At 45.0% G+C, this 72,089-nt stretch overlaps 1 protein-coding gene and 1 long non-coding RNA gene across 2 annotated transcripts; one reads left to right on the top strand and one right to left on the bottom strand.

Annotated features, from left to right (window-relative positions):
- The first annotated feature begins 4,386 nt into the window (after positions 1 to 4,386).
- On the top strand, positions 4,387 to 8,194 carry LOC311316685. The gene is made up of 4 exons (XR_014630726.1): positions 4,387 to 4,714; positions 4,822 to 4,942; positions 5,049 to 5,196; positions 7,156 to 8,194. It is a non-coding gene; the product is annotated as an uncharacterized lncRNA (long non-coding RNA).
- A 7,092-nt stretch (positions 8,195 to 15,286) lies between these two features.
- On the bottom strand, positions 15,287 to 58,130 carry atp2b1a (ATPase plasma membrane Ca2+ transporting 1a). The gene is made up of 21 exons (XM_084447822.1): positions 58,090 to 58,130; positions 47,417 to 47,875; positions 37,427 to 37,624; positions 36,770 to 37,027; positions 36,484 to 36,609; positions 33,450 to 33,614; positions 32,720 to 32,758; positions 29,952 to 30,107; positions 29,458 to 29,672; positions 27,238 to 27,480; positions 26,590 to 26,831; positions 25,613 to 25,850; positions 25,166 to 25,345; positions 24,989 to 25,076; positions 24,769 to 24,875; positions 24,255 to 24,446; positions 22,069 to 22,282; positions 21,690 to 21,901; positions 21,299 to 21,406; positions 20,869 to 21,057; positions 15,287 to 17,888 (listed from the first exon to the last, which is right to left on the bottom strand). Exons 2-21 carry the CDS (start codon positions 47,601 to 47,603, stop codon positions 17,469 to 17,471), a joined length of 3,777 nt encoding a protein of 1,258 aa, XP_084303948.1. The 5' UTR covers positions 47,604 to 47,875; positions 58,090 to 58,130; the 3' UTR covers positions 15,287 to 17,468.
- Between the last annotated feature and the right edge of the window lie 13,959 nt (positions 58,131 to 72,089).

Consider the following 72,089-nt stretch of genomic DNA (forward strand, 5'->3'; position numbering starts at 1 on the left):
CCTCCCCTCACACCAGGAGTGGACACGCGTGTGCGTGTTAGTGCCGTTTTATCTTTTGCAAACATATAGCGTACATGATATATTAGAATATATATTTTCTCAACAACATACATGACCCTCTGGTAGTGACGTATACTGTACACGCCATCCCACCATACATCCATCAGCTTCTGATATACTGCATGGAATTACTGATGTTATACCACACATTACATTCTATTACACATGCTATAACACATTCTATTACACATTCTATATCACACACAGGGTTCTTCCTATAGTGTCTGTCTGACGTGGAACTGTCATGTGGACTGTCACCACGGTGACCACCAGTGCTCACTACCACTGGTTCTGCCTTCTAGAATCTATCGTCAAAGTGTTCTGTCGGTATTACATGGTGTAAACAACGACGCCTCCCACGTCTTAGCCGTCAAGCGTGTGACTAAAAAGCTATTATTCTACGTCTTTCTCTGGCGGCGGTAACTGTGTGTAAATATCTACTGTGATAACAGAACGGCTCGTGTTTACTGGCGGGATGCCAGGTTTCGATTATTAAACCTGAAGAAGAGCCCGCGATACACGCAGCTTCTCACTCTAACCACCCCAACCGCACACACATACACACACACACGCTGACACTCACACACACGCTGACACTCACACACAGACGGAGAACTTGTCTGCTCTACGTCGTCTGGGTGGGCCGGTTGAGTTTCGGTAGTTTTCCGGTTGTTTTCCGGATGTTTCCGGCCTGTGTTTTGTTTCATTCCACCAGACAAATGCTCTCGTTGCTTTTGCACTATCTCCCAGAGGAGCAGGCGTGTTCCACGCCCCATCGTCATGTCGTTTCATGTGGAGATGCCCCTCAGAGCGGTTCTGCCATCAGCTGACCTTCTCCAAGCCCCACTGAGAAGTTTGAAACTGATCCCAGATCAGTATCTAGAGGTAGCCCCCCTCCAGGAGGTGTGTTTAGCTGTCGATGTACAATGAAAGGTAAAAGTGCTGGTCTCTCCTAGACAGCCAGTCCACCTCAACCTAACACAGTCCAAACAACTTTTCCATGTCGGCCTTGTGCTGAATACAGAGAGAGAGAGGGAGAGAGAGAGAGAGAGAGAGAGAGAGAGAGAGAGAGATGATCTGGTGCTACAAGAGACCTAGGTGGCGGTGATGTTCAGGAACCCTTCAGCACGGTTAATAGTGCCTTCGTAGAGAACAATTTTTCTAGACTTCTAGATATTCTAGTGTTCTAGATCCAAATCCTACATCCTGCTCCATCACCACACCAGACCAGACCAGGCCGGTTCTAGCGCAGTTCTCATGAGGCATCAGTTGACCCACTGAGGCATCTGATAGGTCAATGTGGAGCCATTATAGTCCCGCTTTACACCAATGATAGCTATGAAGGCTCTATGGCTTCTTACAGTATAAGTCTCTAAGACTGGTTATGGAGGCTCAAGCTGTACAGTTTATACTTGATGTACTGTAGAGGCTTCCCAAACAATGTATAACAACCTGCTATTCCATACTCTTTATGAATGGTAAAGTATAGACACTGTATGACTTATAGATGTTTTGTGAGACATCTACAGGACTTATACTGTAACTACTGCATCAAGACTTTACAAGTTGTTGTTTGCTCAAAGGGGGCTGAGCTTTCTTACGACCGCAGGTGAAGATCATGTTGTCATGCCCCTCTCCTCCCGACATCCACACACTCTCGCACACAGGAGGATCTGCATTCTGCAAACCAGCACCACTGACCTACTGCCAATATACTGACCGGCCAACTGCCAATCAGAATGGAACTTACAGCTGGGGTTGCAGTATAATAGAATGCTACTGAATGTGGAAACAAGTTTTTACCTATATGAATGAGATGTTGCTTGTTTCTTTGCAGATGCAAGTGTCCGTGCTGGTGACTACGTTTTTTTGCATTTAACCTTATATACGTATTTGTATGTGGTCACGTTTTGCTGTAAACTCATGAAGCAACAGAAATTTCAGTGTGTACACAGCATCAAGCAGGTTACCCAAGTGAATAACACATGTGCGTGTGGATGTGTGTGTGTGTGTGTGTGTGTGTGTGCGTGTGTGTGTGTGTGTGATATTTTACCGCTTTCTGTCTACAGTAATGGCAGTCTATAAAGCTGTTTAAAGTGCTGTGCTACTCTGACCCTGCTCTGCTGTCTCACAAGGGAGGCAAAGCTTTCTGAGGAGAAAAAAGGTCAAGATTTCCATAATTTGGTTTTTCATAACTTGCATCAAGTTTTAAGTTTCCAATGTGTCCTGCTTTTTGTGTGTAGATATTTTGTTGTAATTTTGTAAATATTGCTTGAACTGACTGTAGCTGTTGGGTTGACCTAGAGGACAGAGACTTAAGCCTGACCAGGGCCAGACCACTGCATCGTGGGTAGAGGAGGGGCATTGTAGGAATTTTACAGTTTTCACTCTTATTTGCTGTGATCTTTAGTTTTTGAGCTGTTCAAGTGAGCTTGCTAGCTCTGGTGTCTGTGGGGTCAAGACTATTGAGCTCTCCAGTCCCAGCTTCACCTGGACTGTGGCTGTCTCCGACAGCCCTCACATCATTCTGTATTTAACGAAAGGAAAAAAAACAACAACACAAAAACACACATCTAAACAGAAGTGAAGACATGCAGTTCCACACTGATTGACGGACAGACCTACAGCAGGACGGACAGACAGACGTACAGGGCACGGTGAAAAGTATTTTACCTGGAAGCAATGTTGTAGTGACTGGTGAATATAGGATATAATATATGACATGATATATTATGACATTCTGGTTAATGTTGAAGCTACGTGAGAAGCATGACAGACTGTCAAATGGTTTACTCTATGATATGATATTGCAAAATATTTTGTATTTTAAATGAAGAAAATAAATGTTGGTTTCAGGATTTAATTTCAGACTGATTGTATGGCTCTGTTTATAGTGCTGGCTAATTGTTTTGCTCTGAACATTTATGTTTTTTGCACCTAAAATGTCCATTATGTTTGCATCCAGGCAGAGAATAGCCTGGTGTGGACCGCCACCTAGTGGCTGCCTTGTATAATCGCTCCCAATGAGCAGGCTAATGAAGAGAGATAGGGGTCTGATGTGTCTAACCCCACCCCTCCACACACACACACACACCACACACACACACACACACACACACACACACACACACACACACACACACACACACCATCACCAGTTCAGCAAATAAAATAAAATAAATTCTATCAAAACAACTTCCTCGTTAAGTGGTTTAAGAAGATGAGCGAGGTCAGGGGGAGGCTGCCGTGTTTAAACATTTTATATATATATAGTTTTTGAATGTCGAAGTGATAAAGAGGACAGAGAGACTGTGGTGCTCTGGCGCTGGACGGCTAGCTCAGGACACAATCTCTGACTCTACTGCCCATGCTAAAGGCTACACAAAACTATTAGTCTGATGTCCATACTTTATAACAAAGGATGCATTTTGTCCACACTTAAAACCGTGTAAAGTATATGTGTAGTCTGGTCTATAGGATTTGGCATTGTGCCCATCTCTTACGTAGTGTAGTATGGTAAATGGACTGCACTTATATAATATAGATAATTTTACAATGGCCTCTCATTCACCCATACATTCACACACCAGTGGCGGCAGCTGCCATTCAAGGTGAAAGCAATTTGGGGTTCAGTGTCTTGCCCAATGACACTTTGACACGTCATCAGGACGAGCCGGGATTCGAACTGCTGACCCTACGATCATTGCTCTACCTCCTCAGCCACAGACATCCTTTAGGAACCATTTGAGGCTGTTAATGACAATAGTGCACACACACACACACACACACACACACACACACACACACACACACACACACACACACACACACACACACACACACACACACACGATGCCCTCTAGCGGATGAGTCATTAGTTTCAGTTTGAAAATGTCATACATGTACCGCTCAAATCTAGCCACTAGGGCGCAGTGTAGGATAATTTAAGTAGGTATATTGGATTCATACAGTGTGATATTACACTTAATTCTCAGTATGTAACTTTTACAGTTCATACAGTTTGACGCTACTGTGTCCCCGACCATAAAGTAAGACAGCGGGTACGGTTATGGTGTTTGTTATGTTGCGGTAACGCTGTCACTTTAAAACCAGGTTGAGCGTAGATTACGTAAGATACGTAAGATACGCTACGTATCCGGAAGTGACGGTCCCGTTAAGCTAGTGACCGCAGAGGTCTGTATTTTGGGCTACGTGTAGGAGAAATGCCCCGCTGATTAAAGAAAACACACAAAAAAAACAACACAAAATGGAAATTGAGTAGATGAGAGTACGGTGAAACTAGCATAATAAGGTTGATGAATGAGGATTAGTTATCCTTGCAGATTCGTGTAGATAAAGCGGGTTACGTGTGAATGTGTGTTAGCTAAGCTAGCCGGCTAGTCGGCCAGTCATCATTGACTCTTGCATTAGCAGGCTTGAGCTTCCATCATCACAGGACCTTTCCAGTGCAGTTCTTGGAGATAGAATAGAATCGATAGAATCATATAATCGTATATTCTTCTGACTGTTTCAAAAAAAAATTGTGTCTATTTTGCATGCTTCTGTGCAATTTAGAGAGGATAAATCCAGGTGTGTAGGGAGATCAGGCTACAACCGGTGCGAAAACACAGAACCACTGCTTGTGCCCCCTCTGGTAAGTGTACCGATGAGCCAACGTTACAAAACAACAACCAACGTTAGCCAATGTAATAGTAAAAGTCTGATGATAGTTCAGTCCTTTAGGGAAGATAATTGTACCAGTTTTCTCCGCTCAGCGCATTCCACAATGGAAACGGATCTTTTCGACGAGTTTGGATACTACATTGGTCCAGAACTAGATGATGATGATGATGAGGAGGAGGCAGACGACCGACATCATGAGGTAGCTATGAGCAAAATCACTGTACTGTACCACTTCAGCTGAAACCATCACGTGTTACTTAATTTTGTTCTACATGCATGTTGTTAATTTGTCTCCCTCGGTGAAGGCTGGTGAGGATGACGATGATGAGTCTGTGGATTCTGATGAAGATGTACCAGGGATGGAAGCGGTCCTGCATGAGGATAGGAAGTATTATACCACAGCAGAGGAGGTGGAAACTATCGTCCAGGAGGAAGATACCTGTCCCCTCTCAGGTCAGAGATGATGCACACTTGTACAATCACAAAGCTGGATCAAAGCAGCACAGAGGTCAATGCACTATGGTCATCTGACTCACACAGATGCTTTCATACCAGTAGTCACACAACATTATTTGTTTATTTTTGTTTATTATACACAGGACCTGGCTTGAAGGTCCTTGAAGGTTAAAAATACACAGGACCTCGAAGGTTGTTTTATTAACCACACGGAACACACAGACACCAGGCATTTTTGTGGTTGGCGGTGGAATTTGTCCTCTACATTTCACCCATCCAAGCCGTCCGATGCCAGGGGCAGCCTGGAGCAGTGGGCAGCCCTCGTCAGTGACCAAGTCCAAGTGCTCAGTCCAAGTCCTGGTCTTCTTCCTGGAGCCCGACACAGAAATCACCTGTTTTAATGAACAATTATATACATTATATACACTCAGAGAACAGATTACTTACAAGATCCATCATAAAAAAAAAACATTTAAAAAAACAATCAGCAAGCAAGATGAGTCATCTACTGTGCGTTTATACAATAAATTGCATTAAGCACTATTATTGTTTTCTTAATAGTGTCTCTGGACATCCTCAGAAGGATGTCTGAGTGCCCCCTCAGACTAGGCTGGGTATTCTTCACCAGTGTCAGTGTGTTGAGGGTGATACCTATTTCCGCGAATCATGAGGGAGTGACTATTAACCGGAAAGATGGCCAAGGGTCTGACGGTGACATACGGAGCTTACTGGACCGACTACACCTAGGAGGTACATCAGAACTGCAGGCAGAGTTAGGAGCGCTTCTGATGAAGTACGCAGTTGTGTTTGCAGTTCATGACGAGGACCTGTGATCTACTGATCGGTTGAAGCATGAGATCCTTGTGGTGGATGAGACACCAGTCTCCCAACCTTACCGGCATATACCACCTAATCAGTACAAGGAGGTCAGCGAGTATAAGACTAGCCTACAGGAGACTGAACTTGAAGAGCAGGCATGACACGTTTCTGCTCCCACACATTGATGAAAGACAGGAATCTCTGAGTGGCGCAGATCTATTTGGATGACTTGCTTTCACCGACATTCCAGGATCGCCTGGTGAGACTAGAGACCCTTAAGAGGTTTAGGTGTTTAGTTAACTAGCTCGCTCGCTACTACTAGATAGCTACTACTTTGTACATTGCCTTGGAGGGGCAGCCAAAAAATAGCGGACTTTAAGATTGCTAACATTTTTAGCATAAGTCTATGGAGTTTAACATAGCGAAAATTGGCATCGCGGCTAGTGGACATTTTCTGACTGGGAGTGAAAGATGAAAATATGTCCTGTTGCTGTAGCTAGCTACATAAGTAGTGTAACAAGAGTTTAATCTATGTCTTCTGATGTTGGTAACTATGTAGGGCATACATTGTAGGCTAACATTAGCTATGTGTTGTGGACTAAATGGGTTAGTTCCCATTTTTAGACTATGCATTTTCAGCAATGCTTTTGCAATTTATTTTCAGCTGTTCAGCATTCACACATTTTCTGCAAGAAAACATATTTTTTTCTAGTAATGTGTTTTTTTGTAAGTAAATATTGTTCATATTGTTAATATTTATTTACCTAAGTTATGTACACGTTTCATTTCAGCTCAGTGTAGAGAAATACAGATAAACGCCTAACTATGATGATGTTGTCACCATGTATCTGTGACACGCCCACCCTGCGACAACACTAGTAGTTTGGGGGGGGCGTACCACCCCCCCCCCCCGAAAAAAATCCAAGGGGAAACACTGCTTATCCTTTAAGGGGCAGTGTTGATGGCAAGCTAGCACTGTTAAGTATGCTCAGAGCAAATTCTAATATGGCTGTGGATGGCTGTTTTAAAAAACAAACTGAATTGGATTTCCCTGATGTTCGCTGTCAGACATGTTAGATTATAGAATAATGAAGTTGGCCTTATCCTAATATTTATCTCCCCCCCCCCCCCCCCCAGATGTCCAGCAGCTCTCTCTCCCAGACCCCCCACAGATTAAAGAGGAACCGGAGCTGTGGACCAGTCAGGGGGGAGAGCAGCTTCAAGAAGAAGGCGAAGAAGTCTTCTTTATTAATCCCCTTGGGAAAATTCAAGGGCTGCAGTCTGATAGTACAGACTCTATATTAACTTGTCCCAGAGTGAGGAAAACCCACTGTGATCCAGAGGACTTGTGTCAACTCCAACCTCTTAAGGAGAACAGAGAAATAGACTCTTTACCCACCAACACAAGCGAGGAACCAATCAAAGCAGAGTCTAATGAAGAGGACTGTGGAGCACCAGTAGTGCATTCCATCCCTGGCCCCTGCCTCAGGACCAAGACCAACCGCTGGACCAAACCTCTTGCCAGTTCCGACTCTGGAAGTGAGAGTGAAGATGTTTCTTCTGGGGAGGCTGAGAGTAGGACAGCAAAGAAACCTCATCAGTGTGAGGAATGCGACAAAGTGTTTAGTCAAAAGGGTAGTTTAGTTAAACATAGAAGAACCCACACAGGAGAGAAACCATTTCACTGTGAGGAATGTGACAAAGCGTTTAGTGAAAAGGATCGTTTAGTTATGCATAGAAGAATCCACACGGGAGAGAAACCATATCAGTGCCAGGAATGTGACAAAGCTTTTAGTCGAAAGGTTAGTTTAGTCAAACATAGAAGAATCCACACAGGAGAGAAACCATATCAGTGTGAGGAATGTGACAAAGCTTTTAGTCGAAAGGATAGTTTAGTTAAACATAGAAGAATCCACACGGGAGAGAAACCATACCAGTGTGAGGAATGTGACAAAGCTTTTAGTCTCAAGACAAATTTAGTTAAACATAGAAGAGTCCACACTGGAGAGAAGCCATATCAGTGTGAGGAATGTGGTAAAGCCTTTAGTCTAAAGACTAATTTAATGAACCATAGAGGAACCCACACAGGAGAGAAACGATATCAGTGTGAGGAATGTGACAACGTTTTTAGTCGAAAGGTTAGTTTAGTTGAACATAGAAGAATCCACACAGGAGAGAAACCATATCAGTGTGACCAATGTGACAAAGCTTTTAGTCGAAAGGATAGTTTAGTTAAACATAAAAGAATCCACACAGGTGAGAAACCATATCAGTGTGACGAATGTGACCAAGCTTTTAGTCTTAAGACTAATTTAATGAACCATAGAAGAGTCCACACAGGAGAGAAACCATATCATTGTGAGCAATGTGACAAAGCCTTTAGTGAAAAGGGTAGCTTAGTTAAACATAAAAGAATCCACACTGGAGAGAAACCATATCAGTGTGTGGAATGTGGCAAAGCTTTTAGTCTTAAGAACAATTTAATGCACCATAGAAGAATCCACAATAAGTAGGCTGTCCTGTCATGATAAAACACCCACACAAACACAATCCACCATTAACATATTTCCTTCATAAATTTGTACCTAAGAACAGCCTAAGAAAAGCCTCCATCTGATGTGTTGATACCCACAATGGTCACTGAAATAACTTGGAACTGACAAAAGTAATAATAATTTTAAAAAAATACTGAAAATTAACCATTGTAAATCTGCCATTGCTTTTGAATTGTGGTTCAACAAAATAATTATAAAACAAACTAATTAAACAGCCCCTGAACATAACCGAGCCTCCTCCATGTTTCACAGTAGGTACAGTGTTCTTTTCTTTGTATGCTTCATTTTTGCATCTTTAAACAGAGCTGGTGTGACTTGCCAAAAAGCTCCAGTTTTGTCTCTGTGCAAAGAACATTCTCCCAGAAGCTTTGTGGCCTGTCAAAATGCATTTTGGCAAATTCCAGTCTCGCTTTTTTATGATTTGCTTTCAACAGTCATCTTCCATGAAGTCCACTTTGGCTCAAACAGCGACGGATGGTGCGATCTGACACTGATGTACCTTGACCTTGGAGTTCACCACTAATCTCTTTGGAAGTTGTTCTGGGCTCTTTGGTTATCATTCGTATTATCCGACTTCTGAGTAATATGTGCAACTGTAGTCACAGGAACATCAGGCTCCTTGGAGATGGTCTTATAGCCTTTACCTTTAGCATTCTTGTCTATAAGTTTTATTTCTAATCTCCTGAGACAACTCTCTCCTTAGCTTTTTGTGGTCTATGTTCGGTGTGGTACACACATGATACCAAACAGCACAGTGACTACACCCTTTAAATAGGCAGACTGACTGATTACAAGTTTGAAGACACCTGTGATGCTAATTAGAGGACATACCTTAGTTTAACATGTCCCTATAGTCAAATTATTTTCAATCTTTCTAGGGGTACCATCATTTTTGTCCAGTTAATTTTCAGTAAATTTGTATTAATTACTTATTTTGTCAGTTTCAAGTTATTTCAGTGGCCATTGTGGGTTTTTATTTCTTTAACGGAAGGGTACCAACAATTTTGTCCACATCTGTATCTTGAATTGAGAGGGAAAGCTGGGAGAGAACTTGAATGGCCAAAATAAATGCTAAAGATGGTGGAGCATCGGCCTCCAAATGTAGAAAGAAGTCATACTGCTGCAGGAAGTGAACAGCAAATGAGCTGTCACATTTTGTAGTGTCAGTAGTAGATATATAGGGAACCCCCCCAACACAAGACATTGGATGCTACTGTATTACCTGTGCAATCAACGTTGTCTCAGGAGAAGGGTGCACAATTGCTGAAATAAATAAAGTATTATCTTGTATCCTGTGGACTTCTCTGGTGCATCTTTTTCATATTTGCAGATGTTGATGCATTGTAAAAAATATTTAGTGCTTAATCTAACCTGTGCTCATATGAGGACATTACATTTTCACAAATCCTTGTCAATTTTTTTTTTTTGTTCATTTATGCACAATAATGTTTGTAGCTTGATATGGCACACACGTTTAAGCAGTAGCAGCAAGCTGTGACACCGCAAATTAGGAAGTACTCATATGAGGAAATTTCCAAGAGTATAGTAGTAATAGTTTTTGCCTGGGATACAAATTAGTCTACATTGATTTTTAATTTGTATTATTTATTTTTTTCTTTTCACATTTCCAGGGAATGTTTCTCTGTCAAGAGCAGAACGATTGCTCAATGCAAATCTAGGAGACAACCCTGAGGTGGAGGATTAGTCTCTTGGTGATGATCCTGGTGTGGAACAACTATGTGATGAAGATGATATTCCACCTGATTCACCAGATTCTAATCAGCAGAGCACTGATGATAGTGATAGCGAGCCACAACTCAATCCACCTGCATCTAAACATGCAGAGATCCAGAGGGCGTGTGTGTAAACCGTTCTATTAATACATCCATGGTGTAAACATCAGCGTGGTAAAAGTGTTGACAGCGACAGTGAGCCAGGAGCTAGTGGACATGGTGAATGTGATGACAGTCACATTGTGAGATCTAGAGGACGTGTGCATGTCAGTGTGTTGACAATTATGGTGAGCCAGAACCTAATAATGAACATGGAGAGCCCGGGCCAGGACCTAGAAAGAAGGACATGGAGAGCCCGGGCCAGGACCTAGTAAAGAAGGACATGGAGAGCCCGGGCCAGGACCTAGTAAAGATGGACGTAGAGAGTGCTGGAAGTCTGGTGCATTTACTCCAGACTTAGTTAAGTTTGAGGGTGAAGATGAGAGGCTGCATGAGCGAGACAATTGGCAGCCACTGGAGTATGCAGAGCAGTACATCGACACAGAGCTGATGAAACTCATGGCTGACTGCACAAATGCCATGTCGCTAGCTAACAGTGGGAGATCTCTCAACACTTCAGCTGAGGAGATGTATCATTTTTGGATGGATCAATTTTGATGTCTTACTCACAAACAAGGATGTTCTGGACCAGGGCCTTACAAATCCCTGCCATTAGCGACAAAAACTGCACGTGATACATTCTTCAAACTGAGGAACCATCTAAAAGTAATCATTGATGATGGCATATCAGAAGAAATGAGGAAAACTGACAGATTCTGGAAGACGAGGCCTTTTATGGATTGCATGCTCATAGGCTGCTTGCTTCATGTGTCAATACATGAGCAGATGATCCCATTCACAGGAGCCTGTCCATTTTGACAGTATGTGACACTAAAGCCCAATCCAATTAGCATGAAGAACTTCATGCTGGCTTCAGTGGATGGCATTGTGCTGGACTTTGAAGTCAATCAGGGTGCAAACGAGTTCACAGGTTCGGAAAGAGGAAGGACGGGGTTTGGGGCCTTGGTCATTGAACGTCTGTCTGAAACTCTACATCCTGGTACAAAAGTGTACCGTGATCGGTTCTTCACAATCATGCAAGAAAATATGCTATTCATCTCTATGGTCCAAAAAAGAAGGCAAAGGGCCAGCCATGTACCACTCTTGATGAGCTCCGTTGCATTCTTGCATCAACCACAGACCAGTTGTATGAAGGCATTTTACAGTATAGTGCAGTACAGTAGATCTGTGGTAGTAGTGATTGTAGTTAGTGCAGTAGTGCTTGTAGTTAGTGTAGTAGTGCTTGTAGTTAGTGCATGCTGCATGCCACTTCTGCTTGCTACTCTGCTTTCAGCTACCGCCACTGGCTAGCCCTCCTCACTGAGGGTGAAAAGAGGAGCGGAGTGCGTAAGCCTCCTTCTGCCGGTAAAAAGCCACTCCATCGCCAGACTCCTACTACCTCGCGGTCCCAGGCTAAACTGTAGGGGATCTTGGAGCAACAGTGGGCCCCAGAGGCAAGGCGCGCAGGCCCACCCATGTGTGGACACACACTGGCTCCTGCCAACCACTGTCCCAGCTATGGGCAAATAGCATGGGCAGAAGGGGCTCATAGCCATGGTAGGCAACCAACCCATCTAGGAGAAGGTCACTCCGAACAAAAACCACAGGTGCTGCTCGCGCCTGGCTCCGCACCATATACCATCTGGAGGTGTGGAGCAAGGGCGGATGAGAACTTTAAGCCCAAAACGGCCAGAGTAGGGCTGTGAGGAGTTGCGCCCCACAGTCCTTAACTAGCATTGTAAAGCCTGACAATGGAGACACCGATCATCGAGAATCCTACGCTACACTTCCAGCGGCGGGAGTCTGCAGGAACCAAGCAGCGGACTGTGGTGCTGGTCTTCCCTCGGGGGGACACTATGACGACTGGACCCCAAACCCTCTCCATTAGAGAGGAAGGGTTCAGTCTGACCACAGCCCACTGTCCAATGCACTCTTGCGCTGTAGGAGACCATTTATTATGGGAACCTTCAACGCAAACACAGTAAGGGAGGAGACACGGCTAGAGGAACAAGCGCACTGTGTTGGTGAGAGGGGAGTGGAGATCGTGGGAGTCCAGGAGCACAGGAGAGTGCACACTGACCAGCCAGGTTTGTTCTGTAAGACTAGCACTTACGAACAAACCTCAAACCTTCTTACATTACAGAAACGATTTGTTAGAATGGTTACATTCTCTGAACCACTTGCGAGCTCAGGCCCTCTGTTCCAAAAACTTGCGATTTTGAATGTGTATGATATAAATGTGTATGAGATTAGCTTATTTGTGTTCCAACAAAGAATTCATCTTTTACCTCCAAGTTTCTGTCATATATTTCTGTCTAACAACCAAGTCCACAGCTACCCGCATCTTTCCGCCTATAATAAGGCCTTATATAGGAGGCTGCTGATTCAAAATAGAACCACATATTGGCATCCTGGTTGCTTTGGGATGTAGGGACACTACATGTAGACCATCTGTGCAAATATGATGTAAAAACAACCATCTGGTAGAAAATGACAAAGGATTATCTTGGAATTCCCTCTTTCAGGAAAGGCGTTTTTTGCACTTTTTTGGCCTATGGGGTAAGTCACTTCATGGATGAATTTCAGGACTTTTGCAGTAAAAGTAAAACTTGGGACAATCCATTTCATGAAGGGGACATATTAAAGATATGAAAAAACAATGTCCCGTTTTGTTCTCCCCCGGGGAGGGGTATCTCAAAATTTTGAGGGTTTGGTTCCTCCACTAAATCCTCCTGATGTTGTAGAGCAGGAATCTGCAAGAGCCTGTAATGGATGTGATATTTTCTGAGAACAACAGTTGGTCATCCAGGGTAACACCCAGATTCCTTGCAGTCCAAGTTGAGTGGACATGAATGGAGCTCTGACCAGTATACTGTCCATGCTAAGGGCTACATAAAACGATGAATCTGATGTCCATCCATTAGAACAATGCATATTTTGTCCATGCTAGTATGTATGTGGTCAATATAGGATTTGGCATTGTGTCTTACCTAGTGTTGTACTGCATGTGCTGGAAGAGTAACATCTCATTAAATGCCTTAGTAATTGAGTCATTGAGTGGTACACAGAAACTCACACACATACATGTACACCAGTGACGTATCAGTGATGAATGAGATTGGCGCACACACCAGTGGGGTCCACCCTATCGTCAGACCTGCTGGGGAGTTTGGGGCTGCCAGGGGACCACAACTACCCATAGAGACATGGAGGGATAAAAGTGGCCAGGGGATGGGGTGTTCTACTGGATATCTTTCAACCTACCTGAAAGGAGGATGGCCTTACCTGGGTCACCGACAGCCCTCGCGTTCTCTTCCTGGCGCTCCTGTCTGGCTAGCATCGCGGGGGTCAGCCTCGTCCTCCTCAGTCCGTTCAAGGGGTTAAAATCAGTTCTTCAAGGTTCAGCGTAATCCCTGGCAGAAAGGTGCCCAAAGAGTCCCTGTGAGTGGTCAAGCAGGCAGCGCCGCTCTCAAGGTGAGCTACCACAAGCCTCGTCTCCCAACGACCAAACGTCCCGAGTTTGATGGATCATCGAACGCGCATGGTTACCCCCTTTCTCACTCACCTGGAGCTTCCTTCATCCAGGACGCCACATCCACTCGGTTATTTTGGTGGCGGTTCAACTTCCCAGATACCACCAGCCGTTTGAAACCATCACTTCCTGCCTGGAGGACTCCGCCAATCCCCACATCGGCGGTGTCGACCACCAGGCAGAAAGGCTGCGCAAAGTCAGGCGCTACTATTACGGGCTCACACGCCAGTATGGCTTTGATGGCACCTAGGGCTACCTGACAACCTGGAGACCAAATCCACTTCGACCCCCCTTCTTCCACAGGTCACTGTGGCACAAACTCACTATAAAAGCCCACCATGCCCAACACTCGCATGAGCTGCCTCCCGGTTCTCTGGCATTGGGAAATCTACAATAGCACGGATGTTAGTTGCCCGTGGGAGCACCTCTCCATGCCCCACACAATGTCCCATGTACCTGTCCCTGCCCAAACTCACATTTGGAGTCGCCGTGCACCAGCTGTCAGTAACTGACCTCGACTATGCCGACGGCATCACGCCATCTCAAATACCAAAAGCTCGCAAGTTCCTGCTGGCAGTCGAAACAGAATGCCTAAGAACTTCAGCTGAACTCAAAGGAAACCAAGGATTGGCTTACAACACTAACGACAGTCGTGTAGCCTACACCAGAAGTGGAGAGACCCTCAAAGTTGAAGAAGACTTCAGGCACCTCGGTGCTCAGAATATAACATACTGTACGTGCTCGGAGGACATACGTGGACGTGCTGAAGGACCCAGGCTACAGTGCTGATGAACTGCGCTCTGGCAGTCTGGACCAGGATGTGAGGAAAGGTGTCACCTCAAGAGTTGCGTCAGTGGCCTCGACATGACTTGTGATGGTATATGCAATTCGATGATACTGCAGCATTTTCTTTCAAATTAATTTGGTCGCGGATGTCGATTTGGTAGTCGGGGCAGAGCTGTTTTGGCGGCTGTGACGTACAGGCGTAGACACAGCTCTGCGTAGGAGTGTGCGTTCAGTCGCACGACATACTTCTTGCTTTCGACGACATCAAGCTCTGGCCCGCGCTCTCTCTCACACAGTGGTAAACATTTAGGCTGCACTGGCTGCCTGCTTCAAACACCATAGGCTACTTTTTTTTCTTTACATACTTATCCAGACCTGGAAATTACTAAAATCAAATTCCATATTTTTCTACACTGCGTAGGAACCCTGATGTGAAGACAAATTTACGATAAATGAAAAGCATGGCCCTGTTTGTAGGCTAAATATTCATTTTTTATTTTTAAAAACCATACACATTACTTGACAAGTTTCAAATGTAAATCCAATCACGATAACCATTTAAATTGCTCAAGATAAACAGACGACGTACTTTTTTCCCCAAAATGTTAAAAGATTTAAAAAAAAATCCATAAAACAGATGGATAAACATTCATTCCCGTTACAAGAAGCTACAGAACAAACTTCTTATATGGATAATTTTTTCCTCCCCATTTTGTTTTTGCAATCTCAAGCTGATTTTTTACCCTAAAACACAAGGAAACAAACATATTCCCCAAAATATCAATGTGATTGAACCAACTACTGAACATGTCCCTTTACTTCTTCTGTCCCCATCCCTAGCTCAGACTCCTCTCATTAGTTCAGATGAGAAGGCTAAGTACGGACTTAATCAGAAACTGCACCCAGCTGCCTTAACTAAAGCAACCCTATATGGTAGGCAAACTACTTCCCATTAGAAAAAAGTGTTAGTATTTTAACCACAGGCCTATATAAAAGCCTGTTCACCTCTTTCAAACCATTTTCCACCCTGAGAAAAATATTCCTATCAGAACCAATCACAACCCTTTTAAATTGCGTGCCCATAACCTCACCCATGTTCTTTATGTGTCAAATCCCCCAAACTCTGGTTCAGCAGGATGCATTTTCATAAAAATACAAAGGTACAATTTGTATGGTGCCTGTATCAAAATTTTTCCAAGGGACACATTATGAAATAAAGTACCCTGTGCAGATACCAGTGTATGCCTAGTCTTTTTATTCTTTAAAAATGCATGTCAATCCTTGTGTTTCCAGTACATCAGGTGTCAAAAATATTCTACAAACAAATCAAATGCAGCAACATTTCATGACTGTGAAAGGAGTTTTATGGACAAAGATGAAAAAAAATTACAAACTTTTTGGGGGGTTTTTGATTTTTGAAATGTCAACAAACCAGAACTCTAGGGGAAATTGAAGTTTTCTTGAAAATAATCCTTAAGAGAATTGAATAAAATGTAAAATAACCCACTTGCTTTTTTTCTGACCAAGACAACATTATACTACCTAAAGACATAATATTTGAAGATATCTCTTTAAATTATAGAACCATTTTCAATTAAATCATTGTTATGCCTGAGTAAACAAATATCAATATTGTACATTGGCAGGGACTGAAGTTTCGCTGAGTGGAAAAAAACAAAAAAACAGAAATGATTCTTAAGGTGATGACCAACAGTCATCCAAACTCCCTTTATGAATGAACTCTCCAACAATTGGAAAAACTTCCAATAAACCCCGTAAAGCCTTTTGAATGAATTAAATTCTCTGCGAGTTTGTGAATGTCAAAAACAGAAGTTTGAACAGCTAAAGCGATGACATTTGTAAGTATGTATAGAAATGTGAATGGACAGAGGTCCAGTTCTTCTAGCCGCTCCTTACTCTATCCTGTTGAAACTCCACTCCCCACGGACCTCTTCGCTATACAGGCCTTAGTGTTTATCTGTTTGGCTAGAAGGTTCTATTTATCTACAAATATATAACAAATAAAACTTGCAGGCAAAAATAGTTAAGTTTCAATAGAAACACCCTTTTTTCCTGAAAATACAGCAGTATCTGAAATAGTCCTCGCATTCCATTTTTACTGTCCCCATTCTGCATCATACGTCAGGAAGCTCTTTCGCCTACAAACAGAAAAAAAGTATCTACAAACTTTGTAAACAGACCTGCTTTTTCAAAAAACATAAATAATTCAAAATATTAACAGCCAATGGAGCAGAAATAAGTTTTTTTGAATGAGCAAGGGCCAAAGAGATAAATATACAACACCATTCAGATAAAGAGAAGCTAAAAGGTTCTTTCAAATTCTTACAGCTGATCTTCAAGCCATGAGGACCTCCCCTTCCTCATTAAAATAAAATATAATAAAAAAAAAAAAAAAACAGGTCACTTTCAATCTGAGTTTATAATCACCCCTCTTTCACCGAGAAAACAAGTGATCAAGGATAGAGGGGTGGACAAAGAATCCTCGTGTTGCAGAGGGGTATTTAAGAAAAAGGAAATAAAAACATCCAAACCAAACCCTACATTCTTGTGAATGTTTGCTCTTGTTTTAGTCCAGCACAAGTTGAGATCACAGAGGACCCTCGGCTCTCTCATCCCTCTCCACCCCTCCGTCTCCTCCCCTGTGCTCGCCGGTTAGCGTGAGGCGAGCTCTTGGTGGTGGGTAGAAAGTGGCTGCGACGGTGCGTTGGGGCGCAGGGAGCCGGATCAGAGGGCCGTCTCCAGGCTGTGTATGGGACTCCCCGGGGCCGATGGTGCCTCTGACTTGCCGTCGTCTGGGAGGAGATGGTTGCTGCTGTCCACGGCGTTATTGTTCTGGTTGAGCGATGGGGAGGCGGGGGCGGGTGCCAACTCGCCATCAGGGATGGCGGGCGCAGGCGAGGGCGATGGTGAGGGTGACGGTGGAGGAGGCGGGGTGGGCGTAGTGTTGCGCGGGGAGGCGGAGTTGCGCTTGGTGGGGGCATCGTCCTCAGCGTCGGTGTCGTCGATGAGGGGGATGCTGGGCTCCGAGTCCTCTATCCGGAACTCCGGGTGGGTCATGAAGTTGTGGATGGAGGAGCGTGACTCGGGCTTCTCCAGCCCCTCGTAGGGGGACAGGGAGCTACGGAATGCATTCACCACCCGGATCTGTGGGAGAGGTAGGAGAGGAGGGGGGAAGGGCAGGCACACCATCAGTTTTCATTTCATATCGCTTGATAAAACTCTGTCATACACTCCGATTTTTTATAATAGATGTAAAAACCATGGACAAAATGGGGACTTGTTTTTTTAATGGGTCAATTGTGGTGAGTTTGAAGGGGAGGGGACACTAAAAATACATTGATAGGGGGGAGGGCAACTCTCCAAAAACCGTGCAAGTATGCAGTGATGACTAGTATTACTTCTCTGGGGTCATACTGGTGGTGTGAGTCAACCTCAATGCTTTTGTTAAAAAAAAGTTCTTCCTGGGACTGAGACTGAGCACTCAGCACTGGGAAACCAGCCAGAAGTACGGGAGTGGTGTGCCCTCTCTCTTACCGCTGGTTCTCCCAACTCACACCGGGCACACCGTTTGGAAACAAATGCAATCTTTTAGGTGTAGTAAAATAGTAGTATGAAAAACCCTGAGACTGTCCTATTATTCAAAATGCAAGAGTGAGAGAGAGAGAGAGAGAGAGAGAGAGAGAGAGAGAGGGAGAGATGTGGGATGATGTTCTAGACGAGAACAAGATCCAAAAGAGGACAGAGGCTGGACACAGAAGGTTAACTTGTTTGACATGCTCATAGGGGGGGCGGGGTCAGTTACTGATTATGTTGTGGACGAAAAAACAAAAAACTGCGGCAGCCAAGCATGTCTAAAGCTTTAGATGTGTAAGAAACAGCACAAAAGAAAACTGCACAAACTTGACAACTATTGACTTGAACCCATGCAGAGTGGCACTACCTTGTGTTCAACAGTAGTAAACCTTTGAGTATAGCCCATGACACATTTCACAGAATCTACAGGAGGAATATGCTGGAGTCAGTGTGGTGTTACATTACGGTCTTTGTCTTTCTGCTAATTTTGGCAACAGTGGACACAGTCTGGCTATACAATAGAAGCAAATCATTTAAATGAATCTCAAGGTTTTTATGAAAAGATTCTTCAACTTTGGATTTTCAAATGAGCAATTCACCTAGAAAGAGAGGATTCCCAGTTACATGAGAAGAATGTTTAAGGGACAGATTCAAGCGTAAGTAATTGACAATTCAATCGAGAATACTTCAGAAATCAAAATGAACTTGAATCAAGTCTGTAATAGAAGACGGAGAGTTTGGAAGCTTGTGTGTGTCTGCAACATAACATTATCATTATATTTAAGTGTACAGTCATCAATCAAGCATCTTTAAACATTGAGTACCCCAACAGATGCAAATAAAACATTTACAGAAGCAGGCCAGTCAGCTTGTCCTAGGGGACCTGAAAGAAAACAGTTCAGTTCAAAGTCACACATTCACTCCCTGGCAAGAGAAAAGCCAATGCACGTTGTGAAGCCCCGCCTCAGCAGTAAGGGGGGAGGAGGGGGGTTTAAAGGCTTTGATATTTGCCGTATGTAGAAGATTCTCATTCCACAGAGGACACAGGACATTCCAGGACCTGCACACTAGCAGCCAACCGTGTCCAATTTACCCCAGCTGATTGTCAATTACAGGGTGTTAGTGCAGCGGACACACCGGAGACCCTGGGAACACCCTGAGATGATAGAGCGGCTTCAAATGGAAAAGGTCATTTTACGAAACCCGGTTAGCATATTCAAAACCCACTGACATTTGGGATAAATGGCTCTCGGTTTCTTATGAAAACTTAATCAGACACTCGTTTTGATATTGACTCTTTCTTGTACCGTGACCATGGGCATATACTCAAAACATTTACCCAGCTAGGGACTAGTACTGTGACAAAGACCCATGAGCGCCAGGCTAGGAACCAGGGCACAGCGGTAGCTGCAGACAAACCAGACATGTATATATACTGTATATCATCAAACAAAGATTAATTCCCCAACCCCCTTCCAAACCTCCCCAAAATACCAGGACCTTTATCAGAGACGAAGCTAAAGCAGAACAGAAAACAAGATGACACAAAAAAACTTTGTGACGTAGTTACAAATACATAGATATAATACAGCAGTTATGTTATAGAAGCAATATGGAAGATGTGTATTTTTTTTTTCTTTTTTTCTTTTTAAAGAAAAGTGGGACACTAGGAGAAGAATGACAGAATCAACGTTAGGCGAGGAGTGTGGAAGAGGAAGATGTTAGAGAAGAGATCTCATGCACTAAGGAGGAACACGCACTCACACCCCACAGTGGCAGAAGCGGTGTTGACGGCAGTAGTAGTAGTAGTGGAAAAGGCTACATGTGTAGGGCTAGAAACATTGGTTACATCGTGCTGTTGCTGGCTGGTGCTGGAGGGCTGCCGCCTTAGAGCCCCCTGAAAGGAAGTTCCACTCTGGAATGCACTCACTACATCCATCTGCAAGGAATCAGAGAGCGTGACAGAAGAAGGGCCCAGAAAAACAAACAGCCAGAGGGGAGGAGAGAGAGAGAGAGAGGGAGAGAGAGAGAGAACATAGAGAAATAAAGAAAAAGGCACCAAATATCATAGAAACGTCACTCGGACTGAGTGGGTGTCAGATAGAGGTATCAGTTTAGAGGAAGAGAAGTTGGGAAGAGAAAGGCACTGATCTGAAGGAGCTTCACCTCGAGTAGGACCTTAATCTTAACCTTTCCCTCCTCACGATTTTGATTCTGGAGACCCCTGCTCCGTCCCTACTAAGATTTTTATTTTGATGCATTTTATTCTAGTTGACTGCAAGTGACACACGGTATCTCATCTGTTTTCTTCATCTGAGATGTTAGCAAGAATACTTGGTTCTGAGACAGAAAAAGGCAAAGTACCTGCTTTAGCTCCGAAGCAAACAGAAAAATCAGTGGAAGACTTTTCACGAGAGCGCATGCTGTTTTATTTTTTTTAAGAAGTGAATGAGGGATTCTGGGGCAGAAAGAGGAGGGGTAACCATTGGTGGTCTATGGCTTTTGTGTCCCGTGGGGGTGGGGGCGCTGGGAGAAGGAAGGAGGGCATTACCTGAGTCTGGATGCGGTTGAGACCTCGGAACCAGAGGATCTGCCCACGGCGCAGCTCACGCTCAGCGTGGTCTATCTCCTCCATGTCCTCCATGTCCTCCAGCTCCTCGTCGGGGATCTCGTCCTTCTGGGTGCCGTGGCCCGCCGTCTTCAGGAACTTCAGGCGGCTGGTGGGGATGGTGGAGATCAGCTGTGGGGGGGAGGGGCACAGGTCAGTGAACGGGGCCATGCCGCTTCACAACATGGCCGGTAAGACTTCCGTTTCAAGTCAGGCCTGTTTTAAGTTGAAGTTACCACCCAACTCAATGCAGTGCAGATGTACCATTTAATCTTGCCACATGGGGGCAGTGTTGTACCACAGTTGGGTCAGCCCATGTAGGAAAGATACAGGTGACGCACTTTCAGCTCTGCTTCTCTCTAGCTCCTCTTACCTGACCCCAGAGCAGACAGCCGAAGCCCAGGAAGACGCACCACAACCACTGGTCGATGGTCAGACTGACACAGCTGAACGGCTTCCCTCCAAACTGCACAATGACAATCTAATCATGGAACAAGAAAACAGGACTAATTGAGGTCAAACGCATTTTGCTTCTTGTCAAAGGTGTCTTGTTTCATAATGGAAAAGTACACGGCAAGCGACACAGTGAACAGTCAATGAATGACACGTGGAACCGAAACATTTGAGGAAGTGCAGAAGCACTGTATGGTAACTCGACATGAATCAGCAGCATTCCAGCATTCCAGCCTCCAATACAACCCCCCCCCCCCCCCCCAACGCAAACACACACGCACACACACACTTCGGCCGCTGTGTTGCAGTACCTGGATGACGAAGGTGCCAAAGACAATGGAACAGAAGATGGGGTTGTTGAAGATTCCTTCAAAGACGTTCCTCTCGCCGTGGATCTTGCGAGCGTTGATCTCGTTGAAGAGCTGCATCATGACGAAGGTGTTGAAGACGATGGTGTAGTGCTCCGAGGGTGGTGCGTGCAGGGGGGCGTTCCGCCCGCTGTCGATGTCAAATATGTGTTCGCCTGGGATCGAGGAGGCGAGGGGGGGCAGGTAGAGAAGCAGTGTTGACATTCTGGGGCAGCGGGTGGGTGTGGTTGTGCAGCGTGTGGGTGTGGTTTTGCGTGGCGCAGGCCGTATGAGTTCAACTCCCGTCAGCACCGCGGACGCCCCGAGGTCACGCTTCACTTACCGGCGAAGAGCAGGGTGAAGATGATGGTGAGCTGGTAGACTCCGTGGCCCAGGATGTTCTTCATCATGGTGCGGGAGATGAGCGGCTTGTTGCGGCCGTAGGGCTTCCGCAGGAGCAGGGACTCGGTAGGGGGCTCCGTGGCCAGGGCCAGAGAGGCAAAAGTATCCATGATCAGGTTGACCCACAGCATCTGGACCGCTTTGAGAGGAGAGTCCTGCAGAGAGAGACACCAAGGGAGGAAGGGAGGGGTACGAGTAAGAGACAGGGAGCGAAGGGAGAGAAACCAGTAGAGGGAGAAGGGAAAGGGAGAGAGGAGAAGAGCATTACTCACTCAGCCTCGACTCACATCAGCAACATCCCAGTGTTAGATTGCTGAAACACGCACGCACAACCCCCGCTATGCCGCTGTACCAGTGTTTAATACCAGATGTGCATATTATGTAGAATTGAGAGCGGCAGAGTTGAACAGCCCACACAGCGCTCAGAAATGACACACAGCTCCAAAGTGTTGGTTTATAGCTGCTGACTCACTTCACAAAAGCTATCCTGCAGACTGCATACTCCCAGAAGACAGCAGTGAGACAGCAGATAGACTAGATGCGTATGAATGCCAATTAGCTTCCCTTTCTTCTGTACTGGATTTATTCTAATAATCAATACAAAAAAATGCCAAGGTTCACCTTTATAAGTCCAAAACTGGGTACTTTTATTCCAACAGTAAGAGTTTGCAAAGTCGGTCTCTGAGGGAGACAGACGTTCCGCCAAGAGCAATGATTTCCTCAAAACACAGCACTGTTGGTACAACCCATACATGCATATGCTAAACTCCACTAACCAATTATACTGTATGAGAGGGTTACCACAGAGTAGGGCAGTTCTACAGAACTACAGATTCTACAGATTAGAATTTCTCTATTACACTTTCAACGCCAGTGTACTTGTGTGCGTGATCCTCCCCAGAGTTGAAAGGTTCTAGACCAGTGGTTCTTAACCTGGGTTCGATCGAACCCCAGGGGTTCGGTGAGTCAGTCTCAGGGGTTCGGCGGAGGTCAAGACACACACCCGACTCATATGATTCGTGATGACACGCCCCGCTTGGCCATCATTGGCAACAGCAGAAGTCACACTGATTTGCAGTAAATATTCATTATTATGTTTTTGTTTTTGTGTGAAAATCATGTTTTGATGGTTTTGTTCTTTGAACACAGTGATGTTGATGCACGGTTCATTTTGTGCACCAGCAAAATATATACCTATGTTTTGAATTTGAAAAAATCATATTTTATTTTTCCAATTAAGAAGGGTTCGGTGAATGCGCATATGAAACTGGTGGGGTTCAGTACCTCCAACAAGGTTAAGAACCACTGTTCTAGACTGCTGTAAGCACTGGCCAGAAGGTGTCTCCTCCATATTGCTCTCACTGGTCATTTCCCCATTAATCTCCATGAGGAGAAGTGCTCGATCAGGAAGAGCGGGGAGACGGGTAGAGGAGCCGGACCGAGCAGCACACTGCTCTACGGCTGCATTCATTTCTTGGCTGTGTTTTCTACCTGTTACCATGCTAGTGTGACCACTGTCCAAAGTCAGTCTTAATAATAATGACCTGTTGATAACACCCAGGCACTCATTATGCCATACTTGTGTTCAACAAACACACACACACACACGCACACACGCGCACACGCGCACACGCACACACGCACACACGCACACACACAAAAGCTCAGCTTCAAATAGCTGTTTATTCCCAGTCTGTGAAGTCCCATTTGCAATTGTTCTTTGCCTCGCTGAACACTAATTTCACGGCTGTCACATTGACCGAAGGGTCAGATTCAGCTAGATGATTGCTACCTCTGAACAGAGAGTGCCTGCGAAAAGAAGGCCAATTTAGATATTAGCCTCTCCAATGCACAGAATCGACTATCAGTGTTTTATTTACTCTGAATTGTTCATGCGTTGTAGCACAGATTATGCACACGCGACTGCACACAAGTAGAGAAACAAACGCAAATAACCGAGGCAACTTGAATCGATTAGTAATAGATGTTCTGCTGTTATCACTGGTCTACCACAAAGGCACAGTACCAACAGCGCCCAAACCTGGTTCCTGCTCACTGCCTGACCTACATCCATATTGGCTGAGCTGAGGCGGTCAGCAGCCCAGATGTTACGTCTCACAGTGTTACCTGTGTGATGCAGGCGCCGGTGAAGGCCACGATGACGGCCACCACGTTGACGGTGAGCTGGAACTGGAGGAACTTGGAGATGCTGTCGTAGACGTTCCTCCCCCACATCACAGCCTTGACGATGCTGGAGAAGTTGTCGTCCGTCAGGATGATGTCGGAGGCCTCCTTGGCCACGTCCGTACCCGCGATACCCTGTTTGGAGGAGAGAAACACACGATGGCAAGTCAAGTTCTGCTGTAAATAAATATCTATGTAGCATTTATTTTTCAATTCCATGGTCTCCCAAATGTTGAGCTTTTAATACTTTTTGAAAATTGAACAGTCAACATGTTCTTCCGTTGGATAGTCCGATTCAATTCAAGTTGGCATCTCATGCGGTTCACTGAGCAATTCGCCGTTTTCTTCCTTCACCCGTTCGTGTTAATTTGCTCACAATACGTCCGCACGTTACAAACATGACTACAGTACCCCCCCAGGTTACTGTTAGTCAGGACACGAGAGCGTGTGAACCCACCATGGCGAATCCGACGTCGGCTTTCTTCAGAGCGGGGCCGTCATTGGTGCCATCCCCCGTCACCGCCACCACTTGCCTCCGCTCTAGCACTGTGCTGTCAATGATGCCTGCAGGACGTCAATGGCCGCGTGTCACGACAAGACCGGGACGCTTCATAGACAGTCATATTTACAATCCCCCCCCTACCCCCCCACACCTTAGGAAGAGCAGAGTGAGTTACCTTTGACTAGCGTGTGTTTGTCGGTTGGGGAGGACCGAGCCAGGACTCGCAGCTTGGGCCAGATCTTATCGATGCGCTCTTGTTCAATCTGTAAACAGTGCAGGCAGTTCAATGTCACGATCCACATATTCATGCGAGAAACGGTTTGGTGTTTTTGCCGCGGGGACAGTCGCCCACCTCTCCCTTCTCGTTGCGTATCCGTCGGTTGAACTCTTTGCCTTCCATGCACAGGAAGTCGTCACCAGGCAGCAGGATGCCACACTTGGTTGCGATGGCGCGGGCCGTGTTGATGTTGTCGCCGGTGACCATGCGCACGGTGATGCCTGCGCGCTGACACTTCCTGATGGCGTCTGGTACCTGAGGGGCCAGAGAGAGAGAGAGAGAGAAAGAAAGAAAGAGAGGGAGAAAGAGAGAGAGAGAGAGGGGGGGGGGGGGGAGTGTATTACGACTCTGGGGTCTGCATGTTACGACTCTGGGGTCTGCATGTAGGCCTCTCAAACGCACAAAGCTGTGTTTTGAGATGCCAATGTGCTTGGTCACATCGCTCTGAGAGCGCCACTTATCCTTTATGAGGTCTCTGGCTTGAGCCTGCAGAAACACAGTGTCCATCTCCGTCACACTGACCTCGGGTCTGACGGGGTCCTCGATGCCCACCACACACAGGCAGGTGAGGCCGCTGAGGATGTCGTTCTCGTTGTCCCAGTCGGGCTCCCCCTCCGAAAGGGGGAAGTCCCTGTAGGCCAGACAGATGGTCCTGAGGCCCTCGGAGGCCATGGGCTCGATCACCTTCTTCACCATGTCGTCTCTGTCCCGGGGACGGAACACCTTAGCCTCACCGCTGGCCGTCATGATTTTATAGCATCTGGTAGAGGGGAGGGAAAGAGAGGGAGGGAGAGATGAAGAGGGAGCGAAAGGTGTAAAGGGTAATGAGACAGAGACAGGAAGAAAGAGTAGTAGAGAGGGATGCAACACAGGAGGGGTGAGACGGAGAGAAAAAGAAGGGTCAGAAGGAGAAGCAGGAGAGGGGGAAAGAGAGAGGGGCGTTCAACTGGCGAGAAAAAAAGCTGGAGGAAGCAGCTTTGGGCCCATTTCTCTGTGGGTTAAGAGGAGGCGTGCCTGGTTAAGAGGCTTAGAGAGAGTTGCCACAGGCTCATTTCTCCGGGCCGGTTTATAAGACGTAAAGTTAAGGGGCTTGGTGGGATGCTCTTGAACTACTTAGCGGCTAAGCCTTTAGACACACACACGCAGTTTCATTGCAAACCTGGCCACCAACACCCATTTCGAGGCTTTAAAAGCGATCGATGCTGCTTTGCAAATTAATTACGGCAAAGAACTTACAGCCAATGTGCCCTCGCATGGCCAGTATTATTCATAGTTGTATGCACCAGAGGCTTGGGGTGTTAATAATAAAATATAAAACGGAGACAGACAGCGATGCCCTCTTGATGTACAACTCACAGTTATGGCTTGAAGGAGCAGTAAGCACTAATCTAAAATTCAACACAGTGACGGTTGGCAGCTTGTACACTTCCATATATACAATCCTAACTGCGAGTGAAACTTGAAACACAAGCTCAGAATGCTACATGGTAAAAACCTACTTCTTTAGGAGGATCTCAGAGGCTCCCTTGCTGTACATGCGGAAGCTCCCGTCTGCGTTCTTCAGAACGGTGCTCATGGACTTCCTGACGGAGTTGAAGGTGTACACCTTGTACAGCTTCTCCTCTGGGATCTCGTTGCGGATGGCCTGATAGTCGCGCTTCAGGTCATTGGCGAAGCCCAGCAAGGAACATTCGGTCTTGTTGCCCACCTGACGCGGCAGACCGCCCTCCTTCTCTGGGGACTGGAGAGGGAGAGGGGAGGGAGGGGGAGAGAGATAGAGAACGAGAGAGAACGAGAGAGAGAGAGAGAGAGAAAGAGAATTTCAGTCAAGGGACTTCTTGGCCTGGGGATGTCCTTCACCCTTAACAGATAAGCCTTAGGATAAGGTCAAGTGAAACATCACTTAGCCCAGGGCTAACAGCCTTCTTAGCCAAGGGCTAGAGGCTAATAGCTCCAGGCCGAGTCTAAAAATATGCCGTGTGTGTGTGTGTGGGGGGGGGGGGGCAGCAGCCAGCATCTAAATGCAGCAATAGTCTACCAACAACTCACCCACACATCAACCTTGCAAAATTCCCATTTGCTTTAGCCTCAAATCAGCAGAATGCCCATTGCTAGGACCATATGGATAGTACGAAGTCCTTTCTCACCATGATCTTGGTAGTGTATGCGCAGTTGACTCCTATGCCCACAATGAGCATGTGGAGGATGCTGGCAGGGATGAGCTCGGGCTCGGGCACCTTCCTGTAGTGCTTGTCAGCGAGGTAGGCCTGCACCACGGTCATGCGGTTCATGGTTAGCGTTCCAGTCTTGTCCGAGCAGATGGCCGTGGCGTTGCCCATGGTTTCACAGGCGTCCAGGTGTCTGACCAGGTTGTTGTCTTTCATCATTTTCTACGAGGAGGAGGAAGAAGAAAAGATGAAGAACAAAGTCCCGGAAGGTCCCTGAACACTTAGTAGAGCAAGTATTTAATCTATGGCAATGTTAACTCTCTTGGCGCCAAAGTCGCAGCTGTGCGACAAGCTGCGTTACTGAGCAAAACAGCCATTTTGTGATATTTACACTGAAACCTTGATTTCTCCGCCCCCACTAGATGGCAGACATGTATAACTTTGGTCTCGATTCAGTATGACACCATCTTCCAATGCAATATATTTGAGAAAATCTTGTTACGAGTTCCCTCTTATATACACGGGGCGCGACAGCGCTCCTAAATAACAGATTCTTTAGGATGGCATAATTCTGAAATAGTTTGACCTAGAGACAAGTGTTTTTTTACCTGTAAAAGTAGACAAATTGCGCTATCTGGCAAGCTTCGGTTTATCCATGTGTGTCGCCGACTTCCGAATTTACGTCCAACGACAAAATTGTAAACTATGCGGATAGGTTATTTGCTTTGCCTGGTGCAGTACTTCGTCTATCCCAGTGAATATAAAGCTACTCGAAAAGGTCAGCCCATAGTTGAGAGTTCGATTGCAAGATACCGTCTAAAGTTGAGTTTGTGCGTCGTGTTTGTACAGATAGCATCCCATGTACAATAAAATAATCTCGAGCCTCAGCCTGCAAATGAATCACGCGTGCGCAACTTATGATCAATCACAACAATTATTTTGTACAGTTACAGTAAGCACAGTATAATATTTATAGATATGTTTTTGTCCTTGTACCCTGCTTCTCTCTCACGTTTACTATAAATACATACGATGACGGTTCATTCAGTTGTGGGTTGAGCGGAGCAGAGTTATTGAGAGAGCGAGTCAGCAGAATTGTCTGAGTAGATTATTGAGTTGGAAAAACACCAAATGGCTGCCAGAAGGTTCAACTGTGAGCAGGTTTTGGATATTATATTTGCAGATCCTGATCCTGAAGGGGGAAATGTACCTTTTGCCTTTGGTGATAATGATCGGTCGTCAACGACGACTAGTGATTACAGTCACGATGATAGCTTGTGATGCTCTGATCGCACCCGCCCTAAAGGCCATTGTCAGACAAGATACAGGTGCAGTCAGTGTGGGGTGGCTCTGTGTGCTGTGCCTTGCAATGAGAGGTACCATACTCTGAAAAATTATAAACAGTGTCACCTGGATAGATAGGTACACTGGATAGATAGGTACACAGGCCTCTGCGGCTAAGAGACGCCTTCTGTTTACGTGAGTGATGCTACCATGTGGCATAGTAATTTGTTTGTTTACTATTTTACTGTTGGCTTTCCATTTACTGTTTTCCTGTTCATTTGATATTTGGATAACATAACAAATGGACAGAGGTGGGGAAATCTGTTGAAATGAGTTCAAATTGATTAAAAATATCCCATATTTCCCTAAAAAATTGCATAATTCAAGATGGCTGCCACCCTATGACATCATAATATGCAAATTAGTTGGATACATTTAGACCCAACCTTTGGGTCATTCTCAACATGTCTCATTTACAGTGAGTCTCTATCTCTAACCACTTTCAAGCCACTCTTTTGAAATTTAGATGTCAAAATATATATTTTTTTTTTTTTGATCAAGCCCCAAGAGGGTTAAGTGCTTCTGTTAAGCTTCCTCCCAGTGTTACATGTTAATGACTGTAAACAAGCACAACTATAGTACTAATAATAACTGTGTGTTTGTGCTTGAAATGAAGTCGGACTGGGTCTAACAAATCAAAACTTTTGGCCAAAACCTGTCCGCCATCAACTCGAGTAGAAAGGATGACACCCTAGCTTTAATAATAATAATACAACTTTATTTGTATAGCAAGGTATAAGCTATTTAAGTTCAGATCCAGTCAACAGAGTCTCTGTATGGCTTTAGTAGGCTAAGTGGGGTTAGGTGAGAGAGTCAACCTGCTGGCAAGTGCAGTGATGAAAAATCAGAACCTACTTTGACAGAGTATGCCAACGAGATGGTGACGGCCAGCGGGAGGCCTTCGGGGACGGCCACCACCAGCACGGTGACACCGATGATGAAGAACTTGACAAAGAACTGGACGTAGATGGGGGTGCAGTCCTTGACCCAGGGCAGGCCCTGGACCCAGAAGGTGTCCACCACGAAGAGCACCACCAGGATGATGACTGTGATGGCTGACATAACCAAGCCTGGGGTGGGAGTGAACACAGAGAACATGATAGTGAACAACCAGGGACGTTCTAAGTAGAATCAGAGCAAAGTGCGTTACAGACCTGGGTTCTACTGGGAGTGTGAGTGTGTGTGCAGGTCTTTACTAGGTCTAGCCCAAACATGTCCAGTTTTAGCAAAAAGGGGATTGTGGGTTGTTTCAAAACAGGGTCTTGGAGACAATTCTAATGACGTGATATTTCCTGGGGATGCTCTCTGGGCGAAAAAAAGTCTCTCACATCCTGGCGTTCTTTACCGACCTGCTTTGCCGATTTGGACGGCCAGCTTGGTGAGCTTCCCCTGGAGGACGGACTTCTCCTTCTTTGGCAGGTTGGCTTTCCTCTTCTCATCAGCGTCAGCTCCCTCGTCGCTGTTCAGTGGCTGCATCTCCATGGCGGCGCCGTCCTGGGCTTTAGCTGCAGGAGTGACACGGGGGGGGAGCTGTTAGTTGATGTGACAGACTGATATACTCCTGCCGCAATACCTGCCATCGTAGTTTGGAATCCAATTGAAACTGAACTGCATTGCAGTGGCTCTACCACAGTAGTACACCGTGTACTTACTGGTAGGGCTGGGTTAAAAACAATCAATTTTGAATCGAATGATTCTGAATCGATTTATGAATCCCAAAATCGATCTTTTATTTAATGAATGAAGGAATGAATAGTTCATTAATTCATTCAATAATTCATTAATTTTTGGAAATCAGTATTGATACCCAGCCGTAGTAGGCCTATTGATGTGTTGCATAACTTGACAGTCATGTAATTAAGGTTACAGCTAAAAAAACGAATCGATATTGAATCGAACTGAATCGTGATAATCGATTCTGAACCTTGTGAATCGAATCAATTCTTGAAATTCGAATCGATACCCAGCCCTACTTACTGGTACATGTTAATTTTCACTAAACAATTCTGGCATATTCATTAAGCAAGCAAGTAATGGGACAAGGTGCAATGGTATTAACTAAAAGAGTAAATCCTATGAAAAATATGTTTAGGATGGACTCATCAATGGAGCGTTTAGGTATCCTCAATTTGATTCGACAGAGAGCGCTTTATAGTTCTGTCTCCATTCAACGAGGCCTGTTTTCAAGGAGGAACTTGGGGAGATGTTGCTGTAATTACGGCTACGCCTCTGACTCAGGTCCAAAACGTAATTAGGTAAGGAGCAGGGAATCTAATTACTGTATTCCCACTCAGAGACATCCGAGCCAGAGGCCGGGCACTGGGATCTGTGGAATCTGCTTAAGCACGGTGGATACCATGGCAGCCTGGCAGACACCATTTAATCGTGCCTTTCTCATCCCTTTCTCTCACCCTCTATCACCCCCCCCCCCTCCAGTCTCTCCTCCCTGTCGGGATGGACAACAGTCACACTGGCTCTCATCTGACCAAGTAACCTAGGAGACACAAAGCCCCTGGCGGCAGGCTAGCGGGCGGACGGGGGGCTGATCTCCAACCCCCTCCCCCCCCCCCCAATGATCAAATCATCATCTGTGGGCCTGCCTGCCGGCCACGGAGCCTGGGCTGGGGCTTCTTCACCCCGTCGGTCTGTCTGTGTGTCTATCTCTTGGTCCTGCCCTACTTTACTCTAGCAAATATACTGTGGGAGAGTAAGACTTTAAGCTTTTGTTTACTATGGTATAGATTCTAGCGGACGATTGGGGAGGAGCCACTGAGTGTGTGTGTGTGTGTGTGTGTGTGTGTATACACATCTGTCTATGAGCGTGAGGGGAGAAGGGGGCTTGATACTCAGCTGCTGCCTCTGCGGCTCGTTCCGCGCTTACGCAGCCCCTCTAATCCCAGTCTGAGGGATTACTGCTCGTTCCTAGCAGAGGCGGAGAAGCTGTGCATCAGGGACACCCCGCCAGGGCCTCTCAATGAACCACGGGTCGGCCGCCCAGACGCTTGTCTTAAGACGGTCTGGACCACACAAACACTCACTACTGGAGCTGGGAGCCACTCCACACTTATGTCTGAGCTGAGGTTTATCTGCAGTGGTCAAAACTGGCAGTGGGGTGTCATTACAGGAAATAACAATGGGGTTGCACAGAGAGAGAGAAAGAGAGAGAGAGTGTGTGTGTGTGTGAGAGAGAGAGAGGGAAGAGAGAGAGTGTGTGTGAGAGAGACAGAGAGAGAGTGTGTGAGAGAGAGAGGGAGGAAGAGAGGGAGCGAGTGTGTGTGTGTGAGAGAGAGAGAGAGAGAGAGAGAGAGAGAGAGGGAGGAAGAGAGGGAGCGAGAGTGTGAGAGAGAGAGGGAGCGAGGGTGTGTGAGCGAGAGAGGGAGGAGAGGGAGCGAGGGTGTGTGTGAGCGAGAGGGAGAGAGAGAGCGTGTGTGTGTGAGAGAGAATGTGTGTGTGTGAGAGAGAGAGAATGTGTGAGAGAGAGAATGTGTGTGTGTGTGTGAGAGAGAGGGAGGAAGAGAGGGAGCTAGGGTGTGTGTGAGCGAGTGAGGGAGAGAGAGAATGTGTGTGTGTGTGTGTGTGTGTGTGTGTGTGTGTGTGTGTGTGTGTGTGTGTGTGTGTGTGTGTGTGTGTGAGAGAGAGAGAGGGAGGAAGAGAGGGAGCAAGGGTGGGGGAGCAGATGCTCTTCCCCCAGGATTGTTACAGGGTTTAATCTTCTCATCGCTAATCGCCATAACTGGATTGAGCGGCACCTGCCGCTCTGCACTGAATGTGCCGAGCGAGCCAAGCGGGGGGAGGGAAGGAGAGAAGAGGAGGAGAGGAGTGGGGGAACATGCCAGCCTCAACAGCCACAATGGACAGGCCTTGTCCTCCATTTCCTTCCGACAACGTTTTGCCAAAGTTGTACCCCGCTGACTAGAACAAACCTCCAAGCCACAGCTTTACCCAGAGCTATTTATATACACGTGGCTTTAACCATAGATCTGATGCTGTTAAATGGGTTAAGGAAATGCCATTACCGCCAGGCCTACACAGATCAAGGCAGGCCTGCTCTAAGCCAAAGGGCAATTAAACATGCCCGTGCGTTGGTCGAGTCTGTGCGTGCGTCCGTGTGACTCACCCTTCTTGCGGTTTTCCACGGACCCGTCCTGCTTCTTGTCTGTTGAATAAGCAGAAGAATATAGTCAACTTACTGTAACTTCTCAGTGAACAATCTGTAACGATTTTTCCAATGATCAAATCCTGGCTTTGATTTGATAAGGAGCCGGTGGGATTTTCATGAGCTGACAAACAGAGGAGCTGGAGCTGCAACTCAAGTAGAACGGTGTAGAAGCTGCAAACAGGTAATCCATAACCATGTTGAGGTTGACAGGTACATTATAAGATCAACACGTGCGAAAGGTACTACAGTAATACTACTAGTAATATTACCAGTATGGACCAAACACACAGAAGTGAGAAAACTCCAAATAGCCTTAAATATGTGACACGCACGGCGTCACTACAATCAACGCGCCGGCCTCCGAGAATAAGTCGAGTCCGCTCCTTGGCGGACAGAAATAACTACTGCTAAAGCTGAGCCTTGGCCTGCGCTGAGCTACGCCTCCCAACAGAGGCTCCTGGCGAGTCAAACCTCTCTACTCGGCAACTGTGCACTGCATAGATTCTCTACCTTCTGGCTTCCTCTCAACTGTCTCCACGTCCTCGACGACATCTATGCACAAACGCAAACGCCGCTGAGAGACACTGTCCTTTTCCACACGAGTACGGGCAGCGAAATGCGAACATCACTTTATGGCTTTTTCCCCAATATGAAATCAAATCAATGTGGACAAGAGTCGGACTCCTACTTTTCTTAACCTTCTTCTTTTCCTTCTCCTTCTTCTTCTCCTCCTTATCTTCCTCGTCGTCCTCGTCCTCGCTCGCCCCCAGCAAGGTGAAGATGATTCCAGTTTGAGAGTTGACGCCCACGGCGGTGACCAGCATTTTCCCCGAGCCCTCCATCACGTGGGTGCCTGGACAGAGGGGAGGGAGAGGAGGGTGTGTGAGGTAAGGCTACAGTGACAGGCAGAGGCTAGAGGCCAATGCTACAGTTAAAAGTATGCATGTCAGGTATTTCCCTATGTAACTATTTAGCAAAATGTTGCGTGTCATCGTTTCCCTGACAAGCGCTTAGCTCATGCAATGTGCTGAGCGCCATGTTTCCCATGGTATTACTTTGGCAGTATTAGCAGAGTACAAATCGGCCAATAATTGTGCAATGAAATCGTTTGACAGTATACAGTAGTTGTCTTGACGGATTCTTGGTTGAATCGCCTGCGGCTCTGCACTAAAGTAGGAACCAGAACGTCACTCGGCCGACACGCTAAGCTCTATAAAAAGCCTTTAAATGTACGGCATGAGCGTTATAAAGTCCAGCGAGTTACAGTGAAGTGAATACAAAACTCACGTGTAACTCTATGACAGCACACACTCAACAGGATTTAATCAAAAGCCAATTGTCAGCTTCAGTTACTGTAATTAATAGAAACATGAGCGCCACAACAGGCTTTCTCAAGAGTGAAATCCCCACTGCTCTCACAAACTAAGAACAGAGCTCAGACTAAGGGGGGGGGGGGGGGGGGGGCAGTGAGAGACGGCGACAGAGAAGAAGGAAGAACGAACAGTAGTAACAGACAGAATGCTACTGTAGAGAGAGGCGTAGTGAAAGAGCGTCAGAAGGAGAGAATTAAAGAGCTCCCCAATGCCTGCGTTAATTATCAGAATCAGAATCCGTTAGTTGCCATGCAGTTTTACAATGTACTAGGAATTTGCTTTCGGGTGAGGTGCATAACATTAAAGGCTGATTTCTCTCCCTCTGCTTTTGAGGGAGCTGCGCTGAACTGGGGAGACGATAGACATGATGGTGATCGCTAGGACAGACACCAGGGAAGTGGAGGCTGGGGAGACGATAGACATGATGGTGATCGCTAGGACAGAAACCAGGGAAGTGGAGGCTGGGGAGACGATAGACATGATGGTGATCGCTAGGACAGAAACCAGGGAAGTGGAGGCTGGGGAGACGATAGACATGATGGTGATCGCTAGGACAGACACCAGGGAAGTGGAGGCCAGACAAACATAAGACAGACAAGACAAGACAGGCAGGCAGGCAGGCAACACCCAGACAGGAAGACCGATTATACCCAGCGTTTCCGCTGGTAAGGTTATGCTGTGGCGCACCGCCACAGCAAGATCCTTGCCGCCACACCAAACATTTGATACAAAAAACAATAATACAAATTAGGCTATACTGTATATATAAAAGTCTTAAATTAAACATCTTAAACTTTCTAAATATTTCTACCTAAATGCGCTTTCAAAACCACTGTCATGCCAACATTAGGACTATTTATTTTAAATGAGACTAAGAGCCTATAGGCCGCGCGCTCTGTGCCACTCCATGCTGCTCCTTTCTGAGGTGATCGGAAGACTCGACGCGTGAAGGGATTACGTTACGTAACGTTATCTGAAAATACAGTTTGAGCCGAAGCGGAGCCTGCTCCATTTGAGCTACGCGCTGCTGTCTGTCAGTCGGTCAGCCCTTCAAGCGAGCATTGTCAAGGAGACATAAACCACAAGCGTGAGTAGGTTTTGCAACTTTCGTGCGAGTCAGGTGCAGCGCTGCCTGATTGTGCGACCGTCTTTTTGGCTGGCTGAACTAACACTAGCTTGCATTAATGTTCATCCAGCCACCTAAAAAGTCCCAATCAAAATAACTGAAAAAGCAAGAAATTATTTAGACATGTTTAAAGACTAGCTTACCTTTAAAAAAAATCTACAGCTGCTGTTATAATGGTAACCTACAATACATCTGATTAAAATATGTCTATATACCATATGATTTATTAAGTGCCTGTGTGGGTTTACCGTTTTATCCCGTCCAGTTACATGTCATTAATTACATTTTAAGCTCTAGGACTTTACCAGCCTTACGAGATAAGTTAGGCCATCTTTATAGACCTACTCTTCAGTTAATTGTTTTTTTTAGGCAGAGGCAGGGATTGTGGTAGGAGAGGACAGGACTGTGGCACAGGCACAGAGTGGAGGCACAGGTTAGAGAGAAGAGGAGAGAGAGGTTGTTGAGAGGAGCGCAAGAGAGGAGAGAGAAGAAGGAAGGGGACAGGAGAGGGGAACAAGGGAGGAAGAAGGGCGGTCTCCGATCCCCCGCTTTGGTTTTGAAATCAAACTCTTTTTTTCACACACCACCACACCAAGAGATCAGTTCCAGAGGAAACACTTTATACCACAAACCACAAAGACTCTCTCTCATATGGAGGTGTGCCCACAGAGGCAAACAAGCTTCTTCTTTCTATGTGCGTGACCACAGTGCTACTCATCTAAACCAGTGTTTCCGCTGGTAAGGTTTTGCCGTGCCACGGCAAAATCCTTGCCGCCACACCATAAAAAAAAGTTAGCTGGAAAGACCGTGTTTGTTTCAGGAGACGCACAGCTGAAACGTGAGTCTCTCTCTCTCCTTTCTTGTTTCCTTGTCTCTCATGTTTTCCCACTATACAACTCCCCTACACCCATACATTCCACTACATCCAGTTACACCACTGATTTACTGATGCCACGTCCCATTTGCTGCATCTTTATATTATTAATAAATTAATACATGTATTCTTACTTCCCCTTTACATTGTGTCTACAATTTTGTTATGGCCAAGAGCCGGTCGTAACATTAAAAATAATCATGATAATTTGTCATATGAAAATTGCGGAATTTTCATTATGCTACTAAAATTCTGTGTGTGCTACTAAATTTTTCAAGATGGTAGCACAGTGCTACTTTGGGAAATGGTAAGCGTCGAGCCCTGGCTGGGAGAAGAACTGGACAGCTACCTGACAACAGCATGGGGTCTTTTTCCAGCGTCTTCTTGACGTGGTCCGACTCCCCCGTCAGAGAGCTCTCGTCGATCTTGAGATCGTTCCCTTGGATGAGCACACCGTCTGCTGGCAGGAGGTCACCTGGACACGCGCAGGGAAAACAACCCCCGATTCACACTGTGCAAACTCACGGGATAAGAGGCTGATGCTTCAGAAGAAACAATATGCATTCAAATCAGTACATTTTCTTGAGCCGAACATAGAAACCTACTTCACACCCCCTAACAGCAGTACTTCTTACCATATTTTATTTGTGCGATGTCCCCCACCACAATCTCAGCCACGGGGATCTGGATGACTTGGCCGCCACGGACGACGGTAAACTTCTGCTCTTGTTCGATCCGGCTTTGTAAGCCGCGGAATTGCTTCTCTTTGCTCCAGTCGTTGAAGGCTGTCACTAGCACCACGCAGACCACCGACAGGAGGATGGCCGCGCCCTCGATCCAGCCTGCCTCCGACTCTCCCTCGTCCTCCACGCCCCCAGCTGCCTGCCCACAGTCTGGGGGGATAATCACAGCATAGGAGGGTCATGGTGTGGAAAACACCGGTACCAACAGCCATCATATGCTGCAAAACAAAAATCTAACCTGCCATAGCAGTGTATGCAGGATCTTTGTGAACTACAGTATTAATCACCATACATGTACAGTACCATATGTTGCGTTACGGAAAACTGAAGGCATCTACAGTACAGGAGGTGCTTTAATTTGGCAATGATGAGGTATTTCTTTACAGTACCTCCTCAACATGGGGAAATGTTTCACTGATAAAATGTAATTGGATTCCAAGACTAAGGTGTGCCTCTTCTACAAAGGTGGGCCTAAACATGAAATAGCAATTGCATAACATAGCAACTTCACTGTGCATCAATGGACAGAGGTTAATTAAAAGTGCTTACGATCTCTTTCAGCATCTGGAGGTCTATAAAAAGAAAGGCCTAATGAAACTATGGCTGCCACTTCTAGGATAATCAGCGTTACATCTTGTAATGCTTCCCAAACTAATTGAAGAAATGTTTTTGGCTTTTTTGGAGGTATAAAATTTGCTCCGAACACCGCTTTCCGCTTCTCTATGTCTGCGGGCTGTCCACTTAGACCTGGAGAGAGAGAGAGAGAGAGAGAGAGAGAGAGAGAGAGAGAGAGAGAATTAGAATACATCCATGCAACTTATTTTCAAATGTTTTGTTCCATGTCAACATTAAAATAATCTTGCCAGTGCCATCCTTTGACATCACCTGATCTGTGTATAGGAAGTGATAGCCTAGATATTTGGGAGGTGAAAAACAGAGTTGCTTGACTGTCAAACCTAGTTTCCACAAAATGCAACCGTAAAGGTCAGGGAGCTGTATTCTGTCAGTGCTCCCAAAGGGCGTCAGCATTTCTGACAGGTCAGGCCATGTTGCAGAGACACACAACCCAGCCAACAATGTATTTGGCCTCAACAATGCATTCAACCTCTGCATATATTACATCTAGAGCCCTGCATTACATGTGTTGGATTCTTGGCCAATAATGAGGAAACTTCAAAAGAAAAACCACGCACACTCCATTGGAAACAACAATTTTACAAGAAAAAAAAGAAGTCTTAAAGAGGTGCTCCAGTCAAAATCGGATATTCTGGGGTTTTGCATGGTATTTGTACTTGGAGGCATTGTGTGAACACTCGAAGTGTTGAATGTGTGTGTTTTATAGTTTTAGAGAACTAAATTATATAATTTTAAACTGCCATTTTCACCTCCCTTGTAAGTCGGATGTCAGACTTACAAAATAGGCACTCCCCCTCACCTAAAACTGTCTCAAGAACCCGCCCCCATGCCCGCCCGCTAGGAAAAAGTGATATTGGAATTTTGCGCCCTAACCTCTTCATCCATCGGTAAGTTCAGATCCTTGTGACTGATTTCCACATCTCACCAAGATTGCAGATCTACTATACTAAACTACTAAACTATAATTTAAAACGTTGACTGTTTCCGTAACCATTTTATAAGCTAATAGTAATCATATGACACAAGGATAATGTTGAATTGAATTAGGCTAGGTTAACCATATTGACGTGGTTAGCTAGTTTTCTAGCTATTGGTAGCCGAGTTAGCGCTTGCTCTGTAACATGACAAACGATTTGATAACTGCAATTCTAAAGCATGTCTATGCAGTAGCTTGCTAGACACATCATTCAGTGATAGTAATAGTAGTATACTAGAACTAATTTGTACATACGTTTTATAATTGTATAGCTGTGTTAGTTATCCTAGCATACTAATGTTAGCTCTCAATGCATTTGCTTTTGGTAACGTTAGCCCTCCTGTGCAATGGCAGAAACACAGCGCATCATACTGTACCCTTCCCTGGCATTAAATAAAATTAATCAGGTGCAAACTGTGCTCTATGGTTTCTGAAGCGATAGCCTACCAGAACTGTTGAGTATGCTGTGTTGTATAGGCCAATAGGCAATGTTACGAAGTCAAAGTTGGTTAGAAGTCAGTTTGTCTCCCCAAGAATCTCCCGATTATCACTCGCTCAAACTACATTCGATGTAGACTTACTGATAAATAGCCGATTGTTGTAACATTATAGGGCTGCACAATTAATCGTGAATTAATCGAAATAGCGATTATGAACTCCGCGATTAACTAAATCGCAACAGGCCGCAATTAATGTGATTAATAATTTTGCTTTGAATTGAGTGTGCTAGGACTACACGGACGAATCACAGGCGCTTATGCTATCTGACCAATCACATGCGTTCCCGCTGAGTGGTTACGAAAAAGATGATGTCGCTCAAGCCCAGCAGGTCATATGCAAACTGTGCAGAGCTAAAGCTATTACTTTGAAATATTAATCGCAATTATTAATCGCAATTACCATTTTGAAGTAAATAATCGCAATTATTATCGTCATAATCGTGCAGCCCTATAACATTATGCTGTTTTGTATATGCAAAATAATGATGCTATTACTGATCGCTTTTATAATTTGTCCCCTTTTCTTGTAACCAGATCACTAACTACATTTCCAATACTGGGACTCGGGAGGTCCTGGAGGTTGCAGCCAATGTCACCTAATGATATTATAAATATATGTTACTGTTTTATGAGAAAGTAGCCTATGTCTTCATTTTATGTCATGTTGTATGCGCAACAATTACCTCGGAAAATAAAAACGTAGGCCTATAGTAGCCTACCCTGCAGTATTTTGTCATGCATTTACTCTAGAAAACATAGCCCATTCTCACAATGAGATCTTCACTTGATCAAACACACCCGTGTACTGAATAGTTTGTCCTAAGGCCTTGTATTGCAGTGTTGTGCTACGCATATAGTCTATTGTGATAAAATGATGACTACATTTCGGGGTGGGTGGAGGTGAAGATATTAAGTCAAGTAATTTTCCTTTCGTAATTTACAACACCAAAGAATTGTAATTCTGCAAAACATTATGAAAGTTGTGTAAGCCGTATCATCACTGCAGTGGCATCTGCTCCACAATGTTGATCATCCCAGCACCTCGATCCGACCCAACTGCAGGAAGCATTGCACATTTTGGGATTAAACAGCTCCAGTAGCGATATTCTATTATAACCAGAGGGCATTACAATAACATTCAAAATGAGATCTATTGACTGCATGACCCGTTACATCTCCGGACTCCGGAGTAGGCTAGCCCTTGTACGCTGTGCGCTCCGCTCATGGAGTCATGGTGCACGGCCCTCTGTCTCTCCAAACTCATCGATTATACTGAATCGCTGTGCTACGTGTGCAGTCTCCCACATAATTAGGGGTAGGATAAGTAGGCTACATCCTCTCCCCCTTTCTGTAAAGCGCAAATTGTGTTGCCTTTGTAGGCTATTTTGACTACCTAGGTGTACTGTTCGTAGCTGGCTGAAAGCAATAGGCCTAACGTTAGTCTAATAGCCCAAGCCTCCAAGCTTGCGTGGCCGGCTGCAGGGTGCTTTTCCTCGGTGTCGCGGGGGAGACGCACCATCGTTATAACTTTATCGTACTTTTTCCAAATAATGCAAGTTCGAGGATATGGCCTGTTAGGTAGCGTGTATCTTTATAATGTTTGGGGGTTAAAAGGTAATGTGACATCTTATGTTTCTTATATTAAGGACTTTGTAAATGCCTGTATGCTTCCTGGTGTCAAGATAACTATGGTTACAAACAACAAATGTGTGGAAGTTGGGGCCGCGGCCTGTCAATCATTTCTGACTGACGCCCTATTTGACACACCCACAAAACAAGGTGAGCATGGAGAGGGGGAAATTTGGGCATATAAAAAGGAGTTTTATACTTAAAAATGACTAAATAACAAAATTGATGGGCATATTCTGTTCTATGTCACCTAAAGATAACTGGCATGTGTCACGTTCAACCACTTTATTCCGCCTTTAATTGTCACACAATTATTTTAGATCCAGACAGTTCCTCCCTGTTCTCTTATTCAAATGTTACTGGCCTGGAGTCTATGACTGCCTCTGTGGACCTATTCATTCATGTGCAGGGGTGAAAATTAACTTTTTGGCTCACGGTGAGTCACCTGCCAAGGGGACTGTAGATGAAAAAAAATCTACCGGCCAAGTATATATTTTTTTTCAGATAGCTTTCCGAAATCTAGTCGCCAATGGGGAATTTTACCCACATTTGGCTGGTGGCAGGTGTTAATTTTCAGCCCTGTATCATGTGCACACTGAGCTTTCCACGGTGGCTCATTGAAACATCTGCCTTCACAGTCCCCTGCATTCAAGGTACGGTCATATTCAAAAGGGATCTTGGTTCATATATTTGACGCGCAATTGCTTTCTGACTATTCGAGCTTAACTGGCCGCACCAGTGTGAGTAGAATCTAGCTGGCCGGATACAAATTCTATTTGCTTTTTTTGTCCTCTTGTGCATTATGCTGTTATCCTGCTATGATAATCATTTATTTATTATGACTACCATGTATTTATTTTGCCCTGTGTTTGCCTCATTGGCTACCCGTTTCACCCACCAACAATGTGCACGAGGTCCGAGTTTCTAGTGCCCGTCAGCTCAGTTTAGGCTACATACAGTATGGGACTAGATTTTTTACCATTTAAAAGTTTGCTTTAGTGGTCTGTAGGTTAGAATACATTAATGTATGTTGTGTCTGTTTAAAGTCTCTTCCATTAAAATGCATTTTCATATGGGAAGCTGTACAGGAAAAAATACAACAATGCACGGCCATTGTACTGTGTTCTATATGAATTTCAAACCAGACCAATATATTGTCACTGAGTCACTGAAAACTGTAATGGAGTGCATGAACAAGTTCTGTAAGGTTGTATAATATAAACCGAAGTAGTCCTAGACTATATGTAAAGTATGCAATGCTAAACATAGCCCTATTGTATGGTACTATAATTTGATATCAGATTTCTAAACATGATAGGGGCCAGTGTTTTTTTGTTCAGGGTAGGCCAGTGTTTTTTAGTGTTCAGGGTAGGTCAGTGTTTTTTAGTGTTCAGGGTAGGCCAGTGTTTTTTAGTGTTCAGGGTAGGCCAGTGTGTTTTAGTGTTCAGGGTAGGCCAGTGTTTTTAGTGTTCAGGGTAGGTCAGTGTTTTTAGTGTTCAGGGTAGGCCAGTGTTTTTTAGTGTTCAGGGTAGGCCAGTGTTTTTAGTGTTCAGGGTAGGCCAGTGTTTTTTAGTGTTCAGGGTAGGCCAGTGTTTTTAGTGTTCAGGGTAGGCCAGTGTTTTTAGTGTTCAGGGTAGGCCAGTGTTTTTTAGTGTTCAGGGTAGGCCAGTGTTTTTAGTGTTCAGGGTAGGCCAGTGTTTTTAGTGTTCAGGGTAGGCCAGTGTTTTTAGTGTTCAGGGTAGGCCAGTGTTTTTAGTGTTCAGGGTAGGCCAGTGTTTTTAGTGTTCAGGGTAGGCCAGTGTTTTTAGTGTTCAGGGTAGGCCAGTGTTTTTTAGTGTTCAGGGTAGGCCAGTGTTTTTAGTGTTCAGGGTAGGCCAGTGTTTTTAGTGTTCAGGGTAGGCCAGTGTTTTTAGTGTTCAGGGTAGGCCAGTGTTTTGTAGTGTTCAGGGTAGGCCAGTGTTTTTTAGTGTTCAGGGTAGGCCAGTGTTTTTAGTGTTCAGGGTAGGCCAGTGTTCTTTAGTGTTCAGGGTAGGCCAGTGTTTGAGTGTTCAGGGTAGGCCAGTGTGTTTTAGTGTTCAGGGTAGGCCAGTGTTTTTAGTGTTCAGGGTAGGCCAGTGTTTTTAGTGTTCAGGGTAGGCCAGTGTTTTTAGTGTTCAGGGTAGGCCAGTGTTTTTAGTGTTCAGGGTAGGCCAGTGTTTTTAGTGTTCAGGGTAGGCCAGTGTTTTTAGTGTTCAGGGTAGGCCAGTGTTTTGTAGTGTTCAGGGTAGGCCAGTGTTTTTAGTGTTCAGGGTAGGCCAGTGTTTTGTAGTGTTCAGGGTAGGCCAGTGTTTTTTAGTGTTCAGGGTAGGCCAGTGTTTTTAGTGTTCAGGGTAGTCCAGTGTTCTTTAGTGTTCAGGGTAGGCCAGTGTTTGAGTGTTCAGGGTAGGCCAGTGTGTTTTAGTGTTCAGGGTAGGCCAGTGTTTTAAGTGTTCAGGGTAGGCCAGTGTTTTTAGTGTTCAGGGTAGGCCAGTGTTTTTAGTGTTCAGGGTAGGCCAGTGTTTTTAGTGTTCAGGGTAGGCCAGTGTTTTTAGTGTTCAGGGTAGGCCAGTGTTTTTAGTGTTCAGGGTAGGCCAGTAACTTTGAAAGGTAAGTGGCCCAGGCGGCCAGGGTCGTACCTTATCTGCAGTTGATGCATTTTTTATTTCAAAGCAAATATATACAAAACTCTGATCACTTTGCTACAAAATGTGGATGCCAACAAATCATATGCTGGTGCCACTAGCTGAATAGGTTATTGGCACCAGTGCCACCAGTGTAAAATGTTAGTCTGTCTGGAGGAGCCCTGTAAGTGACTGTGTGGCTGGCTGCTCTGGTCTGCAGAGGCCAGGACTGGACTAAGCGCCAGAGACAGGCGAGCAGAAGAACAGGAGCTTGGGAAGAGTGAACGAGTGTGTGAAACTGCTGCTGCAGAGGGAGACTAATGAGGAGCGGCGGGCAGGGGAGAGCCAGCAGGACGAGCCAGCAGGGAGGCTGACGAGGCCATAGCAGCGCAGCGCAGTCTAAATGGAGAGCTGGAGAAGAGGGGCCGAGGACTGCACATCGCACCGTCTGCAGGCAGTGAGCGATGATGACATCACAAGGGGGTAATTAGTCAGCGTTGCGGAGCGTTGAGGAGGGGCGGGTGAGGCAGGGACGTTCGAGAGGGGAGTAGAGGAAGGGAGACAGACTGTCCACCTGCTGACAGCCTTGATTCTCTGCCTCCTTCTCTGTGAGCAACAGAGAGCTGTCAGAAACAAAACTCTGAATAGCTACAGGCCTAGGCTAACATCTCCAATCATTTATCTACTCTACTGATAGTCATGCGTCTTATGAAGAATATAGCCCATGTTTAGAGCTTTGTAAAGTGGTCCAAGCCAATAGATCTAAACATTTTCCAGGAGCTTGCTTGATTGTCTCGTTGAGAGAGGTCAGGGAAGACTCTTTACAGCTCACCTATATTGTCCCCCTGGGTGAACTGTTTTTTTTCCTTCCCTCTGGAAAATGTAGGGGTAGGATCTCAGGAAAATTGAGGAACTCAATTTTTATAATCCTGACAACTGCTTCTGGAACACACTCAGATCATTAGAATGATCTTTCACCTGCAACCAGAGAAAAAAGGTGCATGCAACCACAGGCGCCAGGTGCCTATAATAACCAGCGTGACTGGGTGGCCCCTGCACATGTCCAAATGTAACGGTGGTGGTGGTGAGCAGGACCGACACAATCTCTAAACCCAGAGACAGTGCTGCTGATGACTCGACAGCCTTTACAGCTCCATCAAAAGGCAAAAGGTTTATCCTTCGCCACCACCGCCACTGCAGACAGGCCGTCTCACTGTCTGCTTTGATTCACTACGCCTCTAATGAAAACACGCTGACAGCTCATACACCCCCATTCAATTTTCTGCCACGTTTTCCCGATCCGCAGTGGTGAAATAAGCATTAGTGACAGGGGACGAATAACGGCCTGCCATCGCACAAACAAAAGGTTGGCGGCGAGGGGGGGGGGGCTTCGGATCATTTTATCATCACGTAGTGTCCATTCACAGTAGCTAATCATTAGCTCTTTCAATTGTGTTTGTCCCCGATTAACCCCCCCCCCCCGTAAGGACTGTTGGGTTCAAGAGTAGCCCCTGACCTAGAGACAGATGATGCAGGCTAATGATTAAGAGATATCCTACAGTTTGCTACCTCCAACAAGCCCTTACTTCTCTACAGCAGACGTGGGACCTGAATTGCATGATGCGCTTGACATGAGCTTGGGTAATTGTCTCGTCCTTTCAATGTAAAAGTCTGTTAATTTGGTGCAACATTACCAAAGACAACATTATTATGCAATCTCAAAAAGAATGAGCTAAGAGTGTGAACTACGACTAGCCGAAAAGACAGTAAGTTTATGGAGGAGTGATGGCACTCGGAACTAGTCACAAGACAAAGACAAAAATGAGCGATCGTCCATCTGCCCTGCTCATAAGCTTTGAAATCAGATATGAAAATGGCAACAGGTAGGCTAAATCAAACTCCAGGACCAGCCAGGTCCATCACATGTAGCTCTGCCAGGCCTGGCCATCTGCTGTCTCCGTTCACTGGGACTCACGACCCAGTGAGTGATGACTAGCAGAAGTTCCGCTGTGCTTTTCCTCATAAAGGATTATCATGTGAACACTCAAGCTAAATGACACTCAGAAATGGAACACACTATGTGCTACTAAGGCCCACCTGAGATATGTGTCTGCTGTAAAATATTAATGAATACTAAAAGAGTGGCAAGGCAGATCAATAGGATTGATGCTTAGTGGCCTTCTCCATATTTGAAGGAACTCTGTACAGATTACAGGAAATTATGGAAAGAATCTTAAAACTGCTGTGCTAAAACTGTGTGTGTGAGCATTATGTGGTGTAGAAGGTCATGCTAATCAAATGAGTCTTATGGATGACTGGTGTGTAGCATCCTGGTCAAAATATATCAATAAATATAAATATATAAAAATGTGTCCATTAATGTTGCACCAATTTTGGTAGTAAATGCGCAGAGAGAAATGCAGGAAATGGTTAACAGATTAGTGAATTCGATTGGGCTTTAGATTTGAGAAATAGCCTACTCACAACTAATTAGCAATCCCTCTTCCGATTGTCAAGCTCCCGTAATCTTAAATGACGGCTTAATTTCCCGGGCCTGCGCTGAATGAGCCGATTGAAAATGCGAGTGTTGGAGCTCAGCGGCGGCGTGCCAAGTGGAGCTGCACCCGCTGAGAGGCAACAATGTGGGGCTACTCTAGCTTATCAGTACCGGCCTGAGGGCAGGAGCCAGCTACTACACTATGGGACCGTGTAAGCACTGGCCGCATGAGGCTCACTGGTGTTTAGCACAGCTTATGCTATCAAGTATGGTTATATGAGATGTTATAATGTCCTCCCGTTATGATTTAGGCATATGAATACGGTGAACTATAAATAAAGAAATGAAGGATTGTCAGGCTACGCCTCTACATGTTTTTTGGTTCTTATTCATCTTTGATTTTGACACAGGTTGGAAAAAGGGACCGGGTCAAGAATCAACCGGCATTAACAGACTGAGCAGACATCTGATATCCTTCATGCTTTAAATACCAAAACACTCGAGTTTGCCATTTGCCCCATGTATGGCCAATAATGACCCTAAAGCACTGACATGTTACACATTCCACAACAACCCTTCAATATGCAACAGACGGATGCAGCACAGGCCTTTCACTCTGTTCAGACTCAGAGAACAGCTCACTGGATATGTGGTGCCCTTTTTAATCTGGGATCAAACTGAAAATCCCCCCTCCAGGGGTTCAATCAAGGTCACGCCAGCGATTAGATAGAACGTCTATGTGGAGGGAGAGAGAGAGAGAGAGAATCCTAGTATCCTAGTCCACTGTCTCTACTGGCCAACAGAGTTGCCTGTAAAGTGAAGTGACTCTGCACTTTTCCAACACACTTGGTGTGGTCAGATCTGCTGAGTGGACAGGGAGGAAGGGCCTATAAACACTGCAAAGATGAGAGTCTCTAAGTAAATAATGAGACAGTGGCATTAACCATATAAAGTAAAATGGGAGGGAGGGGGGATTGGGTATCGGTCATCACTATTGGCTTTCATGGATGAGCTGCACCATAAAGCGGAAGCCCTCATTGGGGGCGGGCTGGCTTGCAGATATGCCAGGAACACTCAGACTCATAAGTAGGTGTTTTCCCTCCTGTCCCCAGGGCATGGTGAGAGGGGGGCATAATGCCTCTTGCTGGCTAGAGAGGAGCAGAGCAGAGCAGTTCCGGAGATGAGCTCATGTCTTGCCCACGACGTTAAACTAGTTACTGGCCGACCGTACACCCTCCTGTCCTGTCCCCCGCACACATGTGGAACATTGACCTGCCTGCAGTCTGGTCTGGTGCCCAGGCAGACAGCTGGTCTGTCTGAACCTTTTACACACGCTAAAAGAGGGAGAGGGATGGAGGGAGAGGGATGGAGGGAAAGGGAGGTGGGGAGAGAGAGGGGTAGAGATACACAGGCCCAGAAATAGTGCATGGCTGGGCCAGGTCAGTGCCACCATGCCTGGCCAGTGGCCACCTGTCCGGCATATGAGCTTTTCAAGCAAGTGATGTCAATGTAATGTGGATGACACGGCCAATGACATCCAAAACGGTGTGTTTGCAACATCATTCGCTACTAGACCTCAAACACACCCTATTCCTATCTGATTGAAGAGGGATTAGGGTGAACAACACAGTGACGATGTTGAATGAGGAGGTGGGTATCTACCATCTATAGGTGAGGTTTTCAATCTGGAGCAGAGTCCTTGAACATCCCTGTAAGACTGCCCAAGTTTGTTTATTGCCTCTGCCCCCCGCAGTTCCATGAGAGACCGCAGGTCTTTGAGAGAGCAGCCAAAGTCTTCATTGTGGTTGGCCTCTGAGTTCTTCACTCCGCTGTACGAGTTGTGCGCCATTCTGTCTTCCTCCCCGCTGCTTCGGCTACAGTGGAAAATGGCGTCCCAAAGGGGGAGGGGGGGGGGAGCTTAAATCCTCAAGAGAGCCAACCCAGTAGTTCCCATAAACAGCTCACGTCCTTCAGAGGCAGAAAAAGCCAGACTCCAGGTAGTAGCAGGACTCGGGTAGATCAAAAGCCATTTCCCTCCAACGACCGCCGATGAACTCCTATTCTTTCATGTTGACCGAGGTTCATTCAGAGAGCCATTCAGAAAACACACCATACGAGGACCTGGGGGAGAGAGTGAGAGAGAGGAAATTGGTCACTTAAATATCAGGGTTTTTCCTACATAGAGAATTACGAGGCGACCGCCTCCGTCAAATTTTGTGCCACCTCCAGCTCTCGACAAAAAAAACACTAAGACCTGCCACACTGTACACATTTTGCATAGTAGGTACCATTTTTTGTTTTCCAGTGATTTATGTTGTACATTTTTAATCTGTGCGACCTCGAAATACAATTGGGAGCATTTGTGCAGGTGCACATAATTGTTATGGTGCAACCTTTTTTCCAGACGATTCGCTAGTTACACCCTGCAGTGCTGTTCGCTTTAGAGGTGAAAACGAAAGTTTTCCTACCATGACTAAACGGTAGAATGCCTAAACAGCCATATCTTGACTTAGGAGGGTTGCAGAATCACTGGGGTTGGACTGGGCGAAAGCTCTCGACTTCACAAATGCATCTAGCACCTTGAGCTCAAGTTATCAAGCTCCAAAAAGCTTGATAACTTGGTTAGAAAGCTCTACTTTCTCTATGGAGTGTGGAGCCTCTTCTCCAGCCATTGACATAAAACCACTGCTCTACTGTGTAGCCTACACTAGTACATGTTTGACCTGACAACCTACAGTACATTATAGTCACAGTGATATACCCTCACAAATCTAAAATAAATTAACAATGAAATTGAATAATATAAGCCAATAAAGCACACATTAGTGCATATAAAATTCCCACAGAATGCAGGAAATGAAGCTTTTGATGCCCAAACTTTCCTGGGGGTGAACCCAAAACCCCCACTTACAGTACCACCACCACCACCTCATTCTGAGCCAGGAAAAACCCTGAATATACATATATTTTCAAGATACGCATTACGAGATACGTACTTACAGGGCTCCAAGCTAACATTTTTCACTAGGAGCACAGGTGCTCCGAAAAGAAAAAATGTAGGAGCACAAAGAAATTTAGAAGCGCAACGAAAAATTTGAAATAACATTTTTATTAGCAACACACACATATTAGGCCTACTGCCAACAACAATAAACAATAATAACCTGCTCACCATAGGAGCTCTCATCCTCTCCTCCTATACTACTCCCACACACTTCATCATGTGCATTGGTCCTAATGAAGACTATGGCCCAATCCCAATACCCCCCCCGCCTTAGCCCTAGCCCTTGGCCCTACCCATAGTGAATGGCGCTACATTTTGCGCGTCCACGCGCAGGGTAGTGTGTCCCATTCCTTTTAGCTTCTAGGGCTAGGGGGCATATCGAGGCTAGTGGACGTTCAAACAGCCCCCCAAAACAAGGGTTTTCAGATGCTGACTTGAAGCCGAGGGGTAGATGAAAACTCACACAATGCTTTTTGAACTGAGGCAGTGATATGAAACATAGCTGCCGGTGCCGTGAAAAAAAGTGGGAAGAAAGCCCAATATCTTCGCAAATAACCATTCAAAAATCGTAAAATCTGTGGAAAAGCTTAATTTAATGTAGATGCAAAGGAACATGTCATTGGATCGTTATTGCACGCATTTCCAGGGCTTGAAGGAGGAAAAAATAATGTGTCTGAATTTCTTTGAGAGGGGGGGGGGTGCTTGAACATTTTCAATCTAAATGCATCAATCTGGTGCACTTTGAGAGCATCAATCAAGTATCAAATCAAGAAGCTAGAATTACAATTTCAAGGCTTTTAATGGTGAGCTATGAATGAAGTTTTAATGAACTAATTAATGAAATGAATGAAATACAAAATCATGTCTCAGTGCATAGAAAAGAAGCAAATACTGGAATAACTTCAAGTGCTTCCTTCTAAAAGTAACAATACAAAATAAATGATTTTGAACTATTTAGGCCATACGTCCGTTTAATAAACCTGGGCCCCGTACTACGAAGCTCATTCAACATATCCAGGATAACTTTTCGCAAGCTCGCTTGAGTAAACTGGACAACCGCAATCACTGATAAATAAATGGTACTGCGACGGTGGCTATCAACTCGTTAAGTCGACCCAGCTGGTCCAATCTAGCTATGAGCACATTCACGGTAGGGGAGGTATTTGCTCCAAATTACCAATCGCATACCTTAGTATGGGTATTCGGACACGGCCATGGACAAGGCAAACAATAACCAAGTTCCGTCCACCGCATTTCACACAAGAGGAGCAATATTATAGAAATATGAACTATTGGCGCAACACAGTCGCTACTGCCAAAGGCAGGAAGGAAAGCTGGAAAAATACTGCCTACGTTTTATCATTATCCTCCACATGAACACGAGTAGGCTAGATCATTGGGCTATGCCTATTCGTATGGCGTGTAAAGCAATTGTAGCCTACATCAATATATCTTATTCTTTCAGCTGCAACCCCTAGATTGGGAGGAGATGCTAAAATAAATCAAATGTAGGCTAAAAAGTAGCCTATTTCAGTAGGCCTATAACGTCATTGATTGTAAGGCATTGATGCTATCACAATTCAATTAAAATGTAGCCTACTTCTTTTTGTTCCTAGGAACGGGAGGCTAGTCTAATAACTCATTAAAGACTTTTAAAAAAAAAAAATAGTGTTTTTACTTGGTTCTCCGCATCACCCACAGCCTACACGAAACTGCAGGTAGGCTGAACGCAAGCCAGTGCATAGCCTACAACTGTATGCACAAGGCAAACTATGTCTCAAGCAGCTGTCATTCTGCAATTTTCCATATGATATCGGGGAAAGCCAAAAAGAGTTTGTCGGTTTGTAAAAAGTCTTCTTAAGAACCTCTCACTGTTCGCGCACTGCAGATTAATTTTTTAATTCGCACACTGAGCTGTCATCGCACGTCATCACAAGAGTTCTGCACGTTGCAGGTTGCAGTTGTGGGACTTGTAATAAAATAAAAAATAAAAAAGTTGTGGGACTTGTAGTTTTGTATATGGGTGCAAGAAACTTTAACTAGTTTGATCTGGATTTTGCATGGGTTTATTTTAGGTGCAAAATGCGAGTGAAATGGTTGAAAACAGTACTCGCACAGCTCCTAAATGATTTTTTCTGATCGCACAAAACTATTTTTAGTCGCAAATGCGAGTAAAATGGTTGCACCTTAGAGCCCTGACTTGCGTTACGTATCAGAAGAGCTTATTAATTTAGTCGTAACAAGGGGAGGTTACAAAGGGATGACATGCAACACAATACAGGGCAGGCTTACAGAGATACTGGTTGGTTACCGTGCCCCTCTTTAAAAATAGAGGATAGGAACCCCAGGTCATTGGCAAGGGCTCAATATGATATGCTACCCTTTTGAAGCAGGGGAAAATATCTCCCCCCTCATTTGAAGGGCAGCGTGGGAAGCACTTGGTCATTTCAACTCCAAGACTGTTATGGCAGTAAGACAGAATTCATCTCAAACTAAAAAAAATAGGTCTATGTATCGACAAACTATAATTCAAGTATAAGTCGCCAAATAATGATTCTGTTACTGTAGCCTACATGAACCAAAGCCCTTGGTCAGAATAGACAGGCAGGCTACTTGAATCATCCAGAAAGATGTTTCGGTAATAACTGTGTTTGAGTCAGTAATGTAATGTTATGGCATATGATGTCATGAGCCACTTCCTATTGTATACCAACGTGTCACTCTAGGTCTGGCATGAGCAAAAACTGACCTGTGTACTATAACTACTTCCAGTTCATGGGAAGAGACAGGGCTGGGTGAATGAATTTTCTCAGGTAAACCTCCTGTTTAATCTAATTAGATCGATCTGTGACATTGGGGAGATCCACAGTCTCTGTTCTGCAATGCAGAGTTGGAATGTCAGTACACTGTAATAACCGACTGCTGTCCGTTCAGCTTTACCCCGCCCTCCCATAGTGATTCATTCCAAACTGCAGAGCAAAGCACAGCAGTTGACATCCTGTTCTCAGGAAATTTTCATTTGATGAATTTCTCATAATCATCATGGAGGGGGGCATGCCACATTTGTACTGATAAGAAGGATGTACTGGAATTAGGCAATTAAACTCAGCATCCGGAAAGATTATAAAATCTGCAATTTGCACATACTGTAACACAGCACCTGTTATGTCTGTGATACAAGTGACTCAAACTATGATCTACATAGGCAAAAGGGAACAGTACAGGGACTGGCCAGCGGACCCCTAGGGGAATGTAACTTCCTACTCTGATAAAGTGCCAGAGTCTCACCACCAGCTGGGTAGTCAGTTTTACTCACTGTCTGCATTAGTGTCTTGGGCTAGAACACAATGAACTGAAGAAGCAAGAGAGAACACTATTCCACAGTCAACATAGAACCCTCTTCCCCGCACATCATCTAGGTAGGCAGAACGTAACTGAATAGCGAGAGCTGAAACAAGGAAGGACACAGATGCAAGGTATTTGTACACATCTAGTAGTGAAAATATAATTAGTAAACAAATGGGAGAGCTTGCGACACACTCCACTCAGACTCTTGGAAACTACTCTGTCACATGCTGAAATTCTATTTGGAGCCATCTGCCATGGAAAAAGGACAGGATTTATTATTCATTACTCTACATAATTGCAGGGCTGGGTGCATTTCTGAGGTGACACAAAACCTCATTTCGGGGGGGAAATACCTCTCTGCACCAGCCACAAGTTTAGGGTGAGGTCTTAAAACGTACGCAGAGGTCTATGCCGAAAACATTTCACGTTGTGTTTTTATAGTTATCAGATGTGTGAAAACGCAAAGTGAAACTTTTACTGTCGCCTCAGTGGAACTGGCTCTCCACTTATAGAATTCACCATCATGTGACAGAAAAACAGCCGCACTAGTTCCTTAATGAAACCGTTTTGGATGTCCTATGACTTGAATTCTCCCAGCAATATAGGACATACAGGACACCGACAAGTGAATTTCCACTTTCCAGATGTCTTACCATGTCATATTGCAGTGTGGTGTGACTCAGACTCCCCGAAAGTGTTTTTTTTCCTAAATGGCCCTTCTAAAAATGGTTGGCATATGCATTGCCCTCAGCAGGGTGCACACACACAGGCAATGTATGTTCAACCAAAGTAATGAAGGGAGGTCGGGCAGCTTGATTTCTCTTTCCCCCCCCATCTTATGCTCCAAGCCCTCTCCCCCAAACAGCAGCAGCAACTCCCTGGATGAAGGAAGTGCCAACATTTGCTGCACGGTGACAGTTTCGGGTTGCGGAACAGGTCACATGTCACAACAGTGGAAAATCATTGCGATTGGATCACCAAGCAAACAGCTGGCATGGTAAGTTTGAGCAAAGATGGGGGGCTAAGGTTAACCTTTGTGTACAGAGATGGCAAAAAAAGGGGGTTTAAAAGTACCAAAGAGAGAAAGAGCAATTTACTTTACAACTACACAAATCCGAAAATAATAGTACAGCCTTGCAGTTTAGTCCTTCCATGCCACATGAAGCATAAAATGTATATGAACAGCTGCTCACTGGACTAACTGGGGAAAAAATCTCCATCCAAAAGAACTTGGGGAGACTAATGCCAACACCCGGGACTAGGACTTCAGTGGAGGATGTCTTAGCAATGCTTCCCGATCTAAGGAAACCCTCTTGGTCATGGTTGGCAGTTTGCAAGCCTCTGCGTGCCAACTTACTCAATGCTAGTCAAGGACAGCAATTCCAGGGATCCCTCTGCAGTGGAGCTGCCGGTGGGGGTGGGTTGTATTTTTAGCTTCCCCCAGACGGCCCCCTCCTCTTCCCTCAGTCCCCATCCCCCCCTCACTGGCCACTCCTGAAGTGGGTCAGGGCGTGTAAATGTGGAGGGTACAAAGTGGAGGACCCGTGCTAGCTATGGTTCAGAGCTGAGAGGGATACTTCACACCAGACTAGTGTGGCTGCTACTGAACTCTCAACCAGGGCCACCTTGGCATGCCAACTTATGTCAACGGCCCCGTTGAGTCCCAAGTCGACACACTTCCCCTTTCCAGTACCCTGCCCCACCCTTTACACCCATTAAAGAGGGTGTATGATCCGGGCCTGAAATTAACACCTGCCACACACCAAATTACGGTAAAACTTGCCGTTGTTAAGTAGATACATTTTACCAGCCACTCTCTTTTACGGTTCATTTTCATCTGTGATAGATATCTGCCAACAAATCCAAGTTTGATGGAGACACTAGCTTTTAACTTTTGCCCTCAAGAAACACCATGACAAGCTAACGGCACCGTACAATGCTGTCAGGCAAGAGATCAACCATTAATGGGATCGCTAAGAAACAAGAGTCACTTGGAGCGGTAGCAGGCATTCAGTAATAAATAGATGTAGTTAACTGCCTAGCCAAGTCTATTAGGTTGCTTGCTTACTAACCAAATGGGAAACAACTTGCATACACTTACCGACCGCTCAAACACCATGTCATGTCTTTTTTGTTTACATTTATTCTTCTGTGTTTATTCAATGATGTGTCCTCTCTTATGGCTAGTTATAGTACTGCAGCCTATGGCAAGGGTGGGTAGGGGGGTAATGAGTTGTGGCCTGCAAAATATCTGAGTATCCATTAAAAAAAAAAATTACAGACACATCACAGACTGGTAGACAAGAAAGATAATTTGATGCCCTGTGTTTGATTGTATGAGGGAGGGCATCTCAGACTTGTTTCTGTTTTCAATTCACCTCCCTTACAGCAAATGAAAGAAATCAAGCTTTATCTGGGGCTCTTTTCAATGGAAAGAAGGTCAATTTATGGAGGCTAGGGTTTTATTTAACTGGTCTGTACTGTGGGGAATAAATCAAGAATAGACCATCTTTGATCAGGTGGCTTTGAAGATGAGAGGGCCTCTGCATTCTTTGTCATCTGTGACTCTCTACCGGGCGGCTCTGTGGCCTCAGGTCTTGCTGCCCCTGCCATTTGCTGCTACAGGTAACCCTTGCTGCCCTCTATTTACAATTCATCATGGGATGCGCTCATATTGAGCATTTGTCCAATGTTAAGCTCTGTGTTAAATAGCAAATGCTGCTATTACACTATTACTCCATGAAATGGAGGCTATATACCAATTAGGCTAATTCTCTAATGAATCAATGTGCGACAAGGTGCCCGTTTGACCACTTAACCCAAAATGAAACAGTTTAATTTAAAAGATCATGCTGAGAGACAAAGAGAGAAATAAATTTGCCTTCTGGCTTCACTAAGCCTAATTCAGAAGTAATGAGTCAGACTCCACTTGCCCTCAAACCCTTGTGTGGAATATTCTTGCCCTTACAATCCTCAGAGAATGATACGTAGCACAACATTGTCCATTGTAAGTAAATAGTAACTTCATTAGAATATACTTAATCAGGTACTGCAGAAACCTATATTAAGCATTCCATGGTAGCTCACATGTGGTTGAATGTCACCTCAGATTAATGTATCACAGGGCCTCTGTTGCATCTCTTACATAAACAATACTGCCTTCAGCAGTACAGGGGCTCAGTTACCAAGTGTTCACACTAATGCTTTAAATTTATTTTAGGCCAATTGATGCAGCATTTTGTGTAAAGAGTTGTTGGACCAAGCATTTAATGTGGCTTTACAACTAGCAATGTGAATAAGTCAGATAACCATGAGAATATTTGTATCCATTATGAACAAATATGGAAGCACTACTCACTGTCAAGAACTTGGCGTGTGGTGCTGACATGCATCGTCAAGACAAGCCACAACAGGCATATGGTACTACAGGATAACTTGTTGTTAGACGAAATGCCAATGTACTCCTCAGAAAGTTTTTGTTTCCAGAAAATACATGCATACATGTGAAATCATGTAGCTTTTCTGTTGGAGTGGTGGTGTCAATCTACCCATCTAATTAGGGCAAATTCTATTTGGAGGAATCACAATACCAAACTGTTCAAAAGTCATCTATATTTCCAAAACAATGCAGGACCACAAACTGAAAGTACTAAAGCAACAAACCACTAGTCAGGGCTAGTGCTAAATAACAAGTCTAAAATAACATCCAGAGCAGTTTGCATCATTGGCATATGAGAAAAATAACATCACAATTGATAGGTTTGGATAATACTACAAATTATGTAGAAATGTTGTTTACATTGCCAGAAAGTGAGGATGATCATGGTTCATACCTGTGTGACAACATCCATTTTGGTTCAAATGAATGAGTCAGACACACAGCCAAAGATACTCCAATGGGTGAGGTGAATCATTAAACAAAAAGTCAGAAATCTTTGCTATAAGTCAAATGTTACAAACAAAACATTCTGATATCCACAAACCCCATACAATTCTACTCACTATGAAAATAGCAGTCATATTTCTATATGTGTATCATACTGAGTGACAAACACTTAGCATAACCTGAATAATGAATAGGCTGTAAAATGATCACCATTACATCACACATAGAACAGCAAATAAACCGGCAATATGCACCACAAACGCTCATAAACAAAAGTTTACTATAAGTAACAATGCCGATATAAGTTAATCTAATTTGATTTTCGACAGGCATACACACATGGAATAGTTAAGGCCCCCTGGTCAAGTGACAGTGCTCAGAAGTCAGCTCACACACAGCCGGGGAGGGATAAGTGGCTGGGATAAGTAAGCAGTACAGTGAGCTGGGTTCCATTTAATAGGATAAGGACTGATCCCTTCTTCCAGATACCAAAAGGTGATCAGCTACTCACACTCAGACCTACACAGACGCTTAATATTAATCGTTTGCAAAAGAATGAACGAATAGAGAAACAATCATTTGTACCCCCACTCAAGGTCATATTAGGGGCTGCGTTTCCCATCAGACGTTATATTGTGAACAAATAGCTAACTACCATGGTTGGTGCAAACAACCACTTTTCAAGCTGGTTTAGAAGTGACCATTGAGACACAGCAAGCAATGTGAGCTACGATACATTGCCAACTTAGGTTTTGAATGACGAATAAACTGGTCGCACCAGACAGTAACGCTATCCCTGACAGGAAAGCTAGCTACACCTCAAGCATTTTGGCAAACTAGTTGTCTATTTGACTAGCAATATTGCTGAGTAAAATGAACGCTGGCGTTAGGTAGATTGTTAGTGCTAGCTACCTTTGGGTATCCACTTTGACTTGCCCAGGAAACATTGGAACATTGCCGTAACGTTAACGTTGGCTAACGTTAGCTGGCTACTATACATTATTGTGGAGACCGGTACATGTATTTTATGTTAGCTGACGTTCGACAACTCACCTGGTCACTGGTTAGCTAGTCGCAATTGAGAAAGGCAGTTCCAAAGGAGCAAGCTAGCAAGCGCTGTCTAACAAGAAAGCAACGAGCAGGCAAACTGACTACTCGTCTATGGAACCCTTTCAAACACACAACGGCTAAGCCTGCAAGCGGCTGTGCTAGTAACTGGCTAACGTGAGATACTATTGTGAAGCAACCTATCTAGCCTAACGTTAGTACGTTGGTCTTAACTGACTAAAAGAGACAACTTACTTAACATAACAGAACTAAAGTAATTGGTTGGCTAACGTTACATTAGTGCTAACTGATGCTGGCTAGCCTACATGAGATAACTTAGTGCTATAGCTAGCTACGTGATGTTAAAGAGCTAGGTAGTCTAGGTATCTCATAAGCAATCTCGCATACTATCACGTCACGTGCCACACAAGACATTCAACACTTTTCCGGTGATTAGTAACTTTTCAAAAACGATTCAAAACCACAAGTGAAGCTCGTATCTAATAGCTGACTTACTTCAGAGAAGAGTTCCTATGTAGTGTAATGTAGCTACCTAGCTAACGTTAGCGTCCACCACCTCCTAGCTTCCATCCACGAGCTGCTCCAACACTGCAGCGCGAGCAATCGAACACTTCAATCATTCCATATCTGTCCGTTAGCTCGTTAGACACTAATCTGAACACGAGCTCAGAACTAAAACACAAGAGCGAGGCAGCTAACTAACTTAGCTCACTCACAATCAAATGCATGCCCATGATTTCAACACTTTGACAGTTGACAAAGGCAGGTTGGTTGCGTTAGTCCTAGAGAGGCAATCTACTTTAGTGTAAAGAACAAGCCCCGTGTCAGAGGACCCTCACACAAGATGAAGCTTGCCACCTAAAAGCGCACGAGCGGCGGCACGGCAATTAGCTGGCTAACGTTTACCGTTATTTTTTGATGTGAGGTAATAAAACAGACGGGTTTGATCCAATGAATGTCTTTTGCAGATGTCGATTGCCTGTCGAATTCTACCTTTGTATGGCTTAAATTCCTATAAATAATACTTACTTCGTTCTCTGAAATACGCCTCAAGTCCTCCTCTCTCTCAGTCTCACCACAAACTACCCTTCTCTCCTCTATCTGAGATCAAATCCCGCCCACTGCACTGTCACAACATCGCGAGGGACATGTGATTCAGGAGGATGGGCACGGACTCGACTGTACATCCCCATTGGCTCAAACAGCATATCAGTCGCCTTTGGAAACGGTTACGTCATGATCTTTCTCTTTGCTCCAACACGCTTTATAATAACCTGGATTTATATATAGCAATAGGCCTACTGTAGTTCTCTTCATAACGCCGGTGCACCGTCTGCATCATGTATGCATGACCACCGACACTGCTCTGTGCTGTTTTAACTCCACCCACAAGACTAGAACAAGTCTTCCCCGGCGGCTAATCAATCTGACGTCATTATTTCCATGACGTAGCGCTTTTCTTTGGGCCCAATGCTTCTGTGTGATTCAGCAGGGTGAGGAAGTCACTCGCACATTCACTTGCAAAAGCCAGAAAGACAAGTCTATATTCAAAAGAGCATTCAGTGCACTCGGAACACGCGCAGAGTAGTCTGTTCACAGAATCCTGACAAACACACACGCACACACGCACGCGCGCACACACACGCAGACACACCCACACACACACACACACACACACACACACACACATATATGCATCAGTAGACTTTCTCCTATACAATTGAGCCTTTCAACACCAAATTACTTTGAATCATCCAGTTGTTACACTGAATACACTAAACAAAAATATGTTTAGAGGTTTAGAGTTTACTACTTTGTGTATACAAGTTTACCAAAGAATCAAGGTTTTACAAGAAGGATAGAGCTTCTTCTAGGTAGGTAAGTAGCCTAGATTGATATTAAAGAGAACTCTAGATAGCGTAGTTGGAAAGGGTGTGAGATCAGATTGTTGGGAGCCACTAGGTTTCACATTTCCTTCAACACACACAGATGTATGAGAGGTGCAGGGGTGGGGGTGGGGTAACCTGACATCTGCCAACCATTTATCTGGTCATCTGACCCATGCATACTGTACATTATGGTCCACAAAAGATTATGTTCCACAGAAGACAAAAGATTATTTCAAAACGTACCTCTCCATGTAAATACATTTTGATAGAACAATCCAATGCTCAGACTGTGTCAAAACATCAGCATCACCATCATCATTTGTGATACATATAAGTTGCTATATACCTACACATGAAAAATAATCAACCTACACTAGTGCAAGAATCTAGTAGAATAATCTAGTGCACTTATCTCTAACCTTTCACACAGGTAGCCTTCCACCTTGAGAGAAACTATAGGACTTGTGAGTACACCCAGGAACTTCAGTCAACTAGTAAAATTACTATATACAGGAGAACATTTAGCATGTAGTCTGAATCACCTTTGTGGGGTTATAGGCTTGTAAACAGTATGGCATGTAGTAGGCTACTCTAACGCTAGCTTCAATAATGAACTGGAATGCAAAATCACAAAGCCTATTTTATTGCACATGACAGCCAGTCTGACATCAGTTCACATGGAAATAAACTGAGTGACTTATTTTTCCTATACCTTTGTACTAGGTCAATTGATTTGCACAAAGATCATAGCACCTTCAGTTGTGTCAGTGGGCCATGATGTCAGAGAGGAAAACAAGAAGCCAGTTGTTGATAAACAGCTCTGCAGTGCAACATTACTAGCTGTCTTCACATAATGGGATTGCTCATTAACGTAAGCAGCATTGCTTCAAAGGAGCACGTCTTCAATTAACACACAGAGAGGGGGAAAGTTCAACGTGGTAAAAGATGTTGTAATTTGGGCATTAACGGTAATGTTCTCTGAAGGCCTGAGTCAAAATGCCATCAGGAGATCACAGGGAAATAATTAAGAGGAAATTTGCAGTGAGAGATTCTGGGTACTCAGAATAATGCAACACAAGTGAGCCTGTCCAAGAGAGAGAGAGAGAGATACATATTCCTCTTCCTTTATTTAGATACTATAGTAAACATCGGTGAGGTTTTGGATAGTCATGAGTAGTAGTAATAGAAGCTTCATTTTGCGTCATGGTGGGGTAGACAGAATTCCCACCAACAGTATGTTATCCTTTCAAAAGTGTCTACTAGGTGGTGCATGTTTGGGGGAGCGGGGTGGGGGGGTACTGTAGGTTTTGTTTCTATACAGGATCAAGTATCTGTTTTCTCTCCACCACCCTGTCTAAACATCACAGGGTGTCAATCTATTCTTCTAAAAGTTCAAACCAGGACCATTTCGCCACAGACTCCCGGTGCTGATATTTTTTTTCACATCTAAAAGTAATATGTAGGCTGCCATCATGCAGCCTACATAAGTATGTTCGCACTCTGGGTTCCAAACCCCGTGGAGCTGAGGAAGTGACAATCCTGTTTTAATTTGTGCCATTTTCCAGTTCAAAGTCTCTCGTTTGTAGCCTCTCCCATTGGAGGCCTGCTGCTCCCTGCTGCCCAACGCTGAACACACGAAGACGAGCAACGCTAACACCTTCCATCTCTCTCTCTCTCTCTCTCTCTCTCTCTCTCTCTAACTGCAGGGACCCGGACCCCTGCTCTCTGGGGCAATGGGATGTCGCTGCCATGAGTCAGAGATGCAACTCATGTTTGATGAGTCCACACACACACACACACACACACACACACACACACACACACACACACACACACACACACACACACACACACACACACACACAACAATGTCTTGGGACTATATGAAATGCATTATAATATCATTCAAATTTGGGTGCAGTAAGTCAAAAAGAGCAAAAAAGAATCATTGTAGTGCAGGTTGCCACCCGCTCCCTGTTTGTGTGCTTGTATTTCCATACCCAGATTTACCCTCCCCTTACCACTGAGCAAAGTCATGATTGTGGTCTTTATTGTTCATCTAAGTATGACAGCCAAAAGCTACTCACACAGCCTCTCTGTGGAAAAATGCCACATGCTTTTGTGCGTGAGAAATTCTAAATGTCAAGTGTCTTTAGAATGCATGTGCATGTTAATGTGTTCATGCTCTTTGGCAGAATGTAACAAGCCGCAACATTACTGACATTACCATTAAGGACAAGTTCATAACCATGGAACTTATTTCCACACTTGACAAAGTTCAAAATGTTATCTAACCACAGGCTTACAGACCAATACATACTGAATGAACGTCAAGGTGCAAAGGGAGGTAGTAGTATGGGTACTACTTGTAATAATTCTATACTATAATATATTGTATTATATTATTTAGCAATATATAATAGTACTACTCGTAATACTTCCTTGGAAAAATGGTCTCCCTACTGTCAAACAATAAGATAGATTGCTTGATGAATAATTTCAAGGTCAACAGAACAGTGCACTGCCTAGCCAGTGTAATGCACACAGATAAACCTGGTAACAGTCTTGACACCTTATCACATTTTGATAATGCTGCAGACTGATTAGACTTAATGGAAACTGCAGTTCTTTATGATAACTGGGAGGGGGAGAAAGAGATAGAACACCGCTAGAGAGCCAGAGGAACATCTGTAGTAGGAAGCATCCCCCCCCCCAGGAAATCAAAACCACACCAAACCCATGTTCTATGACCATGTGACCCTTGATCGATGCTGAACAAGCGAAGAGTGTGAATGTGGAAATTGCTCATTAGCCAACTTACACAAGAGAGGAGGGTCCCTATCAGTCAGGTCACCAATCTCTACATAATTTTCCAACTTGCTCAGCAAACTGTTGCGGTGAACTTCCTTCTCTCAGATTGACTGTGGGAGGGAGGGAGGGGAGTTGAGGTGAGGGAAGAAGGCTCACTGAAAAGAAATAAACATATACTCACATACCATTGGAATCAACCAATCATGCACATTCTTGATTTTGTTAATATTGTAATACAGGCTCCAAGTTGATGCGGCTGATTGTGTCCACAAGTGAAGTGAACTTTTAAAGCCTGACCTCTACACATATACAATATTTGGTTGGTTATTGAGAATGATTTAAATACAGTGTGTGATCATGCTTCATCAGCAGTTTGGTGAGAAAAGGTTTATATTAGGGCAGGTTGTTTAGAACCCTGAGATCTTAATGAAAAACATTCTTTACACCCAACGTGTCATCAGTCTGCAATAATGACTGTAATCACTTTTTCCTGTGATCCTCATCGGGGCAAACATGGGTTAGTGTGGTGTAAGAGTCCCCAATTAACTCTACAATAAACACTCATAATATGCTGACAAAGGGCAAAAGAGTGACAGCCACCCGCCCCCTCCCCTATCTTTTTCCAAAGGGAAGTGAGGCAAAAACATGTGAACACGCGTGCACACGCACAAGGGCTCAACTTGTTCTGTGACACTCACACAAAAAGACCCCTCACATCTGCCTGTGGAGTTGTGCTGGTGAGTAGAGTTGTGGGAAACGGAGGTGGGACAAAAGTGAAAAAGAGAGAGGAATAGAGAGAGAGAGAGAGAGAGAGAGAGAGAGAGAGGGGAGGGACTGGGGACTTTCTCTCATGGCTGTGCTGCCCGACTTGGGTCTGGGCATGTTTGTGTTTCCAGCTACTCCTGGAATTTACAGCAGGCGCTGGCCAGGGCAGCAACGGAGAGGTGAATGGCCCCGCGTATAAAGGCCAGAGTTGTAGTGAGGAGAATGGGGAAGAAAGAGAGAGAGAGAGAGACAGAGAGCGAGAGAGAAAGAGAGAGTGTACCTATGTGTGTCAGTGTGTGTGTGTGGGGCGGGGGCAGGGGTTTGTTATCAAGGGAGAGTCAGCAAAAGTTCCAGTTGAACTGGAAATAGAGACAGGAAGGCAGACAAAGACCCTGTGTGTGTGTGTGTGTGTGTGTGTGTGTGCGTGTGTGTGTGCGTGTGTGTGTGCGCGTGCGTGCGTGTGTGTGTGTGTGTGCACATGCGTGTGTGTGTGTGCGCGTGTGTGTGCGTGTGTGTGTGTGCGTGTGTGTGTGTGTGTGCGTGCGTGCATGTGTGTGTGTGCGCGTTTGTGTGTCCAGAGAGATGCAGACAGTGGTCTTACTCAGCTCTGAGCCAGCACTGAGATTATCTGGCCAAGTTTCCACTCACAAACAATAATTCACCTCAAGTGCCCACTCAGACTGAGCAAGGACACAGGCCCAACCCTAGCCATGACATACAGGGGTGGGGTGGGCGGTGTACGTCTGTGTGTGTGTGTCTGTCTGTGTGTGTGTGTGTGTGTGTGTGTGTGTGCACGCGCTTGTGTGTGTGTTGTGTGTGTTGCAAAAGGAGGACCGTGGGTTTGGAGTCTGGGGACCGCCCTCCACAAACTGTTTTCCATGGTCTGTTTTCCGTTGACATCTTCTGTATTTACATTTTGCTCTGCCTGCTGCGGAGCTGGAAAGTATATTTCATTCAGGTCAGCGAACATTTACATTTTAAATCTACTGTAGGGCACATAAACACCCTTGACTTGATTCTTGACTCGACCACACTAAGGAAACAACCCGAGACTCCAAAATTAGACTTCATGGAATTGTCGTTGAAAGTCCAAAAACAGCAGTATCAGTATCCAGCTTGCTGTAGGAGCATTGTAGAGAATGGCATGTATGGAATAAAAACCCAGATTTGGCAGTTATGGTATAGCGCACAGTAGTTATGGACTAAAATCAAAGTTTCACTGATATAAAATGGGAGGACTGCATGTGGCTCTCAAATAGGCAGTGCACAGGGGCCTGACTGCTGGCCAGCAGAGGTCACATAAATTGTAAATTGGCAGTAGCTGGCGTAGTTACCAATCATTTTCACTGCGTTTAGTTCATTTAGGCGCGGCATTCTGCTCCATAAACCTCGCCCCCCTACCGTCTCCCCACTCAACCTCCCGGGCACGGCCAGGCACCGTGAAAAAAGAATGAGCGGCAAATTAATTATCTTCCCTCCCAAACGAAAATCTGACGTTTACTTAATGCACAGCGTGATCCGAGCGGGCACGCCGCAAGAAAATATAAAAGGCCTCGCTTCATTAAAAAACGAGCTGTTGGATCTTGAAGGAGCGCCCCTATGCCCGTAACCATGGCATGGAAGGGGCACAGGGAGGGGGATCCAATGGGAACTAGGTGCCCTTTTCCCCTGTCCCTTCCCTTTCGCATGGGGGGGGGGCATCCCCCTGGGAGGGTAGGGGGGCACAGAGAGGAAGAGAAACAGGGTAATACACTGGGCCCCTGCTTCCTGGCCCGGGAATCCCCTGACACACACACCACAGCCAGAGTCGCCCTCCAACAGGTAACAGCCTTGACGCTGTCGTACCGAAACACAGGGCCAGTGCAGAGTACCTAGCTTGATATTTGTAGGAGGGAGGGAGAGAAGGACAGAGAGAGCGAGAGAAAGAGGCAGACACGCACACACATACACACACACGCACACACACACACATACACACACACACACACACACACACACACACACACACACACACACACACACACACACACACACACACACACAGGCAGTTCAACTATGCATGCTCCACTCCATCCCGTAGCAGATGGATATGTTAGATATGCCGCAGCCAAGCTTGTTCAGAATGATGCTTAGTGGTGAAGTAATGGCCCCTGTTTGAGTCTTTCCCTCTCTCTGCCCGTCACTCCAATTATCCCTCCCCTGCCTCAGGGAAAAGACAGAGACAGTGTGTGAGCAGGCTGTAATAGACAGACAGCATCACGCATATATCCATTATCACAGGCCTGAGCTTCAGCCCACATGATTGAGACTGAGGGGAGAGCAGGAAAGCTTTAAAAGCCATTACATGAGGGTAGGAGTTCAAAAGCTTGCTGTACGTAACTTTGGATTTCCCTATTTAAGGGAAGAAAATGGCACGGAGTAATGTGATGCTCCTTACAGTAGCCTATGTGTCCTAAGTGCTCTTTGCTCTGAGTGAATAAGAGAAATGTACCTTCAGCGTAGGCCTCCTGTGCTATTGTTTGCTGCAGTCTTAGGCCTGGTTCATAGTCAATGCAAGCTACGCTGACGCAGCTGTGAACGCGGCTCTATGCAAGTGGTTCACTCGTGCGGGGGTCGCTGCCTTGCATCAGCGCCCCTATCGGTTTGTGTGAAATAGCACTTGCGCTCGCGTAAAGTTCCACATTTCTACACGACACACGTTGCTACGCAAGGACGCGTCACTGTCACCTTGCGTAGCTAGCGTAGCTCGCGCTAGCGTAGCTTGCATTGACTATGAATGGGCACTGAAAGGGGGGCCATGAGGACTAAATATTTCATACCGCATGATTTACACTACAGTAATGCATTCCAAATGTGTTTTCCTAGTTGATGCAGTTGACCTTTCCTGTCCTTTCTTTATTCAATGGAGAAACACAACATTGCATTTTAAAATTTTTTAATTCCAGGACGTTAAGGCTCTTTATTCACCCAACAGTGACACACACAGGAGAACAAAACACGCTTGAGCGGCGAACACAGCACACAACACAAGCATGTGTTTCTTTGGGTGTCACCGGTGGAAATTGTTCCCAGCATTTTTCCCATCCAAGCCGTCCTCCTCCAGGGGCAGCCAGGAGCAGTGGGCAGCCATCAAGCCCAAGTGCTCAGTCTGAGTTCTCTGGTCACATGCAAACTCCGCACAGAAAGGCGGTGACCTTCTTGCTGTGAGGCGACTGTACTATGTACTGCACGACCGTGCCGCAAGTGAGCAATTTTGGGGTTCAGTGTCTTGTTCAGGGACACTTTAGTGCAATGCCAGGAGCTGGGATTGAACTGGGGATCTTGCGATCTCCCAGCCGGCCGCTCTACCTCTCAAGCTATGTACCATTACCAATAAGGTGTCTGATCAGCACTTCACTTCCTGGTTATTTGTGGAGAGAACATAGTGGAACGTATTGGTGAAGGGATTAAAGAAACACGTGGTGGAAAATTCACTGTCACTGCTGAGATAGTCTGACTTTTGGAGATCAGTGGTGACAGATCTAATTCCCGGCCCAATCAGATTCAATCCAGACTACGTGAAACAACAACAACAACCTAGCAACCGCTCCGCTGAAAAATATGTTTGGTTGGCTGCAAGGACAGATAATTTCACTAGTATTAAGTAATTTCTCCTCAAATTCTGTATTTATTTATTGTATCTTAACTAATGTTTTTTGCAGTGCATCCCTGAATGGTAATGAGATCAGTCAGACCTTTGTCCAGCGCTGGCTTTGCGAGACTACTGCTGAATTGTTGCTTCTGCTGTTTTGTATTGACCAGTTCAGTTGTGACATCATGAAACAGATCCAAACATACTGTGGATGATTAACCGTGAGTTAAAGTTTAATCATCCAAAACAGTGACTCTATTAGCCATACAATGACCTGCTATTTTGTTCAATCTTGCACTTTCTTTGTAATCTTTGTATTGGCTGTGATTCATTCTGAACTGCTAAAGTCCGTGGGTGAATAGTCACACTGACCTTTTCAGTCATAAGTGGTAGGGAAAAAGGCAGGTGATGGACGAGGCAAAGCTAAATTCCCTCATTACCATGTGTTCTCTCCCCACTTTATCCCTGGACCGCGGCTGTCTTTGTGAACTTCAAAATAATTATTTGGTTGACGTTAAGGCTTTTTCATCGACCTGCTCCCCATCTGCTTACTTGTGGTTAATTGCGATAGCTTGTGAGAGAAGCACTTGTACCGTGCTTCGACGTTGGGTTGTTCTAACTCTGGCGTCACCGTCTCTGTTTGTACTGCTCTCTCTTGTTCACTCCCTCAATTCAATTAATTTTCTCATATTAAATGTGGCCTATTGGCAGGAAACCCCCCTTGATCTCTCTCTTTTTCCCTCTCTCTCTCTCTGGCCCTCTCACTCTTTTATTTCCTCTCCTACTCACATTCTCTCTCTCTCTCTCTCTCTCTCTCTCTCTCTCCTAATGCACGGAGAGAGGTGCTGCCACCCTGCGCGGCGTCTAGCGGTTAATGGAAACTTTCCTCGTCTCTCAGCGTGTCATATGAAGGGCAGGGCAGGAGTATTTCAAACCACTGCCAAATGGAAAAAAAGAAAAAGAGCGCCGACCACCGCGGCAGCCTGAGCAAGGAAGGCATGTTTGTCAACGTTCCTCAGGTCGGTTTCCTGTTTTGACCCGCAGTGTGAAAGGGGAAGGGGCCCTGTCAGGCATCACAGAAAAGGTGCATCATGGCCACAACAGCCACATTTTCCACCCCCCACATTAACTGATGTCATGGCTGATGGTGACTTGAACATTGTTTTCCATGATTCCTCTTAACGTTATGCTATCAACTGAGACTATGTTCTACAGTCTGGTCACTCACTGGGTTTCTTTGTAAATGCCAACTTGTTTAAGGTAGACTATCCATTAGCCTTCACTATGTAAAATTCCACCCTGATCTCCAGTATGTGTGAAACCATAGAAACAGGCTGGCCTTTGTTTCATAAAAGGGGAAAGTGTCCTACAACTCCTACCACATGGCCATTAGGAGAAATACAACACCGCGAAACCCTTGACAAGTCACACACAATTTCGTACCTATATGGAAAAATAGGTTTAAAAAAACGTCATTCGTAAAAGGTTTGACAGTTTAGAGGTCTGAGATGATTTTCCATCAACCGTAATTCATCAGCCTTGCTTTCAAATAAACCTTTTTCTGTTTGAATAGGCACTCTTTGTAAGCGGCAGCTAGACTGTTCAATGCCAGTTTGAGAGTAGGTAGAGGTGTAGTTATAGCAGTGTTTATTGGTACTTTCCCTGCTATTCACAACATAGTTTAAGAAGTTGGAGCACAGTGTGTTGCTACTAGTACAGTGTAGCAACTGAGACTCAACATAGACATTCACACTGTTTCACGATATTGTAGGCCAGCAAGTTAAAATGCTACAGTATGATGGATAGATATGATGACACATGCCCCAAATGGACCAAAATCTACATCCAGTTCGGTTTGAGAGTAAGCAAGTTGACAGTAAGTGGTTCTCTTTGAGAAGTGGACAGTTAACCTAGTTAAAACCAGACCCACTTAAAATGTAGCCGGAGCAGTCCACTCATATTGTATAGCCTAGTTAGAGAAGCTTGGGAGTAGCCTAGTTCCAACTCCCGTAGCCCAATTCCAGAAAGAACCAGCACAGTCAATCTCTCAAAGTCATAAAAACTGGAGAGTGGTGTCAAATTAAGCCACAATGACGTTAGGCTAACGTTAGGGCCTCCCAATGATAGCCTAGCTCAGCATGCTCGTAACCCTGCAACGTCTGCCAAACATTAGCCTTAGCTATGTTTACTGGAATGTGGTAGCATCAGTTGTTTACTCCCTGAAGTCAAACAAGAGCTTCTGAGCTGTCAAGTGTAGGCTGGAGGTCACCACACTAAACGTCCCAGAGCTCTGCTAGTGAAAAACACCTTCACTATAAAAGGGCATGGAGAGAGAGAGGAGTAGGAGGCTGCAACTCATCATCCAAGGCTATTAGCTATACAGTACCTCAGTGGTTTACGCTCTGAACACACATAAACCAATTTCAGCAGGGGCTTGCTACTGTTTGATAAACACCATGAAAAGAACAGGGGCTATGTTATAAAGTCATTGAGAGGACAGGAATACTAACAGAGGCCTTCGTTGGGAAATGGTAGATCTGTTCCATATTATCAGTGGCCGGAGCCATCTCACATAGACAATCATTATTTTCAGCATGACCGCCGCTATCCCACTGACTGACCGGAGTCCGCCCCAGCTCTGTCCCACACCACGGCCAACACCGTCCTCCTCTTCCTCCTCATAGCCTCATGCCTGCCCCCCCTTCTCCCGCAGTGTCTGTCCCTGTGTATGTAGGTCAGAGCCCAGAGAAGGCCAGGCTGTGGAGCAGTTTGGCATTATACCTGTACATTCATAATGAATGATGCCCAGCAATAATGGATGATGGCGGTGGGTAACCTGAGGATACGGAGGGACACAGAGACTGGCGCGGCCCTAGCCTCCTTTTCCCCTCGCCGATAGCCAAGCCTTTCTCAGAAACACTAGAACATGACACTCGTCCCCAACACGGCACAACAGCCAGGCAGCATCAAAAAACAAAGTTTACAAAGAGTTCTAATGAATCCATATTAGATGGCAAACGAACACACACACACACACTGATGTCTAGGGTCGGCATAGTCTGTGCTCATGGGGAGATGCTGTGAAACAGCGTAGAGGAAAAAAGAGGTGAGATTTACCATGGATTTGGACAGTATTGTCAGTTGTAGTGAAAAAAATCTTTGCATTTTAAAAATGACTTTAATACTTCATTAATTACTCTGGACACTCCTAAATAGGCTACAGTTTATCTCAATAACATGAAATACTTTTTTGTTAATGTAATGGGTGAGTTGAACTTCTAATTCATAATAATGAATGTTTTGAATTCATGCCCAAATCCGGTGAGCTGAAATGGAGTACTGCTGAGCTTTTCTGTCATCGAAGACGTCTTAAGTCAGCTGGCCTTGACAAAGCAATAATGTACAGCCCTACAGTACTAACACAGCTGTCCCCATCATAGATAGCCTGCCTGCTACAGTCGTAACTCAAAGCCACAAGCCTTCCCCACTCGACCATTACAGTACAGTAGCAATCAATGACCTGCACTTTTGACAGGCGACACATGCGCTCCCAGCGAGCAGCAGACTAACAGATGGGGAATGGGAGGATATGTGGGGAACAATTAAGCAAGTGAAGCATTTTCTTTCTTGGCAAACTCCCCTCTTCGCTGGAGTTGGCAGTTACAGCTCCAGTCACAGCTGAAGAGGTGTGTGTGTGTGTGTGTGTGTGTGTGTGTGTGTGTGTGTGTGTGTGTGTGTGTGTGTGTGTCAATCGGTGCATAACACTGATGGATGAACATTAGACACGGTGAAAAGACTAGACAGGACAGTACAAAGACAAGAAAGTGCAAATGAACAATAAAAAAAAAATAATACACTGTTGCAACCCAATATACAAAATGGTGTGCGATGAGTATATATAGTATGTGTATAGAGTGTTAATGTATGTGTGGTGCTTTATATACAGTACAATGTGTGTCCCGTTGTGATATGTGTGTGCAGTGCGAGCCTATGTACAGTACAGTCAGCTGTCATGTGCAAGTAGTGTAAAAGGGACAGAGTCAGAGTGTGTCTGTTTGAGCGTGCGTTTGGCTGACCATATGCAATGTCTTTGTGTGTTTTTATTTCTCCTGTACTCTCCCTTCTCCCTCACCCCTGAAGAAAATGTCTATCTATTTAATTAAAATCTCCACACTTCCAAGTGCACAAACATTGAATTTTAGACCAAGGAGGCAATCATCGCAGAGCGCGACGGCCTGAGCAGATGTATGCATCAAAGCCAAGCAAGGAGAAAATAAAAGGGCTCCCATCATGCTTTGCCAGATTTTACGGAGAGTCTGGCTGGTAGAGTGAACCTGACAGAAATCGATCTGAAATTCAAAGGGTGATAGAAAACGCATCATTCATGACTCAGCTGTCTAGCAGTTAGAAAGAGCTGGGCGAGGAAGAGAGAGAGAGAGAAAGAGAGAGAGAAAGAGAGAGAGATTCAGGACTAGAAAACAACATTCTACTAGAATGCTTAGCAAGAAACATCTTTACAGTTGTCTCGATCTCTTTACATTCTTGCAGTAGATAGAGTAGGCTGTGTATACGCTGACTGTGCTCTTTTGATCTGTACCCTTGAGTTGTAGACCACGTCACCGTGTGCTCCCCCTCACCCCAACTTTTCTTCCATAAGTGGTTGAAATGTAAAATACTACTCAGAGGTCATAGGAAGGTAAAATCAAAGAGAATGTATGCATAGGATCTCTCTCTCTCTCTCTCTCTCTCTGCACATTAAAAAACCAATCCCAATTTGCACGCCTCAATTGGGTCAGGCAGTGTTAAATTACTAGGAAAAGGTCCACCCTCAATCAAGGATAAGGTAAGGAATTTTCCTATTGGGTGAATGATGTTGGGAGGGTACAATGTGACACTTGAAGGTGAAGATGATGAGTGATTCACCCATCAATCTGATTGAACGTGACACCAGAGTTCCTCCTGATTGGACATTTAGAGCCTGTGACAGTGACTGATGAAATCATCATCGGCGCGTTGCACACCGCGGCACCTTTGGACCAGACCACCTTAGATTAAACACCCATTGCATCTTGGGTAGGCACGCATTAGAGGGGAGAGGCAGAGGTGTGTGTGTGTGTGTGTGTGTGTTGGGGGATAGTATGGTGACGTCATCCCAAAAAATGTATCCTCTTACGAATGTACAGACACATGTCAACCCACAGACACACAAACACACACACACACACGCAAACACACACACACAAACACACATACATCCTGGCATCCCAGGGGATAGAGAAATTTGATGAGAACGGTGACTTCATCCAGATTACAGTCAGCTCACCTCACAGTCCATTTCAATTTAGTAATAAGGGGACGGCTTAACGCTTCTGAACACTGCTCAACACTGCTCTGTCTGTGCACTATGCCCCCCAGCACAGAGATGCAATCAATCACAATATTCACTGCCTCAACCCCCAAAACAAAGAATTGACCAAGGGACGGAATATTTGTTTCACAGAATATGGAACGTATCCAGTTAATCCTTTATTCTTTTATACGTTTCACATGTTTGAGTTCATTCAGACTGCTGTCAGTGGCTGTAGGAATGGAGCCATCAGCCGGATTAGAACCTGTGCAGCTGGGGACAACATTCTGTCACGAGATGTCCGGTCTTCAAATCCGGGCGTGTCTCGCGTGCCAGATTGACGCCGTTTATAACACAGATGCATCATGGGAGCCCACTTGACATTGTAACCAAATGGGTCACTTACAGTCGTATACCTAATGGCCTGATGAGATGTCCGGTGTTAATCCACCGTGATGTGATTGATGCGTCTTTCAGCAGCGACCTGTTTGTGCGTGTGTGTGTTAGTGTGGTTGTGTTAGTGGGCATCTGTGCACGTTAGTGCGTGTGTGGTTGTGTTAGCGTGTGTCTGACTTGACTTGTGTGG

The sequence above is a fragment of the Borostomias antarcticus genome (genome assembly GCF_949987555.1).
Source record: "Borostomias antarcticus genome assembly, chromosome: 13".
Classification (NCBI taxonomy): Eukaryota; Metazoa; Chordata; class Actinopteri; order Stomiiformes; family Stomiidae; genus Borostomias; species Borostomias antarcticus.

Bases quoted from the DNA above. Each gene is read 5' to 3' on its own strand.
- atp2b1a (XM_084447822.1), bottom strand. From the start codon at position 47,603: ATGGCGCACAACTCGTACAGCGGAGTGAAGAACTCAGAGGCCAACCAC. The intron at 37,028-37,426 runs GTAAGCACTTTT...TTATCCCCCCAG, and splicing joins TCCAGATGCTGAAAGAGATC to ACTGTGGGCAGGCAGCTGGG. The intron at 33,615-36,483 runs GTAGCTGTCCAG...CCCTCTGTCCAG, and splicing joins AGACCCCATGCTGTTGTCAG to GCACCCACGTGATGGAGGGC.